Consider the following 72,089-nt stretch of genomic DNA (forward strand, 5'->3'; position numbering starts at 1 on the left):
TGTGCATGTATGTGCGTGCACGTGTGTATGTGCGTGCAGTATATGCACACATGTGTGCCCCATGTGCACATGCATGCATGCAATGTGCACATGTGTGAACACACATGCATACGTGTGTATGCGCGAGCATGTGTGAGGGCACACACATGTGGGAACATGCATCCACACATGTATGTGTGAACATATGTATGTGCACTCATGTATACACATGTGCATACATTCATGCATGTGTGGACATGTGTGCATGCATATGCATATTTGTGGATATGTGTGCCCGTGCATGTGCGTGCATGTGTGTGAGCGCACATGTGTTCATGTGTGTGTGCATGTGTGTGTGTGCATGCGCACACAAACCATCTGGCGCCCTCCTTGTTTTCCTCTGTCCCACTTGTTCTCTGCAGCAGCTGCCTCCAGACACACTCTCCTGGAAACCTCTGGCTCCCCCTTGACTCCATCTCCTTCTTTGCCCTTGGTCAATAACCTTACTTCCTCCTCCCAGTCCCGTTCCCATGGGCTCACTCGGCCACCCTCTCCCAGGTTTGCAGACACCCCGACCCCGCCGAGGGGCCTTCCTGCTGCCCTTTGTCTTCTCCGAGTCAGCTCCGTCCTCCTGAGCTTTGGACCCCATCCCATGCTTGTGCTTCTCAGGAACCTTCTAGGGCTGGTTCCTCTTTCTCCTCACTTTCCTTTTACCCCTTCTCTTTTCAAGGGGCTTCTCCCCACTGGAATTGTTTCTGCTTGCTTCCATGTTTCCTGTCCTCAGAATCGATCGCCGCTTCCCTCCATCTTCCACGGCCCTTCTGTCTCCTCCCTCTCATGCCTGAAACCTCACAGAGGTGCTGGGACGCTCGGCCTCAGTTTCCCCCCTCTCACACATGACTGAGTCTCCTCCAGCCGGCTCCTCGCCCCTCCTCTTGCGTGGACCACCAGTGGGCTCTAGTCTTCCGTCTACAGGCGTTTGCCGGTCTTCCCGTGACCTCTCTCCTGCAGGCTTTCTGGAGCTCCAGTCCGGGCTTCTCCCTGACTGGATAAGTACCCTCTCAGTTGCCTTTGACACCTGCCCTGCTTTGCTCATCTGTCCACGCTGGCTTTCCCAGGCTCCCTCCTTGTCTCTCTCCTCCTGTACTTGGGTCCCCTCCTTCACACCCCAGCTTCAGTGAGCATCCAGATGATGTCAGTTCCCAGGCGTATGGCTCCAGCCTGTATTTCCCACCTGAGCTCATACCTGCTCATCCCACTGCCTAGCTAGCATTTCTCCTTACCTTCACTAATATTTCCTGTGATTGTGCCAGACAGAAATTCTAGCGTCATCACTGATAATCTATTTACTCCCGAGTCATAGCCTGTCCTTTGTGCCCCCTAAGTATCTGGAGTCTAACCATGTCCCTTCTTCTCCACTTAAATCCGACTTCTTCTCACTTTACCATTCTCATCCAAGCCACTGTTTTCTCTGCCTGAACCACAGTCATAGATTCTGATGACCTGATCATCTCCCCTAAATTCTTCTCTGCATTGACACCAAAGTGATCTCTTCAGAATGAAAACCTGCTCATGTGATGCTCTTGTTCAAAACCCTCATATAGCACCCCATTGCTCTTGGGATAATGACCCAGGTTGTTAGCAGGGCCTGCAAAGCTCAGCCTGCTCTGGTCCCATTTATCTTTGTAGAGCATCCTCTGAAACATGCTGCCCTCTCCCTGAGCTCTGAACCTCTAAAATCCTCAGATGGCACTATTTTTTTTTAATTTATTGGAGAATAGTTGCTTTCCAGTGTTGTGTTATTTTCTGCTGTGCAACAAAGTGAACCAACCGTATGTATACACACATCCCCTCTCTTTTGGATTTCCTTCCCATTTGGGTCACCACAGAGCAATGAGTAGGGTTCCCCATACGTGCAGTAGGGTCTTATTAGAGACCCTATGTATCTAGTTTATACATAGTAAAGTGTACATGTCAATCCCTTATCCCCCCTTTCCATCCTCGGTGTTCATACATTTGTTCTCTATATTTGTGCCTCTATTTCTGCTTTGCAGATAGGTTCATCTGTAGCATTTTTCTAGAGGAAAGAAGGGTGCAATTAATGATCAGTCTGTAGCAATTGGCTTGAAAGAGACAACAGTCTTGTGAAAACTGTACTATTCACCCACTCATGGGGGATGTTCGCCCTCTGACTCTGGGGCCTTTGCTTGTTCTGTCTCATCTGTCCGGGAGTCTCTTTCTTGCCACATCACGCTTTTGTACCGTTCACTATGATAATGTCTCTGTGGTGGCGCTGAGCCCTCCTCGAAGGGTCTTCAATACTATTGCCATTTTGCATACCTTCATGTGATCCTGAATGTATGCTTATCTTCCTGGCTAAAAGTGTAAGCTCCCTGCAGTCAGGAACCATGTCCAGGTTTGCTCCCAGATGTATATCCAGCAAGCAGCTCAGTGCCTGACATATTATTGCTAAATGATGTCCAGTGTGTGAGCGAATGGATAAATCAGGTAATTTCTGGGAGACAGCAATGGATACATTGGTTTCTTATGAGTCTGAACATTTGCCTCTGTTTCTATTTGTTCAAGGATTTTCATATGAGGAACAGCCTGGGAGATGGAAGTAATTTCTCCCTTTAGAACAAAGAACAGGCCTACTAACACTCCATATAATAAAGATAATATCTTCCTCTGGAAAAAAAAAATGGCAGGCATGCTCACTGCCCCTTAGAAAAGCCTCGGGTTCTCTAAGATCTTCTTCTGTAATGTGGTTGACCAAGTGTGCAGGTATCACTTGGCTCTTTTTCACATTGCCTTGTGGGAATCAGGGCTCAGGTAACCAAAGCAACAGATGCAGATACCCTGGCTACTGCTGTGAGTGATGGAGTCTCATCTCTGATGCAGGAGTATTGGGTCTTCTGTCAGCGTCCACATCAGCTACATGTTGAGAAAAATTTCAGACTTTTCCCTGGGCCTGACATTAACTAGAGTCCCAGGTGGTACAGTGGTAAAGAATCTGCCTGCCAGTGCAGGAGATACAGGAGACACAGGTTTAATCCTTGGGTTGGGAAGATTCCCTGAAGTAAGAAATGGCAACCCACTCCAGTATTCTTGCCTGTGAAATCCTGGGGGCAGAGGATCCTGACAGGCTACAGTCCATGGGGTTGCAAAAGAGTTGGATCCAACAGAGCATACCCTGTTCTAGGCGTAATGAACATGAAAAGCAATTCTATTTTATCCATTTTGCATGTTTCTTGGATTTCAGTACCAAGATGTGAAGATATGAAATGTGAATGTTTTGAGGACCATTCCTTTATTTCTTCCACACAAATAATATCCTTGCAATACCCTCTGAGCCAACAAAGGTCTGTTTAGTCAAAGTTATGGTTTTTCCAGTAGTCATGTGTGGATGTGAGAGTTGGACTATAAAGAAAACTGAGCACCGAAGAATTGATGCTTTTAAACTGTGGTGTTGGAAGAGACTCTTGAGAGTCCCTTGGACTGCAAGAAGGTCCAACCAGTCCATCCTAAAGGAAGTAAATCCTGAATATTCATTGGAAGGACTGATGCTGAAGCTGAAACTCCAATACTTTGGCCACATGATGCAAAGAACTGACTCATTGGAAAAGATCCTGATGCTGGGAAAGATTGAAGGCAGGAGAAGAGGACGACAGAGGATGAGATGGTTGGATGGCATCACCGGCTCAATGGACATGAGTTTGAATAAACTCCGGGAGTTGCCAATGGACAGGAAGGTCTGGCATATTGCAGTCCATGGGGTTACAAAGAGTCAGACATGACTGAGTGACTGAACTGAACTGAACTGAGACCCTCTGAAGCCAGCAATGGTTTTCATCTCTTTCTTGCATGTTCTCTTTTTCTCCTTCTAATTTTTCAATTTTTTCCCTCCTAGGTCTTTAGTCTCTTCCAAGTGGTTAAACTAATTTCTCCCACACTGCTACCCAGATTTTATAGAGGACTCTGAAAGAGGACATACAGTCAGAGTTTAGCAAAGCATCAAAGAAAAAGCTCTGGGCCAGAAGTTAGGAGACAGCTTTTACATTCATTAGGAGTAATTAGTTATGGACAACTGGGCAGGTTGCAAAACTTATTTCCTCATCTGAACTCCCTCCCTCACTCAACAAGTCACTAATCGAATTATTTGCAATAAATGACTCTGTTGCTGCCTTCAGAGGACTCGCCCTCTAATGAGGGAGGCAGACAAGAGAACTCAAGATCCTCACATGGTGAACAGTGTGACATCAGAGGAAATCCTGGAGAGCCACTGCAGAGCCCTGGGGTGGGCAGAGGAAGGTGATTTGTCAGAGTGAGCTGGGGCCTGAGCCCAGTCTGGTTGGGTGACTGGCTGTGAAGAAGGCCAGGACAGGGGTTTTAGTCAAAGGAAGCGGTCCCTACAATTTATGCTGAGTCTTTCCTTACCATCCTTGCTTGGCAGGCTCTGTGTCTATGATCAAACCCCTAGTGCTGGCCTCCCTCCCAAGGGAGAATCTTTCTTACCCCTAGGGCCATGGCAAGCGTACCTCGTGGACAGCAGTGTGTGGTCACTGTGAAGGGCTCAGCCCCCCTCCGCCATAAGCCTACTGTTTGGACCCAGCTTCTTGTCTGCCTAAAGGGGATCCTATTAGCATCCCCCACGGGGTGGTTGTGCTTCATTGATGGCTCAGCCTGTAAAGAATTCGCCTGCAATACAGGAGATGCAGGTTCGATCCTTGGTCTGGGAAGATGCTCTGGAGGTGGAAATGGCAACCCACTCCAATATTCTTGCCATGAACCGAGGAGACTGGTGGGATACAGTTCATGGGGTCAAGAAGGAGTTGGACATGACTGAGAGACAGCACGCACACAACAGGAGGTTGTGGGATGCGAGGGCTTGACACAGACCTTGGTGAAAGGCAAGCATCCAAGTGCCTGCATCCAGATGGGGGACGGGAAACTTGGGAATTATTCATGGCCTCCAGTCCCATCACTTCATGGCAAATAGAAGAAGGAATAGTAGAAACAGTGACAGATTTCCTTTTCTTGGGCTCCAAAAATCACTGCAGATGGTGACTGCAGCTACGAAATTAAAAGGCACTTGCTCCTTGCAAGGAAAGATATGACAAACCTAGACAGCATAAGCACAAATATCACTTTGTCAACAGAGGTCTATATAGTCAAAGCTAAGGTTTTTGCAGTATTCATATATGGATGTGAGATTTGGACCATAAAGAAGACTGAGCACCAAAGAATTGATGCCTTCTAATTGTATTGCTGGAGAAGACTCTTGAGAGTCCCTTGGACAGCAAGGAGATCAAACCAGTCAATTGTAAAGAAAATCAACCCTGAATATTCATTGGAAGGACTGATGCTAAAGTTGAAGCTCCAATACTTTGGCCACCTGATGCAAAGAGCTGACTCATTGGAAAAGACCCTGATGCTGGGAAAAATAGAGGGCAAGAAAAGAAGGGGTGACAGAGGATGAGGTGGTCAGATAGCATCACCGACTCAAGGGACATGAATTTGAGCAAACTCTGGGAGATAGTGGAGGACAGAGGAGCCTGGCATGCTGCAGTCCACGGGGTTGCAAAGAGCTGGACAGGACTTAGCCACTGAACAAAAACAACAACTTTCTTTTTTGCCTCTTTGAGAACACAAGCATTTCCCCAGTTGGCCCAGCATTTCCATCTGCCTGGGGTGGGAGGAGGGAGCCCAGATCAGAAACATATCAGCATCCTGCAGGGAGGCAGAGATAATTCCGTTTCCAACGTGCATAATAGGGTTAGGCAGTAAGCAGTTAGCCTTGGAAGGCAGAATACTGTCTAGAGGTGGAATTTACAAACTCTATTATTCTCCTGCCTTGAGTCTTCTCCTACCACAGTCTTTAGAAGGAAGACGAGAGTGATTCAGGGCATCTGGTGAGAATATGCAAGACTGTCAGTATTATTTATATCTATGAGAGTCAATAGAAAGAGTTTAACAGCCTCAGTCACCTGGCATTGGCTGGCCTGCCAGGAACCAGCAAGGAGACAGAGCCATGTTGGCCCCAAATAGTTCCCATTCCTTCTGTCCTTCAAACAAGCATATGCTTGGAAAATGACTGTCATGAAAATATCCATATCTTATCAGGTAGAAAAAAATTACTATTTCTAATTCATTTCAGAGAGGTATAAACAATCTCAAGAATTCGGAAAAATCACAGAAGATTTTAAATAAATCTTGGAGTGCATTCAGTGACTGAGCCTGAAAACAGGTCCTTTGATTTACATTTTTTAAAGAAAATTGTGCTATTTTAAAATTAGCTTTATTCCAATCTCATAGAAATGGCATTATGCTTCCAAGGGGTTGGCACACAGCTAGACATGGCTGATGGAAGGGTAAAAGCTTGCAGATCATTCTTTGGTGGGGGTTACTGAGTTCTTTAGTTTTCTTTGCTCTTAAGTGATGCTTCTGTGTTGGTTGTGAACATGGAAACAGACTCAGGATTTGCTCCAGGGTTGAGCACTGGGAGTTGTGTGGCAAAGATGCCAGCATTGCAAATCATCTCTTTCCTCCCTTTTCTGCAGAGGAAGATGATGTGGAAGAGGGCATGGCAACCCACTCTGGTGTTCTTGTTTGGAGAATCCCATGGACGGAGGAGCCCGGTAGGCTACAGTCCACGGGGTCGCAAAGAGTCAGACACAACTGAGAGACTTCACTTTCTTTCACTTTCTCTTTGGGACTCTCCATTAAAGGGTTTCCCTCCAGCACACCCCACTGTCAACACACACAGAATTGTCATCCTGGAGATCCCCTTTATCTCAAAACTTTGGGACATTAAACCCCTGGTTCTTGCAACTTGGCAAAGATTATTATCACCACCTCTCTAACTATTCTCCTAATTAGTGGGTTGTATTTCCTGGCCTTTTTTGCAATAGGTGCTCTCTATAACTTATTTTTGGTCAGGGAGATTCAAACAATAACATATGTTAACTTTGGAAAGTGTCCTTAAAGAGAAGAGGCTCACCCTTTTCTGTCTTTGTCTTCATCAATCTGCATGTAATAGAATGTGATGGCTGGAGCTTCAGCAGGCATTTTGGATCATAATGACAAGGATGTTTTGAAGAGGTCTAAGCCCCTAATAATTACAGCACCACAAACCAAGCATCATTCTGTTCATTGTCATATTTTAATTTTTCAGTGTGAGAAGTATACTTTCATCTGGCATTCAATCTGGTATTAAACTTTTGGTCACATGAGGTTGAAGCTGATTCAAAGTGATCTTTTTGCGCAGTTAATTCCTTTGTTTTGGTGAAGCACATCTTCTTAGCCGTGGCTTGGTCAGGAAATAGAAGCAATTCATATTCAGGTATGAACACTTTTAATACAGTAAAGAAACTATTAGATCATTGCTTCACAACTTTTATGAAAATTGATTCCAAATGGATTAACTAATTAAGTATAAAAAAGGAAATCTAACACATAGGTAAACATTGATGTGATTATAAGCAGGAGGAAGACCTTCTAAAGATGACACTAATAGAAATCACATTGAGTGGGTTTAAAATAAAAATAGGAAATGAAAAGTAAAATTATTTGTAATACATAAAACACCAAAAATAAAATAAAATAATAAATAAGAATGAATAGTAAACATTAAAACTCAGAGTTGCTCAACTTGCTCAGAGTTCTTTCCTTTCACCACGATTTCTCAGCCTTGGGGCTGTTGACATTTTGGACTTGGATTCTCTGTTCTGGGAATCTGTCCGTGTCTTATAGAATCTTTTGCTTTTATCCACTAGATGCCCACTTCAACCTCTCCTCTAGTTGTTGACAACTAAAAATGTCTCCAGATGTTGTGAAATGCCCTGGGGGTTGGGGGCGGGCAAGCTGACCCCCAACTGAGAACCACTTGAGTGTTCATCAGAATCCCCTGGAGAATTTGTGGAACACTGATGGCTGGTTCTTCTCTCTAGGGCGGCTGATATAGTAGGTCTGGGTTGGGGTTTGAGAATTTACATTTTCAGTAAGTTGGCATGTGATGCTGAAACTGCTGACTCAGGGAACACCCTTTGAGAACTTCTGATTTCGGCCACTTTGCTTGCAAATAAACATGCCATCCCCTATAAAATAAAAGTAACAGTAACATTGACATTTTCAGAACATAGAAAAAGACAGTGGAGTTCAGGAGTTTAGAAACCAGGCTATTACAAGAAATTGGAAGACAGCTGCAAAATTTGTGGTTTATGGATTGGATGAAGATATGGTTTATGCTTGGTATTCCCATGTGGTGCTAGTGGTAAAGAACCCACCTGCCAAAGCAGGAGATGTAAAAGACATGGGTTCGATCCCTGGGTCAGGAAGATCCCCTGGAGTGGGGCCTGGCAATGCACTCCAATATTCTTGCTTGGAGAATCCCATGGACAGAGAAGCCTGGTGAGCTGTAGTCCTTGGGGTCACAAGCAGTTGAACCTGATTGAAGCAACTTAGCATGTACACACACGGTTTATGCTTGCTCTAAATTTAGTGATTTTTCTCAAATAATATTACTGTAAGGATGACCACGATGAAAAGAAACTGTCTCAAGAGAGATGATAAAGGTAATAGCAATGAATCTTATTAGTCTATGATGGATGTCATACATCTTTATTCAGTTTTTTTTCCTAATTGCTCATTAAGCGTCTGATGATAAGTTTTATATAAATTTCCAGAGGCCACATAAGAAAAGCTACACTCTACTCTTCCCTTAGTGACACAGAACTCTTAATACCTTAACTAAATAATTTTTTTTGAAACAGCAGGAGACTGCTGAAATTATCGCTGTGTACATTTCTGCCAATCAGGAAAAGAATAATGAAAGAAAACGTTACTCTAATTTCAGTGGTTGGCTTCCATTTAATCTTCTAGGTTCACCAGACATGGTGTAACTCTGCAGAGACATTTTTAGTAGTAATCACGCTTTAGCACTAATCAGTGGCTGCCCTGCATGCCCAGTGTCAATGTTTATTGTAACCAAATGAATCTGAGAAATAAAATGATTTATCCTCTGCACCAGCAGGCGACAAACAAAATCAATAGCCCTGTGCTGGCAACGTTATTTTATTGTTGTCTCCCTAATCTCCTCTACTCTTTTGCAATTACTTTTATTATCACTGCTCATTTAATGAGACCCTGGAGTTTGGAGCCAGATGGTGCGATTAGTTAAATCTGGAAGGCCATGATAGAGTTGAGTTCAAACCAGGTTAAGAGTAACAGAATTACAAACCTTTGCAGTCATCATCTCATAGGGCATTGTTTCGTGTACATTTTATGCACCAGAAATCAGTGCAGGCTTCAAACAGAAAGACTGGGATTGAGGTTCAGAGAGACCAAGGGTGCTCACTCACTCATTCATTCATTTACGCATTTGCTCAACAAATATTTAATCATGTTCCTATTTGGGTGCTGCACTTTGACATCAACAAGACAGGCGTGGATCCTGCCCTATGGAACTTATAGTCTACCATGAAAGTGAAAGTCGCTTAGTAGTGACTGACTCTTTGCGAACCCGTGGACTGTAGTCCATGGAATTCGCCAGGCCAGGATACTGGAGAGAGTAGCCCTTCCCTTCTCTATCCCAAGCCAGGGACAGAGCCCAGGTCTCCTGCATTGCGGGCGGATTCTTTACGAGCTGAGCCACAGGGGAAACACATGAATAGAGGTGTTGGTAGTCTACCCCTTCTCCAGCAGATCTTTCCAACCCAGGAATTGAACTGGGGTGTACTGCATTGCGGGCAGAATTTTCACCAACTGAGCTATCAGGGAAGCTCATAGTCTACTACAGGAGAAAGAAAATATCAAACAAACAAGCAAAATCACTACCCCTTGTGTTAAGTGCTAGGAGGGAAGAAGCAGAGGGCTGAAGTAGGGGGAAAGGATGTGTGACGTTCAGGTGGGTGGTTAGAGAAGCTCTCTGGGGAGGCGCTATTTAAGCTGAAACCCAAATGATGGGAAGATGTGCAGGTGAGGAAGCAAGAGAAATGTCCATGTCCTGTTGGAAGGAATAGCACAAGCCAAGGTCAAGGAATGGAAGTCGCTTGTCCTGGAGGAAACTCAAGGATACCTGTGTGGCTGGAGCCTAGTGCAGGAAGGAGCATGGCCCAACATGAGGCCAGGAGCTGGGGGACCCAAGGATGATGTGTGTGTGGGGAGGGTGGGTGGCAATGGGTATTTAGGCACTGGGATTTTCTGGGGATTTTAGACATAGGCTTTGTGCCAATGTGCTGATGAATAAGACTTAAAGGAAGAACATCTTTTGGGTGAGAGCATTAAATATTCATGATCCAGACTGTAGGTAAAGTCAGAAGCATGAGTTTAACCCTTTGTGCAGAGGGCAGGGAAAGCAGAGGCAACATTTTGATTAATAAAGTTGCCTTGTGTAGTAGCAACAACTAAAATTTTGTATTGCTGCACTTTTTCCCTTTAAGGCACATCTTTTATGTTGAATCTACCCAGCATCTCTTCTTCCCTGTCCCCCCACCTCTTTTCCTCCTCTGTGTTGGTAACAAGGCCTGGCCTGACTGTGGCAAACATCACCTCCCCACATCAATCACATACTTAGAAAATGGCTGCAGCCTTCTCCCCATGGTTTCCTGTCTGCTCTTTTTCTTCCTGTTCTGAGTCTCCATCTCTCCTGTTGGGATACTTCTGCATCTGTCAACCAAAGCAACACATGACCACCTGGGAACCAAAGTCAGGAAGACTGAGCAAATTGCAAAGACCCCAGTATCTCCAAGAACTCTCATAGCAATTTATGCTTGTTGGCACTGACACGTACCTTGTTTAAGCAGGGTGAGCTAGATGATTCATTTATTTAGATGTTCTCTGGACCTCTTGCCTTTTACATAGCAGATTCTAAAAAATATTTATTGAATTAAATTCTTGCCAGCAGTTCCTATTTATTGAGCAATTAATTTGCCAAGCATTCTCCCTAGAGTTTGTTATTTAATTTTTAATCTGATGATTAATTTTATGTGTCACCTTGGCCATGGTGCCCAGATATTTGGTCAAGCATTATTATGGATGTTTCTGTGATAATTTTTAGTGAGATTAACTCTTAAATCAGTGGACTCTGAAGAAGGCAGATTACTCTCTGTATTGTGTGTGGGCCTCATCTAATCAATTGAAGGCCTGAATAAACGAAGACTGATCTCCCCATGAGCATGAAGGAATTGTGGCAATAGATGGCTTTTGGAGTCAAGCTGTAACTTCCCTAGGTCTTTAGCCTGCCACCCATCCTGCAGATTTTGAACTTGCAACACTCCCACCATTGCATGAGTCAACTCCTTAAAATCAATCTCTCTCTGTGCCTTCCTAAATAATAACACACCTTTACATCTAAACATTTATGCCCATTTTATGGATGAAGAAGTTGAGGTTCAGAGGTGCTGAGTACCGTGCCCGAGCATACATGTCTGACAAGCATGGAACCAGGATTCCGGTCCAGGTGTTGCTGAGCCCCAGAACAGTACAGCTTCTAAAGCATGAATTCAAGGACTGAGAATACCATGAATTATAAGTAACACAACATGTATTTACTGTAAAGAGTCTCTTCTTTTTAATGATTCACAAACTACCTTGGAATCTTATAGTGCATGAAACTCATCAGCATGCAAATACCTTGTCATCCAGGTGAGATGCGAAAACAACCATTAGCAGAGAAGTTTGGTGGACATGAAGGCACATCACTGCTTTTTATTGTGTGTGAACTTGCTTGGCATATTTAAATTCTGCAGGTTAAATTCTCTCCTTTAAAGTCACAGTTTCCAGTGAGATTGTGAAATAACCACACATTTTTTATGAACAGTCATCTTTAGGAATATGAGAGGGAATGAAACAGGTAACATTTTAAAATTAACCACTTTGTGGAGATGCAAACATAGAGAACAGACTTATGGGCATGGTAGGGGGGAAGGAGAGGGTGGGGTGAATGGGGAGAGTAGAATGGAAACGTATATACCACCATATGTAAAATAGACAGCCAATGGGAATTTGCTGTATGACCCCAGGGAACACAAATTGGGGCTCTGTAACAACCTGGAGGTATGGGAAGGAATGGGAAGTGGGAGGGAGTTTCAAGAGGGAGGGGACATATGTATACCTACAGCTGATCCACAGTGATGTATGGCAGAAACCAACACAATATTGTAAAGCAATTATCCTTCAATTACAAATAAATAAATTAAAAAAAATTAACCATTTGGTTGAAAGTAAGATTACATCTCTCCCTCTAAAAATGAAATGAAATAAAGAGAAATAGACAGTCCATCTGGGTGAAATTAAAATAGAGAAAAACAAAAAGTGCATGTGGAGTCCCCGCCTCTTGATGGCTTTTGCTGTGGGCTGAAGTCCCATGTTGAGGTCCAAACTTCAAAAGTGGCCTCCAACTGGACCTTGTCCGTTGGAAAAGCCAGAAGTAAATATTGATCCCAGGATCAATTGGTGTCTCTGTTGAAGCCGCCGTCTGCTCCAGTTGGAGAGACCAAGCCAGGTCACACTGATAAACAGCTGCTTTCAGGACAACTGGTCAACCTCAAAGGCACGGAGACAATCTCCCTGTCTCTGCACTGAAATTGTTCTTCCCAGAATGGAGAAGATGGCGATGAAGATGTTGGTGATATTTGTCCTTGGAATGAATCACTGGACCTGTACAGGTACGGAGCTTGGGGACCGGGGCTGCCTGCCCTTGATGATGGAGCCCCGTCTGGACCCTGCTTCCTGACTCACTGGGTCCGTGTGTGCTTGTGTGCCCAGGTTTCCCGGTGTATGACTATGACCCGGCTTCCCTGAAGGAGGCTCTCAGCGCCTCTGTGGCAAAAGTGAATTCCCAGTCACTGAGCCCCTATCTGTTTCGGGCGTTCAGAAGCTCAATTAAAAGAGTAAGTGCCTGTTACCTCTTCTCTATACTATTCTGTTTTTTTTTCCTCTTGTCGTTTTTTGGGGGTACATGTTAAAATTTTTCCAGTTTAAAAAGATAACAGCTACTCCTCTCTTTCACATTCTTTTTTTGAGACAGAAAGGATTTAATTACAATTGTCATAAAGCTCTCGAAGCTACCTCGGATGCCTGATTCTTCTTGCAGTTTTCTTCCCTCTGGCCTCATTTCCTGTTTCCAGATGTTACCCTGTGCTTCTAGACCGAAAGTCCCCATGGTTCTTTCTGAGACGTTTATTAAAACCTGCTTGTTTATTAGAAATGAGGCCTTTTCAAGTTCAGCAGTCCTGCTCCTAATACTTATAGGAAATAAATTCTGGCTTTTGAGCCAAAGAAATCCACTTTCCTTTGTCAATTTGGTAATCGTCTGTTTCCTGTTAGCTTGGGGAAATGGGGAAAAGATGAATTTTCATGGGCTTCCAATGACTAAGACCATGATTGGCAAAGAAACAAACACAGAATTATCCTTCAAAGGAAATGAGAAACTAGACAGCAGTCGTCTCTTCCCTCGCTGGGTCCCGGGTGATTTCACCACTTGCATGTTGTCTTCTGCAAGGGGGAATAGAAATATCCTCCAGCAGAGTTAAGATTAAGATGAGAGGTGGGGAGCTTCTACAAGGTTCCAGGTCCTAAGAGTGAGAACTCCTTACAGCCAGGCCACCTGGGAAAGTGGGAACCAAGGAGATGTGACCAGGGGTCCAAGCAATGCCTGCTTCCTCACAGAGGTCAGAGGGCCACTGCTTCCTCTCCACGTTCATGCACGCCTCTCCCATCCCTCTGGGGTACCACCTTGTATGCATCTGTGCTCAGTCATGTTGTGACTCTTTGGACTATAGCCCACCAGATACCTCTGTCCATAGGATTTTTCAGGCAAGAATACTGGAGTGGTTTGCCATTTCCTCCTCCAGGGGATCTTCCCAAACTAGGGATAGAACCAGCATCTCTTGTGTCTCCTGCATTGCAGGCAGATTCTTTACCACTGAGCTATTCGGGAAGCCCTGGGTACCACCATAGTGCTGTGAAGGGCACACAGCTGCTGGCTCCATAGCTCCAGTCTCCAAATGAAATATCAGTACATTCATCTTGATCCTGCTTCTTCAGAAAATGGCTCAGTTTCTCATTCCATATTCCCAGGAAATGTATCGAATTGTCCCCAATTGTCTTTTCTAATTGGGTCATAGGTCACGAAGATGATGCTTTAGCAAGGCACCCTGCCCAGAACTGGGCTGCTGTAGACACGGTCAGTCACTTGGCCTGGCTGTCGCAGTGCGGAGACCCTGGAAGACATATGTGGTCAGCTGCCAAGCCAGAGGGAGAGTGCCTTCTGGAAGGGTACTGGACAGAAGAAAAAACCTCTCCCTCCCACACTGGTGTATTGGCTTCCATCTTTCGCATTTAATGAAATCCATGTGTTGGGGAGTGGGTATCAGTGTCCTTTTGCCAAGCTTGCAAATCGACAGTCTAGATTCACTTGTAATTTACCTAGTGCTTGCTACAGAAGAAAGTTAGTAGTTAATTAAGTGAATAAGAGCCTGAGGACAGCTCCCGAGAGAACCAGTTACTGATACCACAGAAATTTGGCCAGTGGAGAGGAGCTAGCATGAGGTGTCATCATCCAGAGCACATTCCAGAACATGGGGCCATCTTGGTATCAGACATCTGAGCCCAAACATACAGGCACCTGCAAATAAACACACCTATGTGTGGGATCCTTAATGAGAGCACAAGTAGGAGATGCCCCTCCACTTCCGGTAGGCTGCCTTCTCTCTGGAATTCTGCCTAATTTTGTTTCTTTCCAGTCTTTTCTCTCTATTCAAATTCACTGGCCAAGTTCCATCACCATGTCTCTGCCATGAAAACTTCCCTCTTCTGCCAATGGAAGGAAAACTCTCCCCTTTTGATCTGTCCTGGTGATGCTTCTTTCTTTTTAGAAGTGGTTCACATTTTGCTTCTTATTGTATGTGTTCAGTTCAGTTCAGTCATTCAGTTGTGTCTGACTCTTTGTGACGCCATGGACTGCAGCATGCCAGCCCTCCCTGTCCATCACCAACTTCCAGAGTTTACTCAAACTCATGTCCATTGAGTCGGTGATGCCATCCAACCATCTCATCCACTGTTGTCCCTTTCTCTTCCCACCTTCAATCTTTCCCAGCATCAGGGTCTTTTCCAATGAGTCAGTTCTTCACAGACAAAGTATTAGAGTTTCAGCTTCAGCATCAGTCCTTCCAATGAACACCCAGGACTGATCTCCTTTAGGATGGACTGGCTGGATCTCCTTGCAGTCCAAGGGACTCTCAAGTGTCCTCTCCAACACCACAGTTCAAAAGCATCAGTTCTTTGGGACTCAGCTTTCTTTATAGTCCAACTCTCACATTCGTACATGACTACTGGAAAAACCATAGCCTTGACTAGATGGACCTTTGTTGACAAAGGAATGTCTCTGCTTTTTAATATTCTATCTAGGTTGGTCATAACTTTTCCTCCAAGGAGTAAGTGTCTTTTAATTTCATGACTGCAGTAACTATCTGCAGTGATTTTGGAGCTCCCCCCGCAAAAAGTCTGCCACTGTTTCCACTGTTTCCCCATCTATTTGCCATGAAGTGATGGGACCAGATGCCATGATCTTAGTTTTCTGAATGTTGAGCCTTAAGCCAACTTTTTCACTCTCCTCTTTCACTTCCATCAAGAGGCTCTTTAGTTCTTCTTCGCTTTCTGCCATAAGGGTGGTGTCATCTGCATGTCTGTTTCCAAATAGGGAAAGGAGTATGTGTTAGTCATGCCTTCTACAAATGACCTAAAGATGGCCTCAAATATACCAGTGCCCCCCTTCCCCCACAACAGTAGACCCAGGAGATCCGCTCAGAGTCAAGCAAAGAGCTCAGGAAAGAGATGAAGGAATGGATCCCTCGCACTGATGGTGCCAAACAAAACAACTCACAAAAGGAGGAATACAAATGCACCCGAAGCATTGGAGAAAATGCGTCACCTCTCTAACAGCCAACAAAATCAGAATTAAAATACCAAGGTGAAAAGGAAGGAGAAGAGAAAAAGGGAAATCTCAAACATTGCTAGAGAGAGGGTAACTTGGTAAGATTATCTTTGGGAAGCAACTTGGAAATATGCGTTAAGAATGTTTATAAACACGTTAAGCATTAAAAATAGCAAATATAAGTTTTGATCTCATAGTTTCATTTCTAGGACTACGTCCAAAGGAAATAAGTGGGAAGCAATTTGGAAATATGTATTAAGCATATTTATAAACATGTTAAACATTAAAAATAGCAAATATAACTTTTGATCTCATAGTTTCATTTCTAGGAATATGTCCAAAGGAAATAAGTGGTTTTGTCATGTTTGTGTATATGTGGGAGGTTTGGGGTAGAGTTCAGTGGACTTAGGGAGAGGGGTCAGGCCTCGATATTTATCCCTGAGTTTGCTTCATAAGTCCAGTGGTTCATGAGTTTTCCCTGGTGGTCCAGTGGTTAAGACTCCACACCCTCAATGCATGGGGCACTGGTTCAGTCCCTGGTGGGGGTACTAATCCTGCTTGCCACATGGTGTGGCTTAAAAACAAGTATCTGGAAAGCCCAGTGATTCTTGATCTGCCTAAACGCCAGCATCACCTGAGAGACTGAAATATTCCTGATGCCTCTTGGCAATGGCCTATATGGGCAAAGAATCTAAATAAAAAAAGAAAGAAATATACTTGACGTCCAAAAGGGAGGGTAACTCATTAAGTTCCAGTCTCTGAGGGTGGGGCTCACATTCTCACATGTTTCCTGGTCATTCTGATGTGTAGTCAGGGTTAAGAACCATTGGGTTTTCCCAGCAGACCTGGATTAAATACTGTTACAATTGATTTTGAATAACTTATCCCTTGGGCTCCAAGTTTAGAAAAGGATAGGGAAATGTGGGGAAATGGGACTTCAGTCATGAAGATTTCCTTGCTCCTCAACACCAGGTTCATTCAGACTGTTCCCTCAGTGGACACAAGCAGAGAAAGACAAGGTAGACATGGACCCTGTGCAGGGGACGAGGAAGACAGAGGCTGGACCAGATTGTGCTTGTGTTGACTTAAAAAGATGCACAACGTGACAGTTGTGAGTTAAGTTTTATTTGGGGCAAAAAGAGGACTGCAACCCTGGAGACAGTACCTCGAAAGCTTTGAGAAAAAGCTCCAAAGAGATAGCAGGGAAGGACAGTATATATGTGATTTTGGTAAAGGGGGAATACATGCAGTCAAGCACATTTACTTTTTAGAAAGTTTCTGCTGGTCTCAGGAAGTTTCTGCTAGTCAGGAGAAACAGTCATCACCATGAAAGATTTTAGTGCTTTTCTAGATAGAGGAGATACAAGAATTGGGCTCATAAAATCAGCTCCTAAGACTATCTAACTCTCTGAAGACATGTCCTGCCAGTTTTGTCCTGAGTACAGAGTGCCTCCTTTCTGCTCTCCACCCTGAACTCCTTCAAGACATGTTGAAGGTCAACAGCTGCAGCAGCACTTGATTTAATCTTTGTAGAGGTAGATAACAGCCTTCCCAGGTGGTGCTAGTGGTAAAAAACCTGCCTGCCAATGCAGGAGACTTAAGAGACGGGTTCAATCCTTGGGTCGGGAAGATCCCCTGGTGAAGGGCATGGCAACTCACTCCGGTATTCTTGCCTGGAGAATCCCATGGACAAAGGAGCCTGGTGGGCTACAGTCCACAGGTAGATGGCAAGTGCCAATTTGTAGTTGACACTTCCGTGGAGCTCAGAGCCCATTGCAGAGAGAGGAAGAGAAAGGGCGGGGAGAGGGAAGAAGGAGATGGAGGAGAATGGGGTGAAATTACATAAAAAAGTGAAGGAAGTCTCAGAAAGTGGAGAGTCCTGTAGAGAAAATAAAACAGGGGGATGGGGGGATGGGTCTGGGCTGGGGCAGCTGTCAGATGGGCAGACGTATCCACAGAGATGCCATATTTGAGCTTAGTCTCAGGTAGGAGAACCTCCAGCTGTGGAACTACCCGCTGCAGGGAGTAGGGGTGGAGCTTTAAATAAAGTGAGAGAAGACCTCCAAAGATCTCTGAGGGAGGAGGCCCAGACAGTGACTGTGGGAAGTGGGCAATGACCAATGGTGGCACTGAGCCTCTTGGCCCCAGGAGGATGGGGAGTGGATGGATTCCGGGACATTCGGGGCAAAGCCACAGAAGCTTTGGGACCCTTTCTGTGTCTGCGCCCCTTCTTGTCCACTTTTACCTTTCCTTTTCTTTGCATTTTTTGCTTTTTGTCTTCATACGTTATTCTAGGCAGCTATACCCGAGATTTACTCTTTGTTCAATCTTAAGGGCTTAGTTTGAAAAACCCAAGTGACCTCCATGTTAGTTGGGCTTCTCCAGAGAAACAGAACTGAGAGCGAGAGACAGATGGGCAGGGAGATTGATTTTAAAGAATTGGCCCACACAGTTGTGGAGGGTTGGTGCAGCCAAAGTCTGCAGGGGGGGCTAGCAGGCTGGGGACCCAGGGAAGAACTGACACTGCAGGTGAAGTCTGAAGGCCATCTGCTGGCAGAATTCCTTCCTGCTGGGGAAAAGGTCAGTCTTTGTTCTATTTGGGCCTTCAATTGATTGGACGAGGCCCACCCACAGGAAGAAGAGTAATCTGCTTTTCTCAAAGCCCACCACTTTAATTTCATCCAAAAACACCTTCACAGAAACTTCCAGACTAATATTTGACCACAGATCTGGATGCTGTGGCCCAGCTAAGTGGACATAAAACATTAAACATTATAATCTCCAAAGGAATTGTTATGGGCCTTTTATGGCTTATATATTTTTATTTCTTTTTGAAGAATAAAAAAATCAGAATATACTTAGTATAAAGAGTCACAAGACTCAACAAGAAGGAAAAAACTAGAAGTAACATCTACTATTCAGTCCTCTGAGACACCCACTACAGACACGTGGCCGGATGTTTTTTGAATCTTTTTTTCTTCATATGTGGGTATAAAATACATTTTTAAAGAAAAACAGAACCACACTGTAACACTGATTATAGAGTACTGCATTTTTATTTCAGCCATAATGCTGGGGTTTGGGATTTTCTCCAGTTGATTTCTTATTGTTGAATATTTGGGTTGTCTTACCTTTTTCAAAAAACACAGAGAAGAAATTGGCTGAAAGTGAATTCAAATGAAAAAGCAGAGCTATTAGACTTTTCTCCATATTCTGGAGTTGTGCTTAGAGATGCAAAAAAGGTTGCAAAATAATCTCACAGTTCAACAAAATGATCAGTATTCAAACCCCCCACATTTGCATCTTTTAAACTATGCCTTTGTCCTGCCAGTTTGCTTTCATCAGATTGCTCTAAGGAAAATTGCGGAAGCATAATGGAGGAGGGGATGATGGTGGGAGCAGGGGGCGGGTGGGGGAACAGGGGGCACAGAACCTGAACAATGCGCTCCAGCTGATAGACGAGGTTTTACTTGTTTAATGAGATTCATATTTAGTATCTAACATTTAAAAATTATCAATAAACAAGGTGGGAAATAATGGCAAGAGTGAGTTTTTAGTCCTGCTTGTTTTCAGAGAACTCTGCTTGTATCAGCCTTCCTCATTCTGTGTCAGAAAGAGACACGAGGAGCCCCAGCCCCATCCCAAGCTTGGAGCCTGTTGCCTGTCACCAAAGCAAAGCATCCCTTTATTCTCCATCTGTAAGTGGTCTGTAGGGGCTATCCAGGTGGCGCCAGTGGTAAAGAATCTGCCTGCTAATGCAGGAGATGCAAGAGCCGCAGGTTCAGTTCCTGAGTCGGGAAGATCCCCTGGAGGAGGAAATGGCAACCCACTCCAGTATTCTTGCCTGGGAAATCCCATGGACAGAGGAGCCTGGTGGGCTACAGTCCATGGAATCACAGAGAGTCGGACACGACTGAGCACAGGTGTGTGTGCTCACACACACACATACACGCTCGCACGCGCATGCACACTGTAACAGCACTATAGCTCAGGCCTGAACAGAGCTCAGTTAACACACGTATTTTCTCCGGCAGGCACATCACATTCTTCCTGCACTCGGGAAACTAGACAGCTTGTCAGCAGTAGGCTTGGGGGCCAATTTCAATAGCAAGGTCACCAAGGAAAAGCACAAAAATGAGAAAAGCATGCCACAAAATGGACCATAAAAATGACTTGTGTACAGTCTGGGAGCCAGGACAAGGAGGGGAGCATCACCTTGTCTGTCCCTGGGCAGGAGTGTGTGCATCGGCCCACTCAAGTTCTTTGCAGCCTAGCGTATGTCCATGAGCGGCTGTGACAGCACCCAGGACTGACTTGGGGTTGGATATACATTTTAGGAAATTTGCAAGTATGGAATTGGTAAATAATGAGGCTCCACGGTAAAGGGAAGTCATCAGAAGAAGCTTGGAGTCAGGACACCCACGTCCTGGTTCTGTGGTCTCAGTGAAGTCCTATGAACCTTCGTAGAGCGCTTCCTCCCCTGGTCTTCAGGATGAGGGTCAGAACTGGGCGATCGCCATGACAATTGAAAGCTTTAGTGGTGGGAGATTCTGGCACCTTTTTTCTTGTGCAGGGAGAAACATTTCTAGCATGTGACCTTCAGAAACACATCTGTAGCAAGCTGCCACTTTGTTTTTGTGAAGGTCAACGCCCTGGACGAGGACAGCTTGACCATGGACCTAGAGTTCAGGATTCAAGAGACGACATGCAGGAAGGAATCTGAGGCAGACCCCGCCACCTGTGACTTCCAGAGGGGCTACCACGTGGTGAGTGTGGGGCAAAGGCCACCAGCCCGGAAACAAATGCAAGGGAGCTCTGCCTTCCTCCATCACCCAGAGCAATTCAAAGTCACACTGAGATCTTGGCCATGTCTGGTGTCCGGCCACCCTTCTAGGCACCATTAACTGTGTCCACGCTGTTCCCTGGGTGAGGGCGGTGTGACTCTGTGGTCAAGGACTTAAGCTCTGGAGTCTGCCATCCTGAATAATCATGGCAAATCATTTAACCCCTGTTGCCTCAGTTTTCTGTTCTTTAAAATGGGCATAATCATGGTGCCAGGCAAAGTGAATACAAAGAGGCCAATAGCAAAGAAAAATCCCTGAGACATTTCGCATTCTATCTTAAATGAATTCAAAATGCCAGTTGTGTCTCTGGGGCGAGGTGCATGTTTTGTAGTTGACTGTCATGCAAAAATCCGTCTCCCCCACCAGCTTGCACTCCACAGGGGTCAGGACTGTAGCCTGGTCAGTCCTGTTTCTCTGGTGACCAGCACATGGCCCCACGCTTGGTTATCCCCAGGGGTAGGAGCCCACCTGCACAGGCTAGCACCAGCACCCCAGACTCACTCTCCGAGGTGTTGTTCCAAGGGTGTCAGCGTTTTGTTATTTCACTGGTGTGATGACGTCTGTTTTGCTACATAGCAATATCAATTCTGAAAAGAAGACCCTTTGCTTTGTTGTTCCATGGAAATTTTCTCCGTGATTGTTTCACAAACACCCCAAACCTGAGTGTCACTAGCATCTGAAGGAAATCTGAGACCAAGGGAGAGCAGAGCAGAGGCCTTTGGGGATCTTCCCAATTCTTGTTCTCATGGGAAACCATGCAAGGTAACCAGCTCAGTGCTCAGGAAGGGAATGTTTGCTTTCCAGGGGACTTGTAATGTAGCAAATGCTTAAGAGATGTCTCAGTCATTGTTTGCTTCTGCTTAGGTTTTGAGAAGTTTTTGTTTTGGAAAAATGAAATGACTGAATTTTTCCTTTCTGTTTGCACCATTGTGCCAAGCGCTATGATGTTGCCTGATTTCGTGGGGAGGTCCTAACATTTACACGAGCTGCTGGGCAAAGAACTCACTGTTTCTCCTTTTCCAGCCCATAGCGGTTTGCAGAAGCACCGTGCGGATGTCTGCTGAGCGCGCTCAGGATGTGTGGGTTCGCTGCCACTGGTCCTCCAGCTCCGGGTCCAGCAGCAGTGAAGAGGTATGCACAGGGGCTTGACATCCCTCAAGGTGTGATAGAGTCACTGGACCATCACCTAGGTGCCTGGGCAAGTGTCTGAACCTGCAAACTCGTGTTCATTATCCCTTACTTCTTCCAATCCCATCTCTATAAGATTTTGAACATGAGCTTAAGAAAACAATGAGCAAAAGTTCTAGATTTAAGCATGCAGTTCACTGCCTCTCTGGTTTAGTGGAATAAAGGGGGGCATTTTTGATAGATGAGTGTTCATTTACTAGCTCTGCAATCTAGTTCAGGATATTTAATCTCCATGATCTGAGGCTTCTCCATCTGTTAAATGCCGGTAATAAAGACCACCCAATAGGATGTTGAGGAAACCAAGTAAGTTCATGGTCCAGAGTCTAGCACATAATAGATGCTCAGTAAATGACAGGACACATCTTTTTCCCTCAATTGCATTGATAATCATCCGCAATAATACTGAGAAATCAGTAACATGTAAAATTCTGACTTGGAATTACATTTCTTACTGAAGTATGTGTCTCATGAGGGCAGGGAATATTTGTTTTATTGTCTAGGACAATGTTTGATACTGGGTAGAAGTTTAGTCAATAATTAAACACATACAATAAAACTGAGGAAGAAATTTTGCCAATATGATACATGTAATATGATACGAGGAATATGATATGAGAAGGAAATCTCTATACTCTAGCTTGGGATAAAAGCATAACTGTTATATGTTTGCTTATTCATAATGGGATAATCTATCCTTCACTGCTATTTAAAGATGTTTCTACCATTACAAAGCCAAATCTGAACAACATCTTTCTCTACCTATACTTTTATTCATTTTTTCAAGGTTTAAATCTGTAGTGAAAATTACATGAGAGGAGTAAACGATTTCAACTTCAAGAATTACACATAAAAGTAATGTTTCTCTATTATGAACATACACAGGCCCTACATATTTGTTTATTTATTTTTTCATTGCCTCACAATTTGGCATGTGGGATCTTAATTCCCAGACCAGAGAATGAACCCATGACTCCTGCATTGGGAGCATGGAGTCTTAGCCACTGGACTGCCAGGAAGACCCGGGCCTTACATATTTAATATGGAAGTCCGTTTTAGAGTTAGATAGGAGTGACACTCATGACCGAGGAACTCCTGTTACAGTTCAGTTCAGTTCAGTTGCTCAGTTGTGTCGGACTCTTTGCAACCCCATGGACTGCAGCACGCTAGTCTTCCCTATTCGTCTGCAGCTCCTGGAGCTTGCTCAAATTAATGTCCATTGAGTCAGTGATGTCATCCAACCATCTCATCCTCTGTCGTCCTCTTCACCCACCTTCAACCTTTCCCAGCATCAGGGTCTTTTCAAATGAGTCAGCTCTTTGCATCAGGTGGCCAGAGTATTGGAGTTTTGGCTTCAGCATCAGTCCTTCCAATGAATATTCAGGACTGATGTCTTTTTGGATGGACTGGTTGGATCTCCTTGTAGTCCAAGGGACTCTCAAGAGTCTTCTCCAACACCACAGGGGTGGTTTTAGTGTTATAAGGAGAATTCTGCAAAAATGTTCCGTTGAGCATAACCTTGTTGACCGATCTTGTTCTCACTGGCGATGTTTGGGGGTCAATCTCCAGGTGATTTCCGGGTGATTTCCCCCACATCGTGTCTCCCTGGTGCTAGTTCAGGCACCCAGGGCCTCCTGTCTGACTCCAGGAAGGAATTCAGGAAGTGACGTGAGCCTCACAGCTGACACGCTGGTGCACGCTGGGCAAAGCTAAGCCAGAAGTGACAAGGACCAAGCGTCACGTCACAAACATTTTGTGTTGACTTTGTGGTTTATGTGGGGGAAGCCAGGAGACAGCCAGGAGCAACAAAAGCACAGCCCTGACCCTTGTGGGGTCTGTAGACCAGTCTGGGTGTCCGTTAAGCAGGGGCTACCCTGACTACCAGGCAGGCTTTTGGGAACACAGAGGGAGGATGGGAGCACGTGGGGCAGAGCAGGTTTCCAGGGAAACTAGAGAGTGGGTGACCTCAGGATGAAGTGCAAGGGGTGTGGAGGGGCGGGAGGGAGAGATTTCAAGCCCAGGGAGAGCATGACGGAGTTCCTGAGCATGAGAGAAGCTAAGCTGATGGGTGGAAATGGACAGAAATCCATTGTAACTAGGAGCAGAATGTGAGAAAGAGGCAGAAGGTGGGGCTGGAGAGGACCCGAGCCTGGCCACGGTGGACCTCGTGGGTCTTGTCAGGATCCTTGGCTTGGGGCTACTCGAGAATTCTAAGTAGGGAGGTGACAGAATAGATGGAGAACAGATTGGAGCTAGGTAAGAATGGAGCGATGGGAGGCTGGCAGGGCAGGTGAGAGCGGATGCTAAGGAGAGCTGGGAGTTAGAGGTGAATGTCCTGAGACAGGGATGCCGGTTCTCCTGAGACCTTTAACACCATAGAAATTGACAAGTGGGCCCCAGTTTAATCCCTCTTCCATCTCCAGTTTGGGAAGTTGATTCTGATTGCTTGCACAGCCCACAAACCTGTCACAACTTTCTCATCGCAGACTGAAAGCTACTCACTTTTCTTCCAATCCCAACTTTTGAGTGAAGACTCTGATAGAAAGTTAGTCCCTGAAACAAACACAATTTTTAAAATAAACTCCCAGGTTGCTTTCCCTCAAAGATTAGGAAACTGTAAAAAAGTATGAGCAAATAAAAAATTCCTTAAATTAAATGATTCTGCAATTTGAAAGAAAGAGGAGAAAGCAGATGGAGGTTTAAAGTAATTCCTGGAAACTCTAAAATAGATTTCTTATATGAAACAGGAAGAAAAATTAGATGACAGCTGTTAACCATTTTCAGTGAAATAAATGGTGGTACTACAAACACGAAAGAAAATCGAATGGGATGAATTTAGACAAAGAACAAATAAATCATTGTTGGAAGTAGGAAATAAAAGAAAACTGAAAAAAAAAACCCCTCAGAGTAATGAATATAAAGACCGCTTGAAAAACATATGTAGATAGTAAAAGAATTTCCAGAGAAAGGAATATAATGTAAAGAAAGATGGAAGCCAAAAATAGAGAATAAGACCAAAAAGTCCCAATTATTGTAAAATAAGACTAAGCTCAAATGGAAAATATCTGACAAGAATAAAGTAAAAGAAAGTGTCTCTAATATAGAAAACTTGGGTTTTTCACCACATAATTATAATAAGTTCAAAAACTTTGTTAAAAGGTTTGAAGAAATAAATTTCTAAAATTGATAATATTCTCTCTTAACCAAATAAATATTTAAATTATGGGTAGTTTTAATTATTTTAAAATATTTTAATATTATGTCTATATTTAAATATATTTATGTATTTTTATATTTTTTAAATTTGTAAGAGAAGTATGTAAAGGGTAAACAATTTCTATATGGCACGTCAGTCAACCACATGATTGCAATGCTAACATCTGTAGCTTGGTGAATGGACTTGACTGGGCAAATCTGTCTGATTTGGAGTGGGTAGGATGAAGTTTGAAAGAGTTTAGCCTTGAGGCCCAAAACAGTCCAAAAGGAGAAACTGAAAAAGAATGAACAGGAATTCTGAACTCGGGGGAGGAGAGTTACAAGTATTTCATTTGTTTACTCTCTTCCCTTTCAAATGATAGAACTTTACATAGAAGTGGTCCAAGCCAGAATGAGGGAATGCCTTGGCTCACATTCCCAGAGCGAATGGGAGGAGTTGTGCTTGCGGATGACTCAGTTTAGGGACCGTCAACACTACCGATGCCACATTCATCTTTTCCTTCTCCCCTCCTCTTACTGCTCATGAGTTTTCTCCTTGCAGCAGGATGCAAGACTACAAGCCACTCCAGATTCATATCTGCCAAACTGAGCCTTTCTCTCTAACTTCTTGGCATCACTACCATTGGCCTGGCTTGGGTCATGTGTCTCATTAAAAAGAAATAGTGCTGTTACTGAAGTATAATTCACAGACCATACAATTCATCCATTTAATGTGTACAATTCACCCAGTGGTTTTGAGTATATTCAAATGTTGTACAACTGTCACTGCTATCTAAATCCTGAACATTTTATCATCCCCAAAAGAAACTCCAATACCCCTTCCTCTTACCCTATTCTTTCCAACACTCAGTAACCACTAATCTATTGATATTTTCTTTGTCTATGAAGTTACTTTTCTGGCCATTTAATATGAACAGAAGCATGCAATATGTGTTCTTTTGTGACTGGTTTATCTCAGCATGTTTGGAGGTTCATACATGTTGTAGAATGTATCAGTACTTTTTCTGTGGTGGAATAGCAATGCATTGTATGGATAGACCACATTTGATTTATCCATTCGTTAGTTGATCAAAATTGGGGTTGTTTCTACTCTTTCGCTGTTTTAAATAATGATGCTGTGAGCATTCATGTACAAGTTTTTGTGCGGGCATGTATTTTTATCTATCTTGGATATTCACCTACAAGTGGAATTTCTGGAGCATAAACTAACTTTATGTGTTAATTTTTGAGAAACTGCCAAGTAGTTTTCCATAATAGTTATATCATGTTATATTTCCACCAGCAACATATGAGAGTTCCGATTTAGTACATCCTTATCAACACTCATTATTGTCTGTCTTTTTATTTGAGTCATTCTAGTGGATGTGAAGTGGTTTCTCATTAAGATATTGATTTGCATTATCCTAATGAGTAATACTCTGGAGAAGGAAATGGCCACCTACTCCAGTACTCTTGCCTGGAAAATTCCATGGATGGAGGAGCCTGGTGGGCTACAGTCCATGGGGCTGCAAATAGTCGAACACGACTGAGCGGCTTCACTTCACTAATAAGTAATGATCATCTATTTGTATATCTTTTTTGGAGAAATGTCTACTTGAATCCTTTTTCAATTTTAAATTGGGTTATTTGTCTTCTTGTTGTTGAGCAGGAAGAGTTCTTTGTATATTTTGTATATAAGTTCCAAGAAAATTGCAAATGTTTTCTCCCATCTGTAAGGTTTTTTTCTTTCTTGATGGTACCCTTTGAAGAACTAAAGTTTTAAAGTTTAATGAAGTCAAATTGATCTATTTTTTTCTCTTGTGGTTCGTCTGAGTCTTTCATTGAGTTTCATGGCCCGCTTTGATTAGGAAGGGATCCAGCTTCATCCTTTTGCATGTGGATATCCAGTTGCCTCAGCACCATTTATTGAAAAGTTATTCTTTCCCCCACTGAACTGTGCCTCCTCCTAGAACAGTCACGCTGACAAAGGCCAGCGGGCTTACTGGCTGCTAAGGATGGAGATGGTGATAGATAGGTGGCCCAGACACCTGCAAGAAAGGTTTTGAGCCAAACAGCTGCCTTACTCTGTGACTCTGGGCTTTCGTGGGCTTTCCTGGTGGCTCAGCTGGTAAAGAATCCGCCTGCAATGCGGGAAACCTGGGTTCGATCCCTGGGTTGGGAAGATCCCCTGGAGAAGGGAAAGGCTACCCATTCCAGTATTCTGGCCTGGAGAATTCCATGGACTACAGTCCACGGGGTCACAAAGAGTCGGACTCGACTGAGCAACTTTCACTTCACTGGAGTTTTGGTGGCTTCATGAAGACTTCTTGTGCACAACTTTCCTATTTAACACATATGAGGACTTCATAGAAAGAAAACTCCAAAATTTGACCTGAACACAGTTTGTCTGCAAGTCCATGTAATGAAATTCCTTCTTTCTGGCCCACATCTGGGACTCATTTTGAGTCTAGTGGAAATCTTTTTAGATGATTTAAACGTCATGTAAGTTGTTCTTCCCCGTGTACTTTTTTGGACACACATGGCTTCCCTGGTGGCTCAAGGGTAAAGAACCTGCTGCCGATGCAGGAGGTCTGGGGTAGAGTTCAGTCAAGTTAGGTAGGGAGAGGGGTCAGGCCTTGATATTTATCCCTGAGTTTGCTTCACAAGCCCAATGGTTCATCCGACTTTCCTGGTGGTCCAGGGTGGTTAAGACTCAGCACTCTCAGTGCAGGAGACATGGGTTCAACCCCTGGATGGGAAGATCCTCCTGGATAAGGAAATGGCAACCCAGTCCAGTGTTCTTGCCTGGGAAATCCCATGGACAGAGGAGCCTGGCAGGCTACAGTTCATGGGGTCACAAAGGGTCAGATACGACTCAGTGACTAAACACCAGTACGTTCAAAACCATACATTAATTAAAGTTATCTGATATAGCTTATTGCCTTATTTCATTAAAAAGTTGTATGAGTCTTCCAGTTAATGGTTGCATATTTTGTAGTGTCTTTCCTTTTTCTCTTTCATGTGCTGACATACACCGATGCCTGAATTAGATGTTTTTTGGGGATATCCTGGGATCCTCTACATCAAGAAACAGTTACCTGCTTGGTAAGTTGAGACCTTTTTAATATTAAGATCTTTTTAATATTTTTTCATGAATTAACTTCATATTGAAGCTCTCTATCAAGGAGTGATTTAAAACTGGAAATAGCTCTATATAAGCTTTGTACAATGACAGAATTTATGGACAATAAACATTTGCTTTTGCTCCTTTCTTAACAGTAGGCAAAAATGACACAACTCTTCATTTAGGCAACTCTTTTCATTTATGCAGAGACTTTCCAGACATACTTCCATTTCACAGCTCTGACATCTCTGCTGGTTAGGCAGGACAGTTGCTTGTTTTCACCCTAAGATGGTCCCCCAACTTGAACATGCTTGTTCCTTCCTGGGTGCAAAACCAGTTTTAGGACTCAGGTATGCAATGACACATGAGCTTCGCAGGTGGCTTCGTGGTAAAGAATCTGCCTGCCAATATGAGAGATGCAAGAAATGCAGGTTCAGTCCTTGGGTTGGGAAGATCCCTTGGAGGAGGAAATGGCAACCCACTCCAGTGTTCTTACCTGGACAATCCCATGGGCAGAGGTGCCTGGTGGGCTGCACTACGTGGAGTCACAAAGAGTTGGACACGACTGAGCACGCACACACATGCAACAGTGCATATGTGGAAAGATCTGGACTAGTCCTCATCCAACTGGTTGGGGCTGTAACCCTCCAGCCAGGTCACCAGAGCTGACCATCCCTTCTAGAATCTTGCTTGGGAGAGGGAGGGCTCTCCGTTTCCCCTTCATAAGCAGTCTATCACTTGAAGTCGGGTCAGGTTAGTGTTCTTTGGCTTAGGAAGCATTTTTGCATGTGAGCTCAGTTGCGTCCAACTCTTTGTGACCCCATGAACTGTAACCTGCCAGGTAACTCTGTCCATGGAATTTTCCAGGCAAGAATACTGGGGTGGGCTGCTATTTCTTCCTCCAGGGGAACTTCCTGACCCAGGGATCTACCCAGAGCCTCCTAGATCTCCTTGCATTGCATCTCTTGCATTGCAGGCAGATTCTTTACCACTGAGCCATCAGGGAAGCAGAAACCATTTTTACTTATTGATAAAATAGGTAAATGAGAGGATTTTCCCTATTGGAGCTGATGGCAGTGAAACCCCTTGGTGATCTTCCACTGCTTCCTTGCAGGAAAGGTGTATTTGTGGCATCAATAATAAAACCATAGAACCAGAAGCGGGCAGTCATAATTGCCTTATGACTATTACTGTGTTACAGGTCTCACTCCTGACAGATCCAGAGGTGAACCGCTTTATGAACGATCACGCGGTAAGTGGTCCCGTTTTCTTCTGCCAGATACCAACACATCCTCTTTTGATCAAGCCAGAATGCACTGAAGCCATGTCATAGGAGATAAACCCCTGAAATGCAAAATATTTTAAAGGAAAATGAGAAGAACTGTCCTGCATAAACTTGTTTTGCACATCACTGAAAAGCTGACTTTGAAGCATTAAAACTCACTTGAAATTTATCAGGATTCAAAGTATCAAATCTGGCTGAGAAAATTAGCACTGACCTCCCTCCTGTCCCAGGCTGCAACATTTTCTAAAAATCCCAAGCTCTTATGAATTCCTCTTTACCCTCCACCTTCAACTTTACTTTTCAGCAAGCAGACAGAGCCATCAGTTATTTAGTTTCTCCCTTTTATAATAGGTTTTCTCATTTAACCATCATGATGGCTCTATAAACCAGGAGTATTATCTGTTTACACAGAAGAAGTAACAACTCATGATGTTTGTTGTGACACAAAACACTCACCCTCTACTAAATGTTTGACAGTTTTCTCCTTCAGCTTCACAACCACCTTGACAGGAACACTATGTTCCTTCCCATTTTGCAGATGAGCAAACTGAGGCTTAGTGAGCTTCTGTAGCGTCTTCAAGGCTTCACGGTCGATGTAGAACTTTGATTCAGGTGAGCAGTGGCAGACACAGGACCTAGAGACAGATCTGTCAGACTCTGGTTTCTGTTTTTTCCAGGCCACTTTCCAGAAAAATTGTGAAATTTACTCTCTGATCAGAGTTCTCTATTACAATAACACAGGTATTAATGTTTCATTGAACTCAACGTCTGACCATCCCTCAGCTTACTCCCAATTTATCTGAAGTACTAAAGCTTACAATATGAGGCTTGCTTACAAGAAGTGCCTAAGTTTAGACCTCCTTTGGTGTGCCATTTTGAAAGAAATACAGTTATTCTAACAACGTGACCACCACTGAGAACAGTTTTGAACACTTGTTTTTGGAATTACCTGCAGAGTCTAGGGCCCATTCTTTTGAGTCTCTGTAGTGGTGGAAAGCTTGTGCTCTTGGATTTAACTTTGGAAATAAACTCAGTTAATTAGATTAATAACCAATTTGGGTGCATTAGTCATCTATTGCTGTTGTTCAGTCGCTAAGTCATGTCCAGCTCTTTGTGACACCATGGACTGCAACACGCTAGGCTCCTCTGTCCTCCACCAACTCCTGGAGTTTTGCTCAAATTCATGTCCATCTATTGCAGTGTGCCAAATGACCATACAGCCTAGCAGCTTAAAACAGCAAATGTTTATTGTCTGATAGTTTCTGGGTCAGGAACCCAGCAGTAGCTTAGCTGGGTGTTTCTGGCTCAGAGTGTCTAGAAGGTGGCAGGGAAATTATTGACCATGGCTGAGACCTCATCTGAAGGCTTGACTGGGCCTGAGGGACCCACTGCCAAGGTTACTCAGGTGGTGGTTGGCAGGGCTCAGTTCTTGGGGGCTATTGGACTGAGGGCTTTGGTTTCTTAGTATACGGGCCTTTCCACAGGGCTTTCTGAGTGTCCTCAACGCATGAAAACTGACTTCTGCCAGAGAACATGATGAGAAAGAGAGGGAGAGAGAGGACTGAACGAGCAACAGAGCATCCAAGACACACAGTCTTTTATTTCCTGATTTTGCAAGTGATATAGAATCACTTCTGCATAGTTTACTAACCACACACACTGGCCCTGGTCCGATGTAGGAGAATACTCAAGACTGTGAACACCACCACGTGTCCATCTTGCGGGCTGGCTACCACACTGGGAAGATGTCATTTGAGACATATACATATATATGTGGATATAAATTAATGTGACGGATCCTTTTTATATTCCTCAGAAGATAATCCCAGAGCTGAATTCTAAAATCATTTTGGGCTTTGGGGCCATCATTGACTCGGATGTGCAGCCATCTCGGAGACTGCTTTGAATATGACAATTCAATTTAATTCAACAAATGCGTGTGACAGGCCCCGGGCAGATCCCACGGAGGACTGAGGGATCAATGTGACAGTTCCTGCCCTCGAGGGCTTACAGAGACACATTCAGCTGTAACACCACGGGGACGAGAGTGAGGGAGACTTGACAAGGAAGATGAGGTCATCGTGTTCCTGGGGAGCCTCTTGGCAGTAGGGGCGCAGGTGGTGCTGGTCACAGTCCTTCTCATTAACGCATAGTCACTCAGTCTTGCGTTGTCTGAGGTCTAGATGTGAATGACAGAGCCCGTATATTCCCTTTCTGTCTTCAGAGATGAGAAGAAACTTTCCTCTTGGAAATAGAAGGTACTTGAACCCGTGGTCCAAAGCAAGAGTGAGCCCTGGCTTTGAGTGACAACTTCAAGGTACGGGAACACGGCTAAAAACATGCATAACTGGAAACAGAGGCGACTGGAAGGAATGCCTTATAGCTGTTGCCGCTGCACCTCCAAATGTCTGCAGTCCGCTCATCAGCTCCCATCTCACCTCCCACCTTCTCTTCTCTCCTCCTGGATCCTGATCCTCAACTGTCTCTTCACTTTTTTTCACTCTTATCCCCGTGGCTTTTGTTTGCTGATGTCAATGTGTTCAAATTTCTCCACTTTAAGAGCAAAAATTAAACAGCAAACACAGAACGGCCCTTTCCTTTGACCCAGCCTCTTCATCCTAACAGCTGCCTCCTTCTCTCCCTCCTCCCTTGTTGGATAAGATTTTTGATGATGATGATGTGTGTGTACTTAGTCATCCAGTCATATCAGGCTCTTTGCGACCCCCACCATGGACTATAGCCCACCGGGCTCCTGTGTCCATGGGACTTCCCAGGCAGGAATACTGGAGTGGGTTGCCATTTCCTTCTCCCAGGGATCTTCCCGACCCAGGGATGGAACCTGCATGATGTCTCCTCTGTCTCCTGCATTGCAGGCGGATTCTTTACCCACTGAGCCACTGGGAAAGCCCTAAGCTTCTTGACAAAACTGTGGTCCAAGGCTGCGGCCGTTACCTGCCCACCTCCCATTCACCTTTTGGGTTTTTTTGCCAACTGGATATTGGCCCTTCAAATCTCTGACGTCTAATCTGCCTTCCTTTTCTTGATCAGTCATTTAAATCCTGATGGCCGTTCATGCGATCTCCTTCACCCAGTTCTTCCCTCCTCTGTTACCTCTTCCACGTGCCTGCTTTCCAAATACACATTGCTCACCTCACTGTACCCTGAGAGCCAGGCTCTTTCATCAGCTGCCCACTGCATGCAGTTGCAGTAAGCATCCTTGAGCCCTTGACACTCAAACATCCTCCTCTTCAGTCTTAGTAGAGGCATCACCACTCACTGAATTTTCTCCTGTTCAAAATTTTATAGTGTCATTTGATTTTTAAAATTTTTGTTGAAGTATAATCAGCTTATGGTGTGTGTTATTATACTTTCAGATGTATAGCAAAGTAATTCGGTTATATACATATATGTCTTTTTTTTTTTAAAGATTCTTTTCCATCATAGGTTACACAGTCACTGGCTCTTCTTTACCCTTCATATTCTCCCAACATCCACAGGGGTCCTATTGATTTTGCCCACATATTTTCTCTGGCTTTAGCGCATCATTGCATCACCATCACCACTCACATCGCGCCATCTTGCCTCAGCTACTGATTCCACACTGTCCTCCTTGCATGTGGCCCTCAGGTTTATCTGGAAATGCAGAGGAGATTCTGACCCCTCTCCATGCACTCCTTCACTTATAGGACAAGGTAGAGGCAGACCCTGAGCCAAGAGGAAGGACATCCCATTTGCCTTGGTGCTGGAGACTGAGCCCTGGTTTTGCAAACCCACAATGGGCATGTATTTAATAAACTTCCAGTTACCCGGGACTGGAACAAAGGCAGTTTTGTCTTTTTAAAGCCTCCCAAGTGGAAAAGGGACTGGCAACCCACTCCAGTATTCTTGTCTGGAGAATCCCATGGATGAAGGAGCCTGTTGGGCTTCAGTCAGTGGGATCACACAAAGAGCTGGACATGACTGAGAAGCTAACAAGTATTAAAGGAACATGGTGAAATCACATTTCAAAGGAATTTTTGGATATAATTATACTTATAGACTCAGTGAACATTCATTCTCACACACAGACACACATAAGTTAATCATGAAGCCTGGGCTGGGTTTTAAGTTTACATAACACTGTATGCTTTCAGGATAAAGTCCAAATTCCTAGTGCGTCCTGCAACGGCCTTTGTGGTCCATCCCTTGCCCACTTCTCCAGCCTCATTGCTCCCAAGGCTACCAGCCCTGAAGCTCTTGTGACACTGAAATACCTGCTGAGACCTCTATCTGGAACATTAAAAAGTGAAGTGAAAGTGTTAGTTGCTCAGTCATGTCCGACTCTTTGTGACCCCGGGGACTGTAGCCCACCAGGCTCCTGTCCATGAGATTCTCCAGGCAAGAACACTGGAGTGAGTTGCCATTCGCTTCTCCAGGGGATCTTTCCAACCCAAGGATCGAAGCAGGGTCTCATGCATGGCAGGCAGATTCTTTACCGTCTGAACCACCAGGGAAGACCTACCTGGAACGTCCACCTAGCTAATTCCTCTTCCTCACTTACATCTCAGCTCAGCTCAGCGTTACTTCCCCTTAAGGGTCTCCCCAAGTCAGAGTAATGTCCCTTTATGGGTTTCCCTATTGCCGGGAGAAATACCAATAACCTCAGATATACAGATGACACCACCCTTATGGCAGAAAGTGAAGAGGAACTAAAGAGCCTCTTGATGAAAGTGAAAGAGGAGAGTGCAAAAGCTGGCTGAAAACTCAACATTCAAAAAGAAAGATCATGGCATCCAGCCCCATCACATCGTGGAAAATAAATGGGGAAACAGTGGAAACAGGGAGAGACACTATTTCCTTGGATTCCAAAATCCCTGCAGATGGTGACTGCAGCCATGAAATTAAAAGATGCTTGCCCCTTGGAAGAAAAGCCATAGCTTGCTCATAAGCAACCTAGACAGCACATCACTTTGTTGACAAAGGTCTGTCTAGTCAAAGCTATGGTTTTTCCAGTAGTCATGTATGGATGTGAGAGTTGGACTATAAAGAAAGCTGAGTGCCAAAGAATTGATGCTTTTGAACTGTGGTGTTGGAGAAGACTCTTGAGAGTCCCTTGGACTACAAGGAGATCCAACCAGTCCATCCTAAAGGAAATCAATCCTGAATGTTCATTGGAAGGACTGATGCTAAAGCTGAAACTCCAATACTTTGGCCACCTAATGCAAAGAACTGACTCATTGGAAAAGACCCTGACGCTGGAAAAGATTGAAGGTGGAAGGAGAAGGGGACGACAGAGGATGAGATGGTTGGATGGCATCACTGACTCGATGGACATGAGTCTGAGTAACCTCCAGGAGTTGGTGATGGACAGAGAAGCCTGGTGTGTTGCAGTCCATGGGTTTGCAAAGAGTCGGACACAACTGAGCAACTGAACTGAACTGAAGTCCCCATGACAGGGCGCTGCAATTACCCATTTCCTCTCTGTTTCATCTGACTCCCCCGGGTCCCCCAGGGAAGGGCTGAGATAATTTCTTTTGCCAGCATCTCCCAGGGCTCCACACAGAGCCAGGCACCCAGAAAGCAGCAGAAAGTACTTTTTTTGTTTTTTTTTTGAGTGGATGACAGAATCTTTCATTTTGGATATTGAGCTTCTGTTATCAAAAAAGTCAGCTGAGCTTAGTGTGATTAATTTTTAACCGCAGGAATTTAAAAGAGGTCAACTGACATTTTAACTAAAGTCGAAGAGAAATTTACCAGCGAAGCTGTATAGGATGAAAGATGCAAATGGTAGATTTTCTTTTGAATCTATGCTCACCCTAAAAATAACAACTAGCTTCAGGCTGAGATCAAGAGAGTACTGATTACAAAGAAACAGACTCATCAGATTTCTTTTTTTATAAACTTAAATCATATCATTTGCTTTACAGAACATTCTCAAGGGGAGAAAACACAATTCTCAATGGATTGACTGTATGTTATTTATTAATGATTATACTGGATGTATATATATAATGATTATATATTATATTTTACATGTTGTATAATATAATTATTATATTATATATAATGATTATATATATTTTATATATATATATATATAATGACTATACTGGATGTATATATATATATATATGTGTGTGTGTGTGTGTGTGTGTGTGTGCACGTGCTCAGTTATGTCCAATTCTTTGAACGACCCCATGGACTGTAGTCCGCCAGGCTGTCCTGTCCATGGAATTCTCCAGGCAAGAATCCTGGAGAGGGTTGACATTTTCTACTCCTGGGGATCTTCCCGATGCAGGGATTAAACCCGGGGTCTCTTACATCTCCTGCACTGGCGGGCAGATTGTTTACCACTGTGCCACCTGGGAGCCATATATATAATGATCTGATTTCTGTAAAGAAATTGATCACTTAAGAAATGTCTCTTTAAAGGCAATACACACCAAAGGGCAAAGGCTGCTGTCCTGGCCTGGACATTGACCTTGCCTATCCTCCCAGTTATAACCCTGCACTCCCATGACCCTCAGCAGAGCAGGATCCCTACAGTCCTAAGATAAGGTCTGCCTAGGGGGCCCAGTGAGGCGGCCAGTCCACCGTGTCTGGAGTCTGGTTCCGAGCTTTCTCTGCCGCTTTAGGAGGGGTGAAGATGACACAGTCCTTCAACCCCTCGGGCTCAGCTTTTCAAAGATTTATGATTATTATTATTTTTACTTTTGTCCCTGTTAGACCATGAGCTCCTTGAGGATGTGTTACCTTGTTATCCTTGTTATTTAGTTTAGTAGCAAGAAATATGATTAATAATGTCTGTACTGTTACTAATAACAATATTCTTTGTCTAGTTCCTAATGCTCAAAATAATGTCTTTAATACAATGAGTTCCCTCAGGTTGAAAGAAAGGAATGAACCAATGCAGGACCAAATACATGACTCTTCAAATTGTGAATGACATGCTTCCGGTGGGGAAAGGTCTCTGGAAGCAGAGTCTTTGGTTCATCTTAGAATCAGAATCCTTGGAGCCTGGCTTAGTTTCTGGAACAAATGAGGAGCTGAGGAAGTATTTTTGTTATTTAATAACCACTGTTCTAGGATTCTTTCAGACTGCTAGAAGATTTATTTAATATGTAGGAGTGGGTAGTGAAAGAGAGTGTTTCAACAAAGAGGTCTGAGATTCTTTTTCTTGTTTGCTACTTTGAAATAGGAATGGGGGAAAGCAGGTCCCAGGTCTCACGTTGAAAGGAACCTGTTTGAGAGGCTCACACTTTCTTGATCACCACAGTTGGCCTAGTTCTGACTTCTGCACGAGACAGTAAGTCCGAAGACTACAAACCACACTGCCTGCACCCAAACCATGGTCGCGTGAGCGAAGCGTGTTCCTTAAGGTTGCAACATGGATTAGCGCGGAATTCCTACCCTATGGCGTCCTTGATAGCTCCGAGGTAAAAGAATCCTCCTGCAATGCAAGAGTCCTGGGTTCAATCCCTGGGTCAGGAAGACCCCCTGGAGGAGGAAATGGCAACCCACTCCAGTATTCTTGCCTGGGAAATCCTGTGGACGGAAGAGCTTTGTGGGCTACAATTCGTGAGAGTGTAAAGAGATGGACATGACTAAGCGACTAACCCACCAGCACCACCACCTACCCTATATGGCCAAGAGCAGCAGAGGAGGCAGTTATCAGTGGGATCTTTTGTCAATAGCTGCATGGTGAGAAGAATCATTCTCCTGACTTTTGTCCAACAAATATTCATCAAATGCCCGCTTTGTGCCTGGCCCTACACCAATGATCAGAACTCTCAAGGGTGCCTGGGTTTGTGTTTGGACCTTTCCACCTATGCTGCCTTGTTTAAATCCTGCAACTGTCCAAGTGAAGCATCATCATTATTACCTCCATTTTGTAGATGAAAAAACAGGCCTTGGAGGCCCCTCCTCTCAGAGCTGGCGCTGAATTGAGATTTAGTTCTCGATGTCTGTCTGTGTGTCTGTCTCCAAAGTGCCTCCTTTTCTTCCTGCGATACTCAGCCTCATGTCAATATTTCCACATTTAGAAAATAGCACGAGGGGGCAAAACCTCAAGGATCATTTGTTTAAGAAATATTTGTGATGTGCTGGGTGAAGCACATATGGAGGGTGACCCAAAAACCTGAGCCACCGCGGTGAGCCTGCTGAGTGATTTCAATGTTCAGGAGTCAGGCTTATTATTCATAACCTCTTGTCACGATCTTCCAAGATAACCTACGTATCGGGGGACCCAGACTCCCATATAAGATGGAAGAGCCCAGTCAGTGTCTGGAGGTGGAAAATGTGTCTAGATTTACTCACCCTCTGCTCTGACACTCGTCCCCTCACATGCTTACTGACTACCCCACCAAGCGCAGTGCGTTCCACTCCTTGCAGTAGTGATGTGCTACAGAGGTGCTGCAAAAGCTGAATCAGTGAACACTGAACCATCGCTCCTGTAGGAAATACAGGGTTAAGCTCCTATGAGCCTTTGGTCACATTTTGTCCAGTAATCTGTATGCGCCTTTCATGTGTGTTTCTGTTGAAAGACATCTTATTTAATACATATGGTTGGTTTATTAATATGGGACTCACAGCCATGGCGCTGTTACTCCTGCCTGAAGGAAGCTCATCTCACGGAGGTATTTTCTTCAGCAGGCATAGCACGGTCTTCTCACGCTCAGGGCACTGGACAGCATTTCGGGACTGTATGCGGGGGCCATTTTAAATATCAAAATCACCAACAAAAGTCACAGAAAAACAAAAACCATGGCACCAAATAGGCCCAAGAGGACACTTGTTTACAGTGCGAGAGCCCAAACCATGCAAATGGCCTTGTATGAGCTCACCTGGGAATGTGTGCAATTTTTCTCACTCTGAACATTCTAGAATGACTCAAAAAGTGGCTCAGAAGGTAAAGAATCTACCTGTAACTCAGGAGACCTGGGTTCGACCCCTGGGTCAGGAAGATCCTCTGGAGAAGGGAATGGCTACCCACTCCAAAACTCTTGCCTGGAGAATCCCATGGACAGAGGAGCCTGGCGGGCTACAGTCCATGGGGTCTCAAAGTGTCAGACACAACTGAGAAACTCACACTTTTACTTTACAGGTAAATACCAGCCAGGAGGCAAATCTGTGAGTAACGAGGATCTACTGTACCGTGGGCTCCCCACCCAGTTTATCCCTAGCTTCCTTGTAATCTCTCTTGTTCCTTCCCACCTGGTGTCTGCACCTGCTGTCCCCAGCACCTCTCTCAGGCATTGGCTCTGTTATCCACCCTTTGGTTCCATCTGGCTGTTGTCCATCCACTTCCTGCTGAACCTCGCAGCTGAATTTCATGCTGATGAGCACTCCCTTCTTCCCTGAAATCCTCTGGCTCCTGAGACGTGGCCTCCTTGGCCCTCCTCTTGGCCATGACCCTCAGTGGATGCTCAGTGCATACACATTTATTGACTGGATGAATGACAGATGGATGAATGAACTGTCCCACCTCAGATGACCCAGGTCCTCACGTGGCCATGACTTCTGCCAGTCTACTGCTGACCTGACTTGATTGGTTCCCTCCCTCTCCCATCACCAGCACCTCCTTAGTTCAGACTGAGTCCAGGATCTGGTTGCAGCCTTTCCTCGGGGACCCTTCCCTCTCTGAGACTTGACCTTCCTTCCTGGGTCTGTATTTCTGTTCCATGGACTCCATGACCTCCTCTTCTCCCTGCAGGTGTCTCTCACCCCCCTCCCCCGCCCCTTTTTTTTTCTTCAGGGAACTGGCTGCTTTGCCTGGTTTCTCTAGTCTCTGGTGCCATCTTGGATTCCTTTTCAAACAGCGCCCAGGAATCTGTGTCCTGTGTCTCCATAAGAGTGTGAAATGTGTGCCACAGGGTCTAACCCTCCCCTTCTTCTCTCTTTTAACAGCAAAATGCATTGAAAGAAATGGAAGTTCCAATGAAGAAAGATACCTTATGAATTGTGTAATTTTCTTTTGATCAATTTCAGTCCCTAATAAATGGCTTACTTTTCCTTTCATTGCTTTTTTTTTTCTTTAAGTAACTATCATGTATTTGCTTCCCTGGTGGCTCAGATGGTAAAGACTCTGCCTGCAGTGCGAGAGAACCAGGTTTGATCCCTGGGTCGGGAAGATCCCCTGGAGAAGGGAATGGCAACCCACTCTAGTATTCTTGCCTGCCTGGAGAATCCCATGGATGGAGGAGCCTGGCAGGCTACAGTTCATGGGGTCACAAAGGGTGGGACATGACTGAGCAGCTAACACTATCTATCATCATGTGTTTAGAGGAGAAGCTAATGTCATGAGGACAGTTCACTCAGTATGTGTCTCTTCCCATGGGCCTGTTGACCCCCAAAGAAAGGCGACGTTCGGGGACCACCTGGGCTGAGCTAGCAGGAGGATGGCTGGAACCATCCCACGTGCACGTCGACGGCACAAATCAGAGTGTTTCTGGTGCCGGAGACACAACTTGACAGACTCCCGTCTCAGGGTCCGTGACTACTGCCAGGCGAGGACTGGGCATTTCAGGGGTAGTGTTTGTTTAAAACTACAGCACACTGGTTGCAAAGAAGCCTGGCTCCAGGAACGGCACCAAACTGGGTCCCGTTTCTAAGTAAGCGGCTTGGGGGACAAAGACCTCAGTCCCTTGGCTTCTTTCTTGGTGATTCCTGCGTTGGCAGAAAGCTCATTTTGCTCAGCGGGTAAGAGGGCTCTGGCTCTTGGCAGTGATGGGGACTTCATGAAAGATGGGGGCTGAGTGTGTGACCCATGTGCTCTGCTCTCTCGCCAAGGCTGTTCCTGAGAACAAAGTGAGCTCAAGGCTTTCCTTTGGCATGGCCCCGTCCTCAACCATGGGTGGAGGGATGTGGCCACCACTAGCCTCCCTCCCAGCTCTGACCTCTGTGGGAATCTGGTACAAGACCAATCTGTCAGTCAAAATATCATTGTGCCACTTCCATACACGTTGTGAAATCAGATATTTCAGGATACCTCCATCTCGAGATCTTAACTAAATCATAGCTGTGTGTGTCAACTCGGTCTCTCAGTTGTGTCCGACTTTGCAGCCCCTTGGACTGTAGCCCTCCAGGCCCCTCTGTCCATGGAATTTTCTAGGCAAGAGTTCTGGAGTTTTCTTGGCAATCTCAGGATACATAATTTCGACTCCTGGGTCAGGAAGATCCCTTGGGAAAGGAAATGGCAACCCACTCCAGTATTCTTGCCTGGGAAATCTCATGGACAGAGGAGACTGGTGGGCTACAGTCCATGGCTTCGCAGAGTTGGACACGACTGAGTGCGTGCGTACACACACACACACACACACAGGGTGCTGGGGAGGTCATGGTTTGGTGAATAAAGCAGTTGCTCAGTCGTGTCCGACTCTTTGCAGCCCCATGGACTATATACAGTCCATGGAATTCCCCAGGCCAGAATACTGGAGTGGGCAGTCTTTCCCTTCTCCAGGAGATCTTCCCAACCCAGGGATCAAACCCAGGTCTCCCGCACTGGGGGCAGATTCTTTACCAGCTGAGCCACAGAGAAGCCCGAATAAAGCAGAGGAGAAAGGAAAGAAAAACAAGCCATCTCTCTAGGCTCCCGGAAGCACTAGGTGGCAGAATTTGCTCAGCACAGCTCTGCGGGCCACCAGCTGGGACTGGTTTGGCGTTGTTGCCCGGGCCCCGTAACTAGGTCACAGTTAAATTGGGAAACGTGTGTCGTCCTGTGGACAGAAGCTCAGGGGCTGTTGCTGCCTCTTCAAAGGCAGGGCTGTGCGTGGCCGGCAGCTGCTGCAGGCGGCCTGCTGTCCCCTTTCCTTCCTATTTTCTCTGCTCTGCTGTGTCATGAGGGTTCTCGTTCTCTCTCCTTTGTCTCCTGTTGGGCCTGAATGTGCTGGGACGTCACCCAGTTCAACAATGGTGGCTCAGATGGTGTGGTTCCTGCCTCCCATTCCAACCTATGCACACTCTGCTTTAAAAAACAGCTTTTGTGGTAGCACAACTCACATTTTCAAGAAAGTGCATAGCTTTGTTAAAAGAAGCATCACGTTAAAAAATAAAACAAGAATGAAATAATGCCATTTGCAGCAACATAGATGGATCTAGAGATTGTCATAGTGAGTGAAGTAAGTCAGATAGAGGAGAAATACTGTATGACATCCCTTATATCGGGAATCTAAAAGAAATGATGCAAATGAACTTACAAAACAGAAACAGACTCACAGACTCAGAGAAGGAACCAAATGAGCCCTGGGCCAGCTGTACTGGGTTGAAATCGTGTCTCCAGGAAATACATGTCCACCCAGAACCTCAGAATGGATTCTACTCTGACACAAGGTCTTTGCAGACATAAACAGTTAAGATAAAGTCATGCTGGATTTGTTGTTGTTCAGCTGCTAAGTCGTGTCCAACTCTTTGCGACACAACCAACTGCAGCATGCCAGGCTTCACTGTCCTTCGCTATCTCCGAGAGTTAACTCAAACACTCTTAGCATTGTGTCTATTATGCTATCTAACCTTCTCATCCTCTGTCTCCCCCTTCTCCTCCTGCCCTCAATCTTTCCCAGCATTAGGGTCTTTTCAAATGAGTTGGCTTTTCAAAGTACTAGAGCTTCAGCTTCTCCATCAGTCCTTCCTATGAATGTTCAGGGTTAGGGTGGTCTCTTGTAACCAGGAAGGGTTAATTTTGAATTTATGATGGATCAGCTTCTGTATATATACAAAGAAAGCTGAGCGCCAAAGAATTGATGCTTTTGAACTGTGGTATCAGAGAGGACTCTTGAGATTCCCTTGGACTGCAAGGAGATCCAACCAGTCCATACTAAAGGAGATCAGTCCTGGGTGTTCATTGGAAGGACTGATGTTGAAGCTGAAGCTTCAATACTTTGGCCACCTGGTGCGAAGAGCTGACTCATTGGAAAAGACCCTCATGCTGGGAAAGATTGAAGGCTAGAGGAGAAGGGGACGACAGAGGATGAGATGGTTGGATGGCATCATCGATTTAATGGAGATGAGTTTGAGTAGACTCCGTGAGTTGGTGATGGATAGGGAGGCCTGGGGTGTTGTGGTCCATGGGGTTGCCAAGAGTCGGACACGACTGAGTGACTGAACTGAACTGAACTGAGCTTCTGTGACTTTAACCCTTTTTTGTTATTATAAACACACATAATGGCCTGCCTCAGGGAGATAACCTGAGCCCACCTGTGAAGGACAGAAAGGAAGTGAAACTAACACATCCCTTGCTTGAGGCCTGCCATTCTCTAGGGGACATTTGGAATAATTGAATAGTGTTTTTACTTTGTTTCCTCGCCTCCCCCCATCTCTAATCCATAAAAGAACCTGGCAACCAGGCCCCCTACAAGACGGTTATTTTGAGGCGCTAGCCTGCCATCTTCTCAATAGTTGGCTCCTGAATGAAGTCCTTCCTGACCCCAGCACCTTGTCTTGGATTCACTGACTTATCTTGCGGCGAGCAGGCTGAGCTGCTACTCAGCAACAGTTCTAGTCCACTGCCTGGTGTCCTTATAGGAAGAGAAGACAAGAGACAGAGGGGAGACGGCCACGTGGCGATGCAGCAGGAAGTGCAGTGATCCGTCCCCAAGGCTCTCCAAGGATCGCCAAGGATCGCCAAGGATCCCTGGAGTCCAGGAGGCGGGAGGGAGGATGGACAGAGTCCCCTTCAGAGCCTGCAGAGGGAACCGCCGCCCTGCAGACGCTTGCAGACTGTGAGCGAGTAAACCTCAGCTGTGTGAAGCCTCTCGTGTGTGGAGTTGTCGCGGCAGCCCCTGCTTCCCCCCTAGTCTCCATCAGCCCCCAGGAAACACCCACACATTGTTTGTCCCCATCAGCCCTGCAGGGCAGGATGACCCCCAGGGCAGCCCTCCCCTGACCCTGCCTCCAAAGCCTTTGGTCAGCTCTTGTTCTCTCCACCTCTTGGGGGCAATTGGACCCAGCCCGAAGTCTGGTTCCTTCTCTTCGCCTCGGGCCTCAGCTTGATTCTCTCCCTGGGCTCTGGGCTGCGAACCAGCATCCTCTCTCCCCTCACCCAAGCATGGGTGCTCGTAGCAAGGCCACCCTTCTCTCCAAAGAGACCTCGCCACCAGTATCCTCCACAAGGCCTCTCTCTGATGCTTAAAAAAATCCCTCCTTGCTAAGAGGCCCAGGTGTTGGGCCCCAGGTTCCTTCATTCCCTTTGAAATTGTGCATCTGGGGGTGGTTTGGGGGTTTTTCATGCTCATTTTGGTACCCCAGTTCCCTTCTAAGATCCTATTACAGGTATATATATATATATGTGTGTGTGTGTGTGTGTGTGTGTATAAATATTTTTATGTTGTTCAGGTGGGACTGTATAAAGTTTATATTTGTTGTTGTTGTTTAGTTGTTCAGTCATGTTCAACTCTGCGACCCCATGGACTGTAATCCATTCTGACTATGGGATTTCCCAGACAAGAATACTGGTATGGATTGCCATTTCCTCCTCCAGGGGATCTTCCAGGCCCAGGGATCAAACCTGCATCTTTTATATTAGCAGATGGATTCTTTATCCCTGAGCCACGGGGTAAGCCCGTATAAAGCTGATATACTGCTTTTCTAATTGAATTATGCTCCCACCTACCCTGCAAAAGACATGTCCTCCCAGAACCCATGAATATAATCTTATTTGGAAAAAAGATCTTTGCTGGTATTATTCATTTAAGTATCTCAAAATGAGATCACCATAAATTGAGGATGGGGCCTAAACCTGGAAGACTGCAAGGAGATCAAATCAATCAATTCTAAAGGAAATCAACTCTGAATATTCATTTAGAAGGACTGATGCTGAAGCTGAAGCTCCAATAATTTGGCTACCTGATGGGAAGAGTTGACTTATTGGAAAAGACCCTGATGCTGGGAAAGATTGAGGGAAGAAGGGAAAGAGGGCAGCAGAGGATGAGATGGTTAGACAGCATCACTGATGCAATGGACATGAATTTGAACAAGCTTTGGGCGATAGTGGAGGACAGGGAAGCCTGAGGTGCTGCAGTCCATGAGGTCACAAAGAGTTGAACATGACTTAGCGACTAAACAACAACTAATCCAGGTGACAGGTGGCCTTATAAGAAGGATGAGGTGAAACAGAGGTGCAGGTGATGTGGAGACAAGGCTGAGGTTGGAGCCATATAATCCCAAGTCAGCAAGCGCATTGAACCTCCAGCTGCTGGGAGTGGTTCTCCCTTAGAGCCTTGGGTGGGAGCCGGCCCTGCCAATGGATTGGGTGACCCCATTATTCCCAGCCTCCACAAGTGTGCGAGGATAAATGTCTGTGGTTTTAAGCCGCCTAGTTGGGGTAATTTTTTACGACAGCCTGAGAAAACTGACACTAATTATATTATAAACATTTTCCCATGCTATTAGATATTGTGATAATTGTTTTTAATGACAGCACACTATTCTGTAGTATAAGGAAGCCAATCAATTCTCTGTTGTAAAATATTTAATATTTGAAAATTGAGCTAACTAAATAAAAAGGATTACATGCTCGTGAATATTCATTTTGAGTGTGTGATCATTTCTGTAGGAGGGACTACTGAGGAGTGGGACTACACACATCTTTCAGTCTGCATGAACCTATCTTGCAGGAAGCCTGTCACTCAAGGCCTGTAATTTCTGCAAATATTATTTTATGCTAGTTGGTACAAGACTTGTAATAACCCTGTGACTCACTTATATAACAACACTCACAAATGCTGTCCTTGTGAGTTTGAAACACAACCTCCTATAAACCTGGTACCACCTAGTACTTACCTCTCTGGGTCACCAATCTGATATATTTTAGTTGTAATTAGTACACATCCCTCAGTTTTGGTACCAGATATATATCAAAATGTGTTTCTTTGTGCCTTGTCTTTTATTGGTCTCAACTATAAAAGCAAACCCTGAAACAAAGCAAGTCATCCTTAAGCATTCAGAACAAATGAGCCTTGGGTCAGGTTCCTGCTCTGTCCTGAATGCTTCAAAACATCAACATAACAGAGGCTGGAAGTAATGTTAAAACAAAAAGTCTTTGGGCATCTTTGCCGTGAGGAGATTAGCATAGGACAAAAAAATCACTGAAAATTGCATTTATCTAGACTCAAAGGATCTGGGATTCAACTTGCATTTTGCTAGCATATAATTATTATTATTTTTTGGTTGCTTTCCTGCCTGCCCATGTAGGAGACTCGGGTTTGATCCCTGGGTTGGGAAGATCCCCTGGAGAAGGAAATGGCAACCCACTCCAGTATTCTTGCCTGGAGAATCCCATGGACAGAGGAGCCTGGCAGGCTACAGTCATGGGGTTGCAAGAGTCAGACATGATTTAGTGACTAAACAACAACAATAATTATTTTTACCTTATGAATGTTTGTATCACTTAATCTTGGTGACACATTCTGAACCATGAGGGTAGTGTGCTAAACAGACTCTAAGACTGCCAACTCTACACTCATGCTACTGTTTAAATGACCCATTTGAAGCACATTTGCATGTTTACGTCTAAGGATTGAGGCAGACATGTCTGAACCACATGAAGCCTCCATACATCATTTGGAGATGGTCTTTGGAGTCAAGACCTTGCCAGAATAACAACCACAAAGATCACAACCAAATTAAGCTGATGCAATCATACCAGGGTCTCTTTTTTTCAGTTGACTAAAACATTTGCTTTTTATTTGAACTGCTATCTTGATACACAAGATTATAATTAGAGACAATAAAATAAATCATGGAATCATTATCTGACTAGCTGTGGTGCATCATTTGTGAGTTTATAAGAGACTGTGGCCTGCCATAAGCTTATAAAACATGTCTATATAATTCTGACTTGGAATCTGAGAATAACTTGAAAATTTAGTGTAGAAAAAAACTGGTCAGTGCAATCAAATAGGAGATCCATTAGAAGTTTGCTATCAGCTTGTTATTAGCTATTGAATAATTAGAAAATATTGATTCTAAGAGAGAAACACAAGCATATGAACATGTATACACACGTGTACAGCACAATGCATATGCACACACAGGCACACACACAAAAAACTATGAAGGATGCAGAGTAACATCACCGCTTGCTTCTTCTTGGCATCTTTGTGCCACTATCCCCTTTTTGGGAAAAGTTAGCCACACTGTATATCGGGAGGAAAGGTCCACTATACTAAAACTATCATCAGGAAAGATGACATTTCCACATGACATCCCTTTGAAGTCAATGAACAGCCAGTACACATTGGTCCTCAAGTTGCCCACTGTAATCCCAAGACCCAGGGACAATTTACTTAAATTATTTAATTTTTTTCTCTAATATTATGTTACTATTTTGTCATTTAGTCACTAAGTCATATCCTACTCTTTGTGACCCCATGGACTGTAGCCCTCCAGGCTCCTCTGTCCATGGGATTTGTCCATGGGAGTTGCCATTACTGGAGTGGGTTGCCATTTCTTTCTTCAGGGAACCCTCCCAACCCATGGATCCAATGTGTTTCTCCTGCATAGCAGGCAGATTCTTTACTGCTGAGCCACTGGGAAGCCTATGTTACTGTTTGGGCTTCCTTAATATTTCATAACTTGGCATTAATTTTTGTTATTTCATAAAAGCTATTGTTGGCACTAGTGGTAAAGAACCCACCTGCCAATTCAGGAGATAAGAGGCATGGGTTTGATCCCCGGGTAGGGAAGATCCCCTGGAAGAGGGCATGGCAAATCACTCCAGTATTCTTGCCTGGGGAATCCCATGGACAAAAGCCTGGAGGGCTATGGTCCAGAGGGTCTCAAAGAGTTCGGCATGACTGAGGCAACTTAGCATGCACACATGCAAAAGTTGTTGAGTTTTTAGAGTCAGATGAGGCTTTGGAGAGCATCTGCAGTGAAAGTCCAGAAGTCTATCTCCTTGGAGTCCTGGGCCCGTGAGGTCAGAGCCCATCATGAGGATATCAGCTCCTTCCAGTGACTGGTTCTGAAATGTATGTGTGAATCTATGCAGGCTGGGGACAAGCAACCAAAAGTTTGCTGGAGGTTGCTAGACACATTTTCTTGCTTTTCTGGACTATCTTCCTTCTATAAAGTTGACACATGGCATAATGCAGAAATGAGAAAAGCTGAGCTATGAAGCCAGAGCCAGTAGGTTCAATTGAGTCTCAAACCTGCACTTCCAGAGTAGAACCTTTCATCATTGCTTCATTCAAGTCATTTGGGGCTGGCTCTTATGAAAAAGATCCTAAGTATGCTAGACTAACAAGTTCAGTTCATCTCCTTTTAGACAAGAAACCACAGCTCCTTAGGCCATGGCTAGGAAATGGCAGTCCACTCCAGTGTTGTTGCCTGAAAAATCCCATGGACAGAGGAGCCTGGTGGGCTACAGTCCATGGGCTTGCAGAGAGTTGGGCACAAGTGAGCACACATGCAGAAAGGGCTTGCCCACCATCATCAGCTACCTAGAGACAGACCAGAAACTGGGGCCCTGTGTCCTGATGACCAGTCCACAGGTCTTACCATCTCACAGCGTGTATACATCTGAGCTGAACTTCCACATGTCTTTCCAAGCACATGATTCTTTGGTGGATCAGTGGACCTCTCTGGGCTGGGATCAGGAGGGGAGGGGGAATCTTTAATATTCAGAAAAAAATGGATAAATTCAAAGAAGCAGTGTTTGTTTGGCAGACTGTATCTTATGACCCAACTTACTGAGATCCTTCTTGATTTTTGCTCAAGCGCTAAGGTGCGTGCCTAACGGATAACATTTTAGAGTTTTGATATAGATAGGCAGGCTGAGATTCCTGTTCCTCAAGGAGCCTTGCCTTTTGATTAGAAAATTTCTGCCACTGCTGTTTAACACTCAGAAAGGACTTCATGATCTTTCAGATACTTTGGACAAACATCATTCTATCCTGTGCATTGCTAAGTCACTGTAATCGTGTCCAACTCTTTGCAACTCTATGAACGGTATCCCACCAGTATCTTCAGGCCATGGAACTCTCCAAGCAAGAACACTAGAGTGGGTTGCCATTTCCTCCTCCAGGGGATCCTTCCAACCCAGGATTCAAATCCGCATCTCCTGCATTGGGAGGCAGTTTCTCTACCACTAGTGCTACTTGGGAAACCCATCCTGTGCATTATAGGGAAGAAAAGGAAGAGATGAGGGAAAGCTGTGGTTCCCCCCACTCTGCTCCCCACCACATGCCTAGACTTTTCTCCAAGAGTGTAGACTCACTCTTCTTTGTCTCACTTTCAGGGAACCCATGATTCTTTCCTGCATTAACAAACCTCTTTTTGTTGTTGTTCTGGACCTTAAAGAACAAAGATACTAGGTCATGAATCAGACAACCTGGAAATGATTCTGAGCAGTTCACTTCTTTTTTTCTTAATTTTATTGTAGGGTTGATTTACAATATTGTGTTAATTTCTGCTGTGCAGCAAGCATTTCAGTTATACATGTATATATTCTTTTTCATATTATTTTCCACTATGGTTTATCACAGTATATTGAATAGAGCTTCCTGTGCTACACAGTAGAACTTCGTTGTTTATCCATATTATCTATACAAGTTTGAGCAGGTCATTTCAATGTCACTCTGAAAAATTTAGTGTCCCCAGGCCTTTGCTCACTCATCTGAAAATAAAGGTAATAACCCCCACCCAGCACATTTTCTGCCTGAGCTGTACCCCAGCTTGTTATGGGGGACTGGTTAGATTAGTTGAGTGCCCACTATGTAAAAGGCACAATGCCAGGGGGGAGATACAAATGTAAATTGTAGAGCTTTATCTAAATGTCAGGTCTTGGTACTGTTATAAAAACACTCATCTGGAAACTACATCAAACATTTTATTTCTTCTTCAACCACTGTCATCTTCCACATCCATAAACCCCCCAGCTCTTCTATTACCCACATTAGTGATAAAGACAAAATGCCATCCTTTCATGCCTTGTCACCTTCCTCACTGAGCAATACCCATGTCAACTGGAAATATTAGAAAGGTCACTGGCTGAAACATTTATTCTGCAGTTTTGCATCATTGGTTTCTTTTTTTTTGAGTGTCAGCTAAGTATCATAAGGGATTGAGGTCCCCAATAATTCTCAATTTTTGTTTTCTATTTAATAAGTCACACACAGATCAGAAAAAACACAAACCTTTACTTTCTGTGTAAGGGTGGTAGTCAGAAGAGACTAAGCTACTTCTGAGTTGTTTAACTCTGAAAATGGCATCATGCTAGTTAGAAACATCCTTTTCTAGGTTATGGGTTGAATTTTGTCTGTTTCTCCCTCTCTAAAAGAAAGATGCATGAGGTTTGAAGCCCTGGTGACTCAGAATGTAGTGTGGTTTGGGAAAGAGGGTCATAGCAGATGTGATTAGTTAAGATGAGGTGAGGTCATCCAGGAGAAGGGTGGGCTCGAGTCCAATGTGATCGGGACCCTTATAAGAAGATTCTCATGTGAAGGCAGAGACACGCGGGGAGGAAGCCATGCGTCAACGGAAGCCCAGACTGGGTAACACAGCTTTGAGCCAGAGAACACCGAGTTTTGCAGCAACTGCCAGGAGGCATGCAGAAGGAAAGAAGGATTGCCTTACATATTTCAGAGAGGTCCTGGCCCTGATCTCAGACTTCCAGCCCCAGAACTGTGAGAGGATACGCTTTTGCTGTTTGAAGCCATCCAGTCTGTGAAACTTTGTTAGGACAGCCTTAGAAAATGAATACAGTATATAAGACATCTAGGGAAAAGAGAGCCTCCAAGTGATGCTGTATTGTTATCTATTTCTGGGTAACAGACTACCTAAGCTTGGCAACTTAAAATAATACACCTTTGTCATCTCATAGTTTCTCTGAGTCAGGAACCTGAGTGTGGCCTGACTTGTCCTGCACAGGCTGTGCCCAGGGTGTCGGCCGGGGCTGGGGTCTCATCTGAAGGCTCACCTGAGGCAGGATGCATCGTGAACTGACGGCGGTTCAAGGTTCCGGCTGCAGGGAGTGTGTGGGCAGCAGACGGACTCTCAGGTGAGCTCCGGAGACCAGGGATGCTGGCCTTGGTTACTCAAGGAGAGAGAGCTCGTCACAATAAAACCAGTGAAGTTTTCAGAGACAAGCAACAAAAGTATATATATATTTTCAACTACAGGTATTGACCTTTATTTGGTAAAGGAAAACAGTTTTGAAAATTGAGTTACCAGAGTCTTAAAAATACAATTATATATTAAGATTTCTTGTTTTCTTAAAAGAACTACTGTTTTGAACCAAATATGGGTTGGGTATAGTTTATTTACATAATGAAACTGCACTTGAACACAGCTTAAAATGTTCTCATCTCTCAGCTTTTCTCTTCTCAGAGTTAAATGCCTCATATCATCACTGTGCTCAATTCCTCAGCATATTCCATAGCATTTCCAGGGGAAATCCTTGGGAAGTAGGGAATGCCTGTCTTCCCTCAGAAAGATACTGATAACCTGGAATTTTTCTTACTACATTGTGAGAATATTCTCACAACTCATACCTTCTGCTCTTTTCAGATGTGCATTTTGCCACAACAGGGCAAAACACACCACTAGGACCTTGAAAACCTATTTCTTGATACCAGCTGTTACCTCCATTAAGACTACATGTTTGGTACAAAGGAATATTAGTCAGACATTAAAAAAGAGTGAAATAATGCTATTTGCCACAGCATGGATGGACCTGGAGATTGTCATACGGAGTGAAGTAAGTCAGACAGAAAAGGAGAAAGATCATATGACTTCCCGTATATGTGGAATCTCAAAAGAAATGATACAAATGAACTTACTTACAAAACAGAAAGAGACACAGACTTAGAGAAGGAACTCACAGTTGCCGGGGGAAGGATCAGGGAAGGGATAGTTGGGGAGTTTGGGATGGGCATGTACACACTGCTGTGTTTAAAATGGGTAACTGACAAGGACATGGAACAGTACATGGAACTCTGCCCAGCGCTGTGTGGCAGCCTGGGTGGGAGGGGAGTTTGGGGCAGAATGGATACAGGTATCTGCATGGCTGAGTCCCTTTGCGGTTGGCCTGAAATTATCACAACATTGTTAGTTGGCTATACCCCGATACAAAACAAGAAGCGATAAAAAAAAAGACTATGTGTTTGGTTATCTTTTTCTGGAGCACATGTAGTTTTGGAAATGTGATGTTTTAACTATGCCAAAATAGGTTTGATGAAAGATTAAAGAAATTAAGCTATCTTATCACCTCCTTGTGTGGTATCTTGGGAAATCAGTAGTGAGATCTCTGTCCTCTCACATCCTGGGACTGAAGGGAAAAGGAAAACAACGGCAGACCTGACATTTAGGACAAATGTATTACATGACTGACCTGAGTGGCCTACTCCATTACTTTTCCAGAGGAAACTTATTCATGCATGTATTTAAACAGCCTTTAAAAGACCTATTGGACATCTTCTGTGTGCCGGATGCTGTGCTTGGCACTGGGGATACAAAGATAGTGAGAAACCAGTTTTCAGTTGAGCTTTAAATGACACGAATGATCCAGTGCCCTGTACTCTGAGTTCTGAATGGTTTCACTTAGAAACACAAGTATCGACTAGGAATCAAAACTCCTGTCTTGTTACTGATGGATGGAAAAATTATCTTCCTAGTTGTCTACAAAATTGTAATGGAGACCCTGGTGAACATTTCTGCCCAGGGTAGCAACAGATGGGGAACCTCTGTGGTCTATGTGCAGAAGGAAGGGAGAGGGAGAGACACAGAGACAGAGAGATGGAGACAGAGAGGAACAGAGAGAGACAGAGAGGAACAGAGAGAGACAGAGAGGAACAGAGAGAGACAGAGAGGAACAGAGAGAGAGAGACAGAGAGGAACAGAGAGAGACAGAGAGGAACAGAGAGAGGGCGTCTTACTTGAAGACTATGCCCTCCTACCTTCCTTGGAGACTATGCCGGTGAGGTGGGCAGGGCTCAGCTGGGTGGTTGTTGCAGGTTTGGCTCCTGGTTAATACTGCGTCAGAGCTGTGGGTCTCTGTGGGGCACATTGGAGGAGAGGGCTTCCTGCTTGGCTCATTGATGGGGACATTTCTCTTACCTGAATGGCCTGTCTGAATGGCAGGGCAACATCTAATTACATCTGTTCCTCTCCTCTCCTGTGAATGGCCTTCCTCCGCTTGGAAGCCCCAGGCCTGGATCCCATTCCTTAGTGTAACCAAAACTGGGGTCTGGCTGCTCACTGCCCAAAAGCCAATAGAGAGGCCAGGGTGGTGTCAAGGAAAGTTTGCTTAATTTTGGATGAGGAGGCAGGAATGGACTCCCATCCTAAGGCAGACACCCCTCCACACAATTGACAATCAGTGGGAAAGAACTTTTATAGACAGAGGGAGGGGGCTATATGCAGAAATAGCACAGTCAGCCCTGACAGTCATCTTGAAATTGATCATCAGTGGTCTGACCAAAGTCATCTTGATTGCTTTAAATACAGTCAATCTTCAGTTCCAGACTTGGTTTGTTCCCGTTTCCGTGAGGCCAGTTCTCTGAATTGTGGCAGCTTCTATTATGGCTACTGTCTGGTCATTACATAGTTAACCTCTTTCATCTGGAGGGGGTTTCAGTACCTACAGGAGAGCTCACAGAATATGGCTCAGAATATTATCTATAGTCTTGAGGGGGTCCTTGACTATACTTAAAGACTAAGCTATTATTATTTGGTCTCCTTTGACTATTTTCCTTTGTTTCTGCATTTTCTCACTTCTCTGATCAAACTTACTCTTTGGTTAAAGTTTCTCCACAGACAAAGGCAGGCTGAGGACATGGGGCAGGTGGTGGGGGGAGGACCACAGGGCTCTATTCTGGTTCATTAGCTCAGGATGGCACTTTGCCTTGGTTCTTACACTTTTAGAACCTGTATGTATGAAATTAAATTTGCTTTTTCTCCCATTACTGTGTCTCACATCAATTTAATAATTAGACCAGCCAAAGAACCTAGAAGAAAAGAAAGGAAAGCTTTCCCACCTGACAATAGACAAGAAAAGCAAACTGGGAGCAGCACAGAAAGAAAGCATTGCCAATGAAAGCAGACCAAAGCTTACGGGTGACGGGATTGAGAGAGACAGAGAAGTGAAACCAACATGAGCCGAGAGTTGTAAAGAATTGAAGAGAAGTGAGAAATAAGCAAGACAGACAAAGGAGCTCAAACACACATGTAACTGATGCCTCAAAAGAAGATAACAAAATAATGGACAGGAAGGATATTTAAAGTTGCAATTCAAGCCCAATTTCCAGAATTAAAGAAAGAAGTGGCTCTTCAGGTCAAAAGATCACAGCATTTGTCCTAGAGGAAAACATTTACATTGGACCATCAATGTGGAGGCTCATCTTAGTGAAGTTACTGAACTTTATAAAGAAAGAAAGAATCCTTTGGACACTTAGACCAAGAGATCAAATGACCTCTTGGTGGGGAAAATCAGTCTTGCTCAGAGAGCTCACAGCCTCAATCAATCCTTGAAGTGACAGAGCAAAGCCTACAAAGTCCTAAAGAAAAACCCCATGACATAAGAATTTATAGCCTCCTGTGCCTTATGTCACAAATGAAGGCAGCAGAAAAGCATCTTTGAACTGCAAGAGCTTAGAGAATAGTGTTCCCATGAGTTGCTTTTAAAGAAACTACTAGATGACATTCAGCTAGTTGAAAGGTCAATGGGAAAAAATACAGCAAAAAGACCACCCGTGAGGGCTGAATTCATTATACTCTGGGGTTAAGACCAAAGCACTTGGTTACGGGCGATAGGAATTATAGAATCAATGAAGACCAGGAGACAAAGAAGGGAACTGTGTAGCTGGAGAAAGTGAATGAGGGGTCTACTCTTTATTACACAACATTTTCTGTTTTTCTTTTAATTTCATCCCAGGTACATTGACATACACAAAAAATAAATAATGCATTTTAAAAAATAGCATGAAACAAGATGGGCCAACATTTTAGACTTTACTGTTCTGTCAACTAGAAGCCAACAGATGAGACAGAGTTTTGTACCATCTTGGCCACAACCAATAGGGGTGGAGAGAAGCCATCTAATTGCTCTCAAAACCAGAAAAGAAGGTAGAGAAGGAAAAGCAGAAGAAGTGTAAAATTTTGTATGGGGCTTAACTATCAACCTGGTATTTTTCTTGTGGCAAACATTCTAAAGATCCTTTTACAAGTTCAGCATACTATGTTGATGTGTATTTGTTTTGTTTTGTTTTTTTTTTTTTTAAGAGAAGGTGGTGGCTGAGGAGACTTTCCAGGTCCAAGTGATATCTACTCTGGACTTGTGGTTTTTACCCCTATCTCCTTTGTATCCTCATGGCCGGTGAAGGGGAGCAGAGTTTGTCTCCCCCAAATGTGGTTATTTTTTAAGAAACAACAGACATAGGAAAAGGTCTGAAAACCAAGTAGAGGTGGTTGTTGTTGTTCAGTCACTCAGTCGTGTCCGACTCTTTGAGACCTCATGGACTGTAGCACAACAGCCTTCCCTGTCCTTCACTCTCTGCCTTTTTATTTCGGGGGTGGGAGTGGGTGGGGGGAGTGGGGGAGGTCTCAGCCAAGAACCTAGATGGGTAGAGGGAAAATTATTTTTTCTCTCCCACACTGGACCTGCCCATTTCCTGATAGTTCTGCCCTAGTCCTGGTTCTGGGGTGTTTCAGATAGCATCTGAGCCTCGTGGAGGACCTGCAGTGACCCAGCCCTAGATGCCTTCTCTGCCCTCAGAGTCTGCCATATGCTGTCCTGCAGCCTTATTGATGTCTGTGCCCTCAGCTCCCTGCCTGGGGCTTCTGTGTGGGTTTGTTTTGCTCTGACTCCTTCCAGCCCCTCAACCAAGAAATCATGGCCTTCTCCTGGAATCCCAGCCTGGAGGTCAAGACCTTTGAAAGAGATGATGCCTTGCTGCTCATTGGATCAAAATCCTCTCACTGGGACACCTCAACCTTTTTTGCAATTTTTGTGCTATTTTCACATTATGTTTCTGGTTGATGCTGTTTGAAAACTCCCTTGACCACCCAAAGCTCCTCCATGGACCAAGTTAAACTTACAGCCTCCTGACTTGAATGAATAGGTTTTCTGCCTCTGAAATTCCCCCTCCTCTTCCCTTGCTTTCTGTTGGAACAAGACATCACCAATTCTTATGCCTCATTAACTGGTTTATTCATAGAGTTGTTGACTGAATTGCCCAATCTAAAAGTGGAGAATTATCTTTTATTTGGCAGATAAAACTGAGGGCTTAAGCCTGGACATAGCATCTCAGCTCTAAGGGACTGTTCCAAAGAAGTAAGTGAGGAGCCAGGATACTTAGGAGTTTTTGCAACAAAGACCAGGTAGTTGGAACATCAAAAGGTTACTGTTAATTAAGGAAAACCAGACATCTCAGGTTAAGGTACTTAGAGTTTTTCTGTGTATGGGAAGATGCAAGAGTCTGGTCTCTTTGAAATCATTTCACTGATATGTACCTCAGCTATCTGGGGCCAGCATCCTGTGCTTTCTCATCCTGAATTTCTTCAGATGCGCCTAGGGAGGGGTGCAGCGTGGCTGCAGCTGCTAATTACTGGATGGAGGGAGGCATACTGCATCCATCCCGAGCTCCCTTAGGGCTCACCATTGGGGCGGCTATAATGGGATGACTTGATGGCTACAACATCCTTTGTTTACTGATGTGGCAAGCAATATTTTTCATTCACAGGGTGCATCTCAAACTTTGATGTGGATACAAATCACCCCAGGGTTCTTATTAAAATGTAAAATCTGTTTCATTTAGGTCTGAGCTTGCACTTGAGATTCTTTTGTGGGGAGGAAAATGTTGACCCTCTTGGGGTTCTTGACTGGGTCTGAAAAAGATCAGGAGGGAAGCACAGAAATATATTTATTACAAACTTTACGTAACATGGGAAATTTCATCAGGAAGTAAAGACCCAAATAGACAGTTAAAGCTGAATCTTTTTTTTTTTCTGAGTTTGGTGAAGAGTGGACAGTCGTATAGAAATCAATATAAGTCAAAAAATGTGAGGCAAGTGTACAAACTGTGGTGTCCCAAGGATGAAAGAACAAGGTGAATGAGAAGGGTCTTGGAATGTAGGAACAGAGAAAACCAGATTCTATCGCCCTCCCTAACCATCCCCCCCCACGCCATGTTGTAACTACTGAGGAATTTTTGGACCCTTCTGAGCAGTATGGCCTGTCTCCCCTTATACCCTAGACCCCCATATAAGGAAAAGGTAATTGCCTTACTCTTCTGCCCAGTGCACATACCTCCCCCAATCAGCAAATGACTCGCAAGGCCCCTACCCCACTCCTTGTCCCCTGGCTACAGAAACAAACCAAGAAGCCACATCCAAGGTTGGTTCTCCCTGGCTGTCGGGAAGCTGACCCACTGTACTGGCAGTGACTGTCCCCTCCTCCACTCTAATAAGCTTTATTCTCCTTTCATTCTGTCTCTTGTCTGGAAATTCTTTTCCAAGCTGCACAGAGACCACAACACAAACTAGGGGAATCTTGGCAAAGTCTGTTGATTCAGATTCTTCACAGTGTTTCTGTGTCTTTGGAGACAAGTATGCTCTTTGCTCCAGGCACAGGGAAATTGTCTCTCACATGAGGGTTCTGTGTCCAGGGCAGAAGGGTGAGGAGGAAGGTCAAAGTGGCCTTGCCATTTATGCTGCTTTCTCAAGTTCCTCCAGCTAAAAAACTCAATATGCCAAGGTTCTATGTTTTAGGGTAGCGTGTTCCTTCACCCCATCAATCTGCACTTTCGACAAGTTTCCACATGATGATACCAGGTACTCCTGGGAGGAAGACCATGCTTTGAGTGGCAGGAATCTCTATCATTCCACCAGGTGGCACTTGTGGTAAAGAATCCACCTGCCAATGCAAGGGACACAAGAGAGGCAGTTTCAGTCCCTGGGGCGGGAAGATGCCCTGGAGAAGGAAATGGCAACCCGCTCCAGTATTCTTGCCTGGAGAATCCCATGGACAGAGGAGCCTGGTGGGCTACAGACCATGGGGGCATGAAGAGATGGACACGACAGAGAGACTCACATTACTACTACTACAGTAGCAAAAACCTCATTAAACAACTTAGAACCAAACAAGGCCCCTACTTCTTAGTATTCGAAACACCAGTTTGTATTGCTCTGGTCTTCCGCCCCTCCTTTGGGCCAGTGGATGAGTCTGCAAGTCAGATTGATGGTGACTTTGAGTCCTGTTTACTCAAACCCAATGGTAAGCTTTATGCACCTGGTTACAAGTTACCGATGTACTGTGTGTAATCTAACATGTGGTTTCCCCATTCATTTAATGAAGTTGTATCAGGCTTGGTTTCCTCATTAGACAACAGAGGGCATAGGGCACATGACACTTTAGGGACCCAGGGAAATGTTTACATTTCTGTTAAAATCAGAAGGAAAACATTTAAAAAGAACTTTTAGTTTTGGATGGACAGGGAGGCCTGGCGTGCTGCGATTAATGGGGTCGCAGAGTAGGACACGACTGAGCGACTGAACTGAACTGAACTGAACTGAAAGTGTTTTAGTTTTTAGTTCAACCAGGATTGTATTAATGGTTGTCTTTATTTCAGTGGCAAGTCCCGCTTTCTCTGAGACCGACCACATGACTTACTTGTGTGGTGTCAGACGCTGGGCTAGGTGAGAGGGACCCCTGTGGCCTCGAGACCTGGGCGCTGCTTCTCTGGGTCACTGTCTTGAGCCAGACTCTGGAGTAGCTCTGCCCAGCCCTGTTCAGAGATGTTCCCAGGGGAGCCCTTCAGTGACGCACACGGTGCCTTCATGTGGGAACCTGAGGAGGCCTTTGCCTTCCAGCTGCTTGGGGCTCTCGTGTTGGAGGCCTTGCTATAGAGTCAGTGGAGTTGCCAGACCACAGGGCTCCACTCCTCCTGGGCGCATCCTGCCTCTCGTCCTTCATAGCTACCAGACTGTTCAGTTACATTAAAGTAAAGGTATTTGAGAGGGGGAAAAAAAAAGAAACCTTATCATTTCCAAGGATGGCTTAATTGCAGTGCCTTTTCCTTTCACATCCTTCTGTCCCTTAGGGTGAATTCCCAGCATTAAATAAACACTTCAAATACATCAGGGGCTTCTCTGGTAGCTCAGATGGTAAAGAACCCACCTGAGATGCAGGAGACCTGGGTTCGATCCCTGGGTTGGGAAGATCCCCTGGAGGAGGGCTTGGCAACCCACTCTAGTATTCTTGCCCGGAGGAAACCCCAAGGACAGAGCAGAGTTGCAGACTACAGTCCATGGGGTCACAGAGTCAGACACAATTGAGTGACTAACACATTTCAGTGGAGCTGTAAAATATGAATTTTAATACTTTAATGGAGTAAGGGCCAATGAAAATCATAATGTGGCCTTGGTCATATTCTAAAGGTCATAAAGTAGTAGATGACATCATAGAAAGCAAAACGATGGTACTTTTTGTGAGATTTAAAACTTTGTTGGTTGATAGAGTTGGTTTTGGGCTTCCTGGGGGCTCAGTAGTAAAGAAACTGCCTGCTGATGCTGGAGATGTGGTGTGATCCCTGGGTCAGGAAGATCCCTTGGAGAAGGAAATGGCAACCTACTCCAGTGTTCTTGCCTGGAGAATCCCATGGACAGAGGAGCCTGGTGGGCTACAGTCCATTAGGTCTCAAAGAGTCTGACAAGACTTAGTGGCTAAACAACAATAAAGAGTTGGTTTACAAATCATCATCTGCCATGTGTTGCTCATAACCTTGACAGGCATCTTATGCAGCCTGGATGGACTTAGGGACAGCCTAAGTGCTGACAGGCTGTCGACACTGATGGTCAGAACCAAAGTCAGCAACTCTGGCCTCATGTCTGCCCCATGGAGCAAGTTAGAAGGCTTGTTGATCCTGAGAATGGCCTGAGAGCCAGAACAAGTCCTGATGTCCAGACTACACCCATGCCTGGGCAACCAGGACTCGTGGGCATCAGCTGGGTGTTGAAAATTCCCTCAATGATTCCCAGGTGCAGCCAAGTTTGAGACCCAATGATTCAGTTTCCCCCAGAGAGTGACTGTAGGACCTTGTTTTGCAGGGTTCACTCCACGGAGCCCTGGTTCCTCACAACTTTGACACTAAGGTTTGTTGAAAGATCATCCTTAGAAAAAAGGGATCCTGGAGTCAAATATATCTGGGAAACATAAAAAAAAAGTAAAGCAGTTGCCTTTATTGTAGGATGCCTGATATTTGTTGAAATAACTTTCTAGGCCCAAGATGCAGCCATTCCAGTCCAAGATGCCACATCAGCAAACCGAAATTTTGAGAAGTTTAGTGTCTCTATAAGTGCCCGACTGGACCAGAGAGCAATGTATCTGGGCAGTCAGCCCCCAAAACCAAACGCATTCTTAGCTCAAAATTTCCTGTACCTTCTCACCTCAAACAAGGTTACTATACGTTCTTTGTCAATCAGACATTATCTAATTTCCTCTTTCTTGTTCTTTATCCTTTATCCCATAAAATCTTCCTGCCCTCTGCTCATTTTGCAGTTCTCCAAAAGGAAACTGTCCACATCATGAATAAAGTTTGCTTGTATCACATAACTGTCTTCTTTAATCACCTTTTTACCACTTACTAATATGAACTAAAATTTCCTAAGGGAAGATATGCAGCATTTTGAAGAGTAGCAAAATATTCTACCCCAAAATATTCCTCTTTGGCATGAGGATTATTTTGAGTTGAGTATTTTGAGAAAGAGCAGATACAGCAGAAGTTCTGAAAATGGAATGGAAGTTATCCTTTTGAAAGGGAAATTTCCATGTATCGCTATTTATAAATTTGTCTCACTTTCTCTACCAGGAAGAGAGAGATGGCTTTAAACCTTTCACAGGAAACTTCTATCAGTGGAGAAGGCTTTGAGCTGAATATTCATAATAACTAGGACCTTCTCTGTAACTAGCCTTCCCTACCCCGCACACCCTTTCTTTAGCTACAGATGGAATTTAAGCTGGTGGCTTAGGCCACCTCGAGGAATTACTTACTTTTCCCTGGCTATCTCTCAGGTGTGTATATATAACAGGTATATCTCATATTCCTAAATGAAATCAACCCTGAATATTAATTGGGAGGGACTGATGCTGAAGCTGAAGCTCCAATATTTGGCCACCTGATGTGAACAGCTGACTTATTGGGAAAGACCCTGATGCTGAGAAAGATTGAGGGCAGAAGGAGAAGGTGGCAGAGGATGAGATGGTTAGATAGCATCACTGACTCAATGAACATTGAGCAAACTCCAGGAGATTGTGAGGGACAGGGAGGCCTGGGGTAGTCCATGGGGCTGCAGAGAGTCGGACATGAGTGAGAGACTGAACAACAACAAATATCTCACATATGAGGCTTGCCGGATGGCTCAGAGGTAAAGAATCCACCTGCCAATGCAGGAGACGCAGGAGATGCAGGTTTGATCCTTGGTTTGGGAAGATCTCCTGGAGGAGGAAACAGCAACCCACTCCAGTATTCTTGCCTGAAAGATCTCATGGACAGAGGAGCCTGGTGGACTAGACTCCATGGGGTTGCAAAGAGTTGGATATGGTTGAGCAACTGAGCATACTCACATCTCATATATACATCTATATTTCTGTAACAGCTTATGCTGTGAAAGTGCTGCATTCAATATGCCAGCAAATTTGGAAAACTCAGCAGTGGCCACAGGACTGGAAAAGGTTAGTTTTCATTCCAATCCCAAAGAAAGGCAATGCCAAAGAATGCTCAAACTACCACACAATTGCACTCATCTCACATGCTAGCAAAGTAATGCTCAAACTTCTCCAAACTTGGCTTCGATAGTACATGAACCGATAACTTGCAGGTGTTCAGGCTGGATTTAGAAAAGGCAGAGGAACCAGAGATCAAATTGCCAACATCTGTTGGATCATAGGAAAAGCAAGAGAATTCCAGAATAACATCTACTTTTGCTTCATTGACTACACTAAAGTCTTTGTGCGGATCGCAACAAACTGGAAAATTCTGAAAGAGATGGGAATACCAGACCACCTTACCTGGCTCCTGAGAAATCTGTATGCAGGTCAAGAAGCAACAGCTAGAACCGGACATGGAACAACAGACTGGTTCCAAACTGGGAAAGGAGTACGTCAAGGCTGTATATTGTCACCCTCCTTATTTAACTTATATGCAGAGTACATCATGAGAAATGCTGGACTGGATGAAGCACAAGCTGGAATCAAGATTGCCGGGAGAAATATCAATAACCTCAGATATGCAGATAACACTGCTCTTATGGCAGAAAGTGAAGAGGAACTAAAGGGTCTCTTGATGAAAGTGGAAGAGGAGAGTGAAAAAGTTGGCTTAAAGCTCAGCATTCAGAAAACAAAGATCGTGGCATCTGGTTCCATCACTTCATGGCAAATAGATGGGGAAACGATGGAAACAGTGAGAGGCTTTATTTTCTTGGGCTCCAAAATCACTGCAGATGGTGGGTGCAGCCATGAAATTAAAAGACACTTACTCCTTGGAAGAAGTTGTGATCAGCTAGATAGCATATTAAAAAGCAGAGACATTATTTTGCTGATAAAGGTCCGTCTACTCAAAGCTATGGTTTTTCCATTAGTCATGTATGGATGTGAGAGTTGGACTATAAAGAAAGCTGAGTGGCAAAAAATTGAATCTTTTGAACTGTGGTATTGGTGAAGACTCTTGAGAGTCCCTTGGACTTCAAGGAGATCCAATCAGTCTATCCTAAAGGAGATCAGTCTTGAATATTCATTGGAAGGACTGATGCTGAAGCTGAAGCTCTAATACTTTGGCCACCTGATGTGAAGAGCTGACTCATTTGAAAAGACCCTGATGCTGGGAAAGATTGAAGGCAGGAGGCGAAGGGGATGACAGCAGATGAGATGGTTGGATGGCATCACCAACTCAATGGACATGGGTTTGGGTAAACTCTGGGAGTTGATGATGGACAGGGAGGCCTGGCGTACTGTGGTTCGTGGGGTCGCAAAGAGCTGGACATGACTGAGTGACTGAACTGAACTGAACTGAACTGAATATATATGAGATATATATGTTAATAGACTTCAGTTTGTTCTTCTCCTGTTGATCTGTCTTTTATTACAGGGGTCTCAACTCAGATGAGTAGAGGGGAAATGATTTTTCCTTCTCTGCAATTTCCCAAGGTTATCTGGTCAGTCTTCACCTTCCCCCACTCATTTGGGAGGCTTCACAGAGGAAGCTTTGGGAAGTACTAACCTAGAGTTATATTTTACAAAGTAAAATTTAAACCCTCTACAGTTGCCTGTTTGGCTTTTGGGTTTGGGTAAGAAGCATTCTTGGCATCAAACTTGGAATTCAGAATTCACTTTCTGCAAAACAACACAGCTAGATGTAGTTGAAATAGTATGATTACAGCTGTAATTTGGATGTTTGGGGGTAAAACAAGCTTTTGTGATCTACTCCGGAAACCACACCAGCAGGGATAGAGGAGAGGATCATTAGGGGAGAATCCACCCGGGGTGCACGCAGATTAGATACACATGTGTGGAGTTCAACCCAGGCTTAACTGAAGAGCTGATTCTACTGTCATTCTCAAAGCAAAGTTTTTAATCAAATGTAACACATGCACCCACTTTTTGAATGACTGAATGTAACATGAATGTGTCTTACTTATTGCCACCTTAGGGGCCTCCAAACCCTGAGACATTCTTTCATACTGTATTTTTCTTAAGAATAACAGAAACAACAACAACCAAGTAAATGTCTTACAATTATAATCAACTTTAATTACTTGTTGCTATGAAGTTTTGCTTGGTTACAAATTCTTCATCTGCTGCTCCTAATTCAGCTGAAGTTTCAATGAGTGAAGGGATATTCTGACTCTACTGAGAGACAAGGCGACCATACGAAAATTTTTTTTAATGGTTTTAATCTTCACTATAGCAGGGCCTACCCAAGGAGTGCCAAGAGATGGAAAAAACAAACAAACAAACTGGAAGTAGAGCTATCTCGTAAGTGCACCAACACAGATCTTCAAGAAGAATGATTTGGAATGCTTTCTCGGTAAGGGATGGAAATTTTGTCGTGACAGCTTGAGAGTGAAACAAAAAGCCATTTTTCAATGGACTCATTTTAAAACTCAAGCTGTTAGCTGGGCAGCAGTCTCCCCATTAGAAATTTTATGTTTACTTGTTTTTTTTTTTCCTGAAGAAAAAAGGTTAGCTGTTGTCAAAATGGCCCTGATAATCTTAATCTCTGTTTGATGGAGCAAAATAAAAATCAATGCTATATCAGACCAGATAAATTGAACAAACTCTTTTTTTTAAAAGCGCAGGTATTTTATTAAATAAGAGTAAGATCAGACTGCATCAGTTCATGGGGGCTTGTTTCAGACATTTAAATCCATATGACACAGGGAAGCTGAGCATTTGTCACGATAATTCCTCATATGGCTGTTTTCTCTTACCATTTAAGAATGGAATTGGGGATAAAAGTTGAAGTATTTAGAGGTGAGAAGATAAAATTTGGAACGGGGGCTTTGTAACATATCAACTTGGCTGGGTTGATCTGTATTTCCTAGAAGTCCCTTTCCTACAGGTTTCTGGCTAGGGAGGACCACAGAGGACGTTCTTGGGAGGCTCTGAAGGTGGAAGGATGCAGCGGTCATCCTGTAGGCCCTGTGTGTCCTCCCTGAGCAGCAGGCTCACCTCTCACTTTGTTGGCATGAGGGCTGCTGGGTTGCAAGCACTTCCCCTTCCCCGAGATCCTCCTTCAGCTTCTCCAGCCCCTGGGCTGGGTGCGTGTTCAGCTAGGTAGGGGTCTGGCTTCTGCGGGATTCCTGCTTCTAGCAAGGTTAGCAGCATCAAGAATGTTGTGAGTCTATGACTTGCAGACTTCTGCAGCTTTCTGAAGACTCGCCATCTGTCTACCTTTGTGGGGTTGCAGCCTTGATTGCCTGCATTTTACGGCAGTCTACCTTTCTGACTCAACCTTCTGTATCAAACACAAACATAGCAGCCTTAGAAATACATGGAAACAAATACAGACATGCAGATATATAGACCAGTAGTGGTTCTGCCTTTCTAATGAACTCTGATACACATGCCTACTCTCTTATGAAAAAATATATATGTATGCATTTATACACATATAAAAATATGTAATATTGGTAAATGTGTGTAATATTATACCTCTTTACATATGAGGCTTCCTAGGTGGCGCTAGTGTTAAAGAACCTGACTGCCAATGCAGGAGACCTGGGTTCGATCCCTGGGTCAGGAAGATCCCCTGGAGGAGGTCATGACAACCCATTCCACTATTCTTGCCTGGACAAGAGGAGCCTGATGGGCTACAGTCCATGGGGTCACAGAGTTGGACATGACTGAAGCTACTTAGCATGCACGAACGCTCTTTACATATAATACAAGAACTTATAACAGTATATTTCCATTGTCTTTTGCACTTTTTTTTTTTACATTTAAAAATATGGATTCATTTGGCTGCGTTAGGTCTTAGCTGTGGCATGAGGGATCTTGTTGTGTCATGTGAGATCTTTTGTTTTGCCGCGCATGCTCTTGTTGCAGGGCCTGGGCTTCTCCAGTTGCAGTGTGCAGGCTTCTCTGTAGTTGTGGGGCACAGGCTTAGTTGCCCAATGGCATGTGGGATCCTAGTTCCCCATCCATGGATAGAACTCATGCTCCCAACATGAGAAGACAGATTCTTAAACACTGGACCACCAGGGAAGTCCCTCTCTTACACTTTGTATTGTCATTTTCATATGTTTTACTTTTAGATGTGCTATCAAGCCAATTCAGTTCAGTTCAGTTCAGTCACTCAGTCGTGTCCGACTCTTTGTGACCCCATGAACCGCAGCACGCCAGGCCTCCCTGTCCATTACCAACTCCCAGAGTCCACCCAAACCCATGTTCATTGAGTCGGTGATGCCATCCAACCATCTCATCCTCTGTTGTCCCTTTCTCCTCCTGCCCTTAATCTTTCCCAGCATCAGGGTCTTTTCAAATGAGTCAGCTCTTCGCATCATGTGGCCAAAGTATTGGAGTTTCAGCTTCAACATCAGTCCTTCCAATGAACACCCAGGACTGATCTCCTTTAGGATGGACTGGTTGGATCTCCTTGCAGTCCAAGGGACTCTCTCAAGAGTCTCCTCCAACACCTCAGTTCAAAAGCATCAATTCTTTGGCACTCAGCTTTCTTTATGGTCCAACTCACATCCATATATGACCACTGGAAAAACCATAGCCTTGACTAGACAGACCTTTGTCGGCAAAGTAATGTCTGCTTTTTAATATGCTGTCTAGGTTGGTCATACTTTCCTTCCAAGGAGTAAGTGTCTTTTAATTTCATGGCTGCAACCACCATCTGCAGTGATCTTAGAGCCCCCAAAAATAAAGTCAGCCACTGTTTCCCCATCTATTTGCCATGAAGTGATGGGACCAGATGCCATGATCTTAGTTTTCTGAATGTTGAGCTTTAAGTCAACTTTTTCACTCTCCTCTTTCACTTTCATCAAGAGGCTCTTTAGTTCTTCTTCACTTTCTGCCATAAGGGTGGTGTCATCTGCATATCTGAGGTTATTGATATTGCTCCCTGCAATCTTGATTACAGCTTGTGCTTTATCCAGCCCAACATTTCTCATGATGTACTCTGCATATAAGTTAAATAAGCAGGGTGACAATATACAGCCTTGATGTACTCCTTTTCCTATTTGGAACCAGTCTGTGGTTCCATGTCCAGTTCTAACTGTTGCCTCCTGACCTGCATACAGGTTTCTCAAGAGGCAGGTCAGGTGGTCTGTTATTCCCATCTCTTTCAGAATTTTCCACAGTTTATTGCGATCCACACAATCAAAGGCTTGGCATAGTCAATAAAGCAGAAATAGATGTTTTTCTGGAACTCTCTTGCTTTTTCAATGATCCAGCGGATGTTGGCAATTTGATCTCTGGTTCCTCTGCCTTTTCTAAAACCATCTTGAACATCTGGAAGTTCACAGTTCACGTATTGCTGAAGCCTGGCTTGGAGAATTTTGAGCATTACTTTACTAGTGTGTGAGATGAGTGCAATTGGTACGGTCGTTTGAACATTCTTTGGCATTGCCTTTCTTTGGGATTGGAATGAAAACTAACCTTTTCCAGTCCTGTGGCCACTGCTGAGTTTTCCAAATTTGCTGGCATATTGAATGTAGCACTTTCACAGCATCATCTTTCAGGATTTGAAATAGCTCAACTGGAATTCCATCTCCTCCACTAGCTTTGTTCATAGTGATGCTTCCTAAGGCCCACTTGACTTCACATTCCAGGATGTCTGGCTCTAGATGAGTGATTACACCATCATGGTGATCTGGGTCATGTAGATCTCTTTTGTACAGTTCTTCTGCGTATTCTTGCCACTTCTTCTTAATATCTTCTGCTTCTGTTAGGTCCATACCATTTCTGTTTTTTATTGAGCCCGTCTTTGCATGAAATGTTCCCTTGGTATCTCTAATTTTCTTGAAGAGATCTCTCGTCTTTCCCATTCTATTGTTTTCCTCTATTTCTTTGCATTGATCGCTGAGGAAGGCTTTCTTATCTCTCCTCGCTATTCTTTGGAACTCTGCATTCAAATGGGTATATCTTTCCTTTCTCCTTTGCTTTTCACTTCCCTTCTTTTCACAGCTGTTTGTAAGACCTCCTCAGACAGTCATTTTCCTCTTTTGCATTTCTTTTTCTTGGGGATGGTCTTGATTCCTGTCTCCTGTACAATGTCACAAACCTCCATCCATAGTTCATCAGGCACTCTGTCTATCAGAAATAGATTTAAGGGACTAGATCAAGTCAATAGCATGTTATTAATTTTAATAAATGGGCATTTATATTTTAAAGATAGAAAAATGCCTTTTATGCCTACTCAAGTAATGATCATATTCAGTGCTCAGTCGTCCTTTTGATAAAACCAAGTGCTCACTTGGTACCTTCTGCACAAACAACTTCCTTTAATATTTCTTGCAAAAGAATTCTGATAGAAATATATTCATGAAGCATTTGTTTTTCTGAAAATATCTATATTTTAAACTTTTTTTTTTTTATTACTGAGTGAAAGTTTCTGGGTTGAGAGATTTTTTTCTTATAGTGCTTTATAAAAATATTGTCTCACTGTCATCTGGCTTGTATAACTTCAGGTGGGAAGTCTGATGTTATCATTATCTGTTTCTCTCTGATCATAAAGTATCTTTCCACTTGGTGGTAGAGCTCAGTTGCTCAGTCGTGTCTCTTTGTGACCCCATGGTCTGTAGTCTGCCAGGCTCTGCTGCCCATGGAACTTTACAGGCAAGAACACCGGAGTGGGTTGCCATTTCCTCCTCCAGAGGCTCTTCCTGACCCAGGGATTGAACCTGTGTCTTAGATTCTTTAACACTGGGAAGCCCTATCTTTTCTCTTAGGCAGTTTTTTAAGATATGTTTTTCTTTGTCATTAGAAATTTTTTTATTATGTACCTTGCTATGGTTTCCTTCAAGTAAATTTTGCTTGGCTTTTATCAGTTTGATGGTTTATAATATTCAACAAATTTGGAAAGCATTATAGATAGTCATTTTTTCTTCAAATATCTTTTCTGTCCTCTGCCATTTTCTATTGGGATTCCATGCTTGTGTATTAGACCAGCTAACTTTGTTCCATTGTAAATGATGGTCTGAACTTTTTTTTTCCTGTCCCTTTTCTTTTTGTTTCACTTTGAATAGTTTTTGTTGCCTTGTATTCACATTAATTTATCCTTTCTTCTGTAGCACCTGTTTGATATTAATTCTGTCTAGTGCATTTTTCATTTCAGATATTTTATTTTTCATCTCCAGATGTTCTATTTGGGTCTTTTGATATGCTATGGTTCTTGCCTCCTCACGCTCTCGTTTTCTAATACCTTCTTGAACATATGTAGACTATTGATGATAGCCATTTTATCATCCTTTTTGCTAGTTTTAATGCGGCTCTCATTTCTGGCTCAGTTTCTGCTGACTACATTTTCTCATGCTCTTTGTTTGTCTGTTAGCTTCTGATGGACACAGGGCATTATCATTTTTTTTTGTTCTTGAGTGTTAGATTTTTTCCTGTATTCCATTATTAGTGCTGCATTTTATTCTATCAGTTGGTTGTGTTACTTGGGACTGGTTAGATAATTCTGAGCCTGCTTTTAAGCTTTGTTTGGGGTCATCCAGGAAACTTTAAGTCTAGAGCTGATGCCCAGACTAGTAGCCCCACTACTAAAGCCCAAGGCCCCAGACGTCACAAGGCCTTTCCATCCTGCATGGGCGGGGGGGGGGGGGGTAGTTGGGGGTGGGACGCAAGCTGGTCCCAGCTCTGTGGACTCGGGGATCGTCCTGCCTCCACTTCTGGTGATTCTTATCCCGGACTTGATTTCCTCTAACATAGTCACAGCTCACCTGGCGTGCCTGCTAAGTCACTTCAGTCGTGTTCAACTCTGTGAGCCCCTATGGACTGTAGCCCACGAGGCTCCTCTGTCCATGGGATTCTCCAGGCAAAAATACTGGAGGGGGTTGCCAAGCCCTCCTCCAGGGGATCTTCCCAACCCAGGGATCAAACCCATGTCTTTTGCATCTCACACGTGGGCAGGCAGGTTCTTTACCACTAGCACCACCTGGGAAGCCCCCACAGGCCGACACTCAGCCCAAGATTTGAAGGCTCTCCTTTGGCAGTCTCCAGAATTCTCTTTCTCTCAGTAGCTCTTTTCCTTCTAGTATTTTACCAGGAAAATTCTTGCCATTTTTTACTTTCCAAGCTTTGACGTCTTTTTCCTCAATTCAAGGAGACCACTGGACTCTTATTTGGATTCCCCCTTCTATCCTGCTGGTAGCTCAGCTGGTAAAGAATCTGCCCGCAATGCAGGAGACCCTGGTTCAATCCCTGGGTTGGGAAAATCTTCTGGAGAAGGGAGTGGCTACCCACTCCAGTATTCTGGCCTGGAGAATTCCATGGACTGGATATTCCATGGGGTCGCAAAGAGTTGGACATGATTGAACAACTTTCACTTTTGTCCTGTAACCTAGAAACTGTTTCCAGCTCATAAGTTGGGACAATCTTAGGGCTTATTTTATTTGCTTTCTTCCTCTCAGGGAAACTGTGTTTTCAATTACCTACTCTCTAAAAGTACATTATGTCATATATTTTGACCATCCTTTAGCTGTTTAAGGCAGGAAGGTCTCTGTTAATCTATCTTGGCTAGAAATGTCCAGTAATTGTTCTGGATAGTATAAAAATATTTCATAAAATGAATTTTTAATTTTTAAAATTTTACTTCAAAGAAATAAAGACATAATTACAACTACAAGAGTAATCTTAGAATTTTAGTTTACATTTCTAACTTTAACTCACAGTAATTGAAGTATAAAGTTCTCAGGGGGAAATTAAGTTAATAACCCATCACCTTTTCTCAGTTTTGTACACCAGCAGTGAATCCTTCAAGCTCTATGAACTTGGTTATAATTTCCACTCCATAGGAATCTGTCAGATCAGTAAGCTTCTAGCCTCTGTTCCTCCCTGAGCTGTGTAAATTTATTTTTAGGAAGTAGAATTGAAAATGAGCCTTTTGTCCTTACTGTAGTGATGGACTAGGTCAACCCCAAATCTAAGAGTGCTGACAACACAATAACTTTCTTTCAAAGATCATATAATAAACAGCTAATATTATTAATACTTAGATAGCAACAGAGAAGTGATTAAAGCGTTCTATGTATATTGAATTTCTGGCATTCTATTTCACAATGAATTTGTAAAATTTTTGCACATATGTATTTTATGCCTCATCTATTGGCTGCTTTTGTTTAAATATAATTATAAATGTTTTTCTTTTTTTCAGAAAGTTACCTTAAAATGTAAAATTTAGTTTTACAGTAATTATCTGAACATTAGTACTGATTGTATTGAAATATGTACTGATTTCAAACATTCTGCGTTGTCTCCAATATCTGGGTACAACCTTCTCCATGAACATTTTCCATCTTCTCTTATCCTTCTGACTTGGCTTCACTGAGAAGTCAAAAGACCATGTGCCTAAAGCCCTGCAAATGGAAGCTCGAGAGGACTTGGTGAAATTTTCTGAGAGAACTTCCCTGGTGGCTCAGATGGTAAAGAGTCTGCCTGCAATGCAGGAGACCTGGGTTGTATCCCTGGGTTGGGAAGATCGCCTGGAGAAGGAAATGGCAACCCATGTCAGTATTCTTGCCTGAAGAATCCCATGGACAGAGGAGCCTGGCGAGCCCCTGTCCATGGGGTTGCAAAGAGTCGGACACTAATTTCAGGCTCTTCTCTATTCCACTAACCACATTATACTATAATCCTCATTCATCCTTCCCCCTGCCTCCCCAATATTTCTTCCCTTTTAAAGAAAAGCCTTTTATGACTTCAAAATGCTTTAGAAATTAATTTTGGTGTAACTCATTCTCTCCAGGTTGCTTTGAAACTTTTATTATCTCTCTCAAATCATAAACACAGCATTTCTTTTCTTTTCAAAGACAATGAAAATATCTATTATTTCTCTTTGAATCATACTTTCAAAGTTTAACACTTAATTTTTTGGTAAAAACATGACAATCTAAATTTATAGCAATATTTATAAACCACTTCACTCTATGGCCACTTGTATCATTGAAAACTTATTTAATAAACTCAAATATTTCCACTATTAAAAAAAATAAGGACTTTTAATCAGTCCTTACTATAATAAGCAAACCAACATGTTTGGGAATATTAGGTAGTCCTAGTATGATACATCTTTGCTTTTTTGATATTTTTAATTTGCCAATCTTTTTTGTAAATGCATAAATCATGCCTTATAAAGATTGCCAATTGTGGTAGAGATTGCTATTTTCCTGAGCAATATCTATTCTACTGCCTTTCTTTAGAAAATCAGAGAAATAACCCTGATTTTACTCACTTGGGATAAATATTACATTTCCCAACTCTTTTTGCAGGTAGACGTAGCTATGTAGCTAAGCCCTGGTCAATGTGGTATAAGCAGAAGCATCGTAGGGGACTTACAAGATGCTCCACAGGGAGGGTATGCCACTTTTTTTGCTTCTGCTTGTCCTTCTTTGTCATGATAGCCTGGAATTGAGACTGACGGAGGCCTGGTAGTTGTCCATCTCAGACTGTGAAGCAAAAATAAAATGAAAGCCAGGGATTAGGGAGGTTGAACAAGAAGAGAGAAGGGGCCTGGGTCCTTGATCATCACGAAGCTATGACACCAGCCTGGATGGCTGACCCTTGGCCTCCTTCTAAGGAAGAGAGAGAAAACCTCCTCTTTTCTCACCATGGAAACATCCCCTCTGGAAGGGCTCTGGGTAAGTGTGGGCAGGGCTAAACTTGCTCAGCTAGCCTTGAGAGGCATCTTGTTCTGCATAGAGAAGTGCCTCCAGGTAGAAGGAGGCGGGTTGCCATCACAGGAGTTGGCACAGTGCCCTGCCCTGCACAGGTGGTGGTACCTGTTGTTTGCATGGACAGAGAGACCAGCTGACTTTGGAGTTAGATGGACCTGGGACTTGATCCTGATCCATCAACTGTGACCCTTTGGACAAACTGACTCAGAGTCATTATATCTCAGCCTTCTCATCTGC

At 44.0% G+C, this 72,089-nt stretch overlaps 1 protein-coding gene across 1 annotated transcript; it reads left to right on the top strand.

Annotated features, from left to right (window-relative positions):
* Window positions 1–12,439: 12,439 nt before the first annotated feature.
* Window positions 12,440–39,542, top strand: SPP2 (secreted phosphoprotein 2). The gene is made up of 8 exons (XM_043878688.1): window positions 12,440–12,644; window positions 12,745–12,869; window positions 20,557–20,679; window positions 21,781–21,888; window positions 28,188–28,242; window positions 29,463–29,513; window positions 31,771–31,863; window positions 39,432–39,542. Exons 1-7 carry the CDS (start codon window positions 12,578–12,580, stop codon window positions 31,851–31,853), a joined length of 612 nt encoding a protein of 203 aa, XP_043734623.1. The 5' UTR covers window positions 12,440–12,577; the 3' UTR covers window positions 31,854–31,863; window positions 39,432–39,542.
* The last annotated feature ends 32,547 nt before the right edge of the window (window positions 39,543–72,089 follow it).

This window comes from Cervus elaphus, chromosome 20, assembly GCF_910594005.1.
Source record: "Cervus elaphus chromosome 20, mCerEla1.1, whole genome shotgun sequence".
Lineage (NCBI taxonomy): Eukaryota > Metazoa > Chordata > Mammalia > Artiodactyla > Cervidae > Cervus > Cervus elaphus.

What these genes read in the sequence shown, in the direction of transcription:
- SPP2 (XM_043878688.1), top strand. Translation starts at nt 12,578, where the DNA reads ATGGAGAAGATGGCGATGAAGATGTTGGTGATATTTGTCCTTGGAATG. An exon ending in GAATCACTGGACCTGTACAG is followed by an intron (nt 12,645 to 12,744) that starts GTACGGAGCTTG and finishes TTGTGTGCCCAG; the next exon opens with GTTTCCCGGTGTATGACTAT. An exon ending in TCCAGAGGGGCTACCACGTG is followed by an intron (nt 20,680 to 21,780) that starts GTGAGTGTGGGG and finishes CTCCTTTTCCAG; the next exon opens with CCCATAGCGGTTTGCAGAAG.